Source organism: Amblyomma mixtum, chromosome 4 (assembly GCF_055824585.1).
Source record: "Amblyomma mixtum isolate Tamu chromosome 4, ASM5582458v1, whole genome shotgun sequence".
Classification (NCBI taxonomy): Eukaryota; Metazoa; Arthropoda; class Arachnida; order Ixodida; family Ixodidae; genus Amblyomma; species Amblyomma mixtum.
In genome coordinates this window covers 20163128-20235216 of record NC_143015.1, presented here as the reverse complement: position 1 = coordinate 20235216, position 72089 = coordinate 20163128, and the positions used below count along the sequence as shown (strand labels likewise).

The 72089-nt window shown below is 45.0% G+C and overlaps 1 long non-coding RNA gene and 1 pseudogene across 1 annotated transcript; both read left to right on the top strand.

Moving 5' to 3' along the window:
* Nucleotides 1-17536: 17536 nt before the first annotated feature.
* Nucleotides 17537-19971, top strand: LOC149345825 (uncharacterized; annotated as a pseudogene).
* Nucleotides 19972-55044: 35073 nt separating this feature from the next.
* LOC149345824 (uncharacterized) lies at nucleotides 55045-63330 on the top strand. Its single transcript, XR_016292037.1, has 3 exons — nucleotides 55045-55149; nucleotides 56235-56308; nucleotides 63197-63330. It is a non-coding gene; the product is annotated as an uncharacterized LOC149345824 (long non-coding RNA).
* The last annotated feature ends 8759 nt before the right edge of the window (nucleotides 63331-72089 follow it).

Sequence of the window (72089 nt, the reverse complement as noted above, 5' to 3'; positions counted from 1 at the left end):
CAATCCAACGGTGACGCACTCTTCAAACACATTGTTATTTGCGCATTTTAAAAACAGATCACAAAACAAGGTATATATATTTCAAAAATATAAACAGTGGAGCTAAAAGAAATCCTTCAAAATCTTAACAAATTTTACAAAGAGCGACAGGCAAGTATCAAAAGAATTCGTTAGTGACTGCGACATTGCAACTAGCGTGGAAAGCACAAGGACAGTAACACAAGAAACCGACGGGACAGCACGCTAGCACAAGGACAGCGACAGCGTGTTGTCCCGTCGGTTCCTTTTGTCGTGTCCTTGTGCTTTCCACGCTAGTTGCAATGTCGCAGTCACTAACGAATTCACACCAACTAGCCCAACTGTCTTCCATGATCGTATCAAAAGAAGTAACGTTGCGCTGTATGTGAAGGTGTTACGGGGCACCGTTCGAAATCATAGTGTTTCCGAAGGAAAAGTGTACTGCTTTGCTTTCCATTCCAGTATAACGACTTAGTTTCATTTTGAAGACTTGGATAAGTTAGAAAGAAAAAAGGTCCAAGTATAGAAATGCTTTTGACGAACCACGGCAAAAACAAACACCGGTGCGCAACAAAATCAGTGCGACAAAGACGGAACGGCCGGCTTGCCACTTTTATCTTAGGAAATGCGAGGACCGCCTAGCTATACGGCTTTCTATGAGAGCGCATGTAGTAAAATCTAGCCAAGATCTCTTTTATATCAAAACAGGTCATCAGGAGGTACCAAAACAAAAAGAAGGGAACAAGCTCGGCAAACCAGAAGTGGTAATAAGTGGAATGAGCCTGAACGAATCGACAGTGCTGTTTCTGGCTCATTCCACAAAAGGCGAAAAAAACTGAAAAAGGCTCCAAAAGGATGGCCAACTAGAAACGTGAGAAAAATTAAAAACAAACAAAACGGCTGAAACTGAAGAGAGTAATGTTTAAAACTAAAAAAATAAAAACAAGAAACTTAAAACATAGTGAGAAAACGATGCTGAAAGTCAAGTGCAATGCTTCGAGAAAAATGCGAAGAAGATTAGAACCAAGAAAAAAAACGAAGAAAACCTGTACGTCCGACTCAAGAACCAGAAGAACTCAAAGTGATAAAGGGAAGGGGAGCTTAAGGGTGTTCAGCCAACGTTCTGACAAGAATACTTGTCTTCGTCAGAGGGCAGGCAGATGGGTTTCTCGACAAAAGAAAGTCTACTGAGGGGTTGTTTTCGTCACACCTCAGACAAGTCCCCTCACCGAAACGTTGGCTAAGTATCCTAAGGCTGTCAAGAAACCCATCTACCTACCCTCGCTCTACCCACAACTTGGAAATATTTACATGGCAAAAAGGCTTGAGGTCAATGAATAAAATCTTGAACACCCTAAGAAACAGGCAAATTGCTCTCCTGACATTGAAATTGAAGACTCTTTGTGCCCTTGTCCTTCATCGCTGTAATCTTGGCCGCTCCTATGATTTTGCGAGCCAACATATTTCTTACAAGGGTAGACGTGCAGGCTAGTTGGTGAACCATGATTCCTTAAAACAGCGCAAAATACAAGGACACAGAAAGAAAACAGACGCCATATATTTCTGTTCTTTCCCATTACTCCTTTCTTTTCGACCTCAGGCGAACGGCATGTTTGCAAACGCTGACAGTCGTGACACTATGTGCCAATATGGCTGGAATTTGCACATTTGCGTTAGAGTGGTACTCTTTTAGCCATTCATTCAGGCTGCGACCTGTCTCATCAATATACCTTTTCCGAACGAGAAAGGAATAGAACAAACTGCTCAATCATTACACTGAACAGAATACTGCTAATGCCGAATGTTCACTTACTGTTTTTGTGTAGTTTTTTGCCACGCATTGGTTTCTCAACTTTTTTTTATATTGCGCGAAATTCGGTACATGTAGGACACAAATGAAACATTCATCTAGTAGGACTTATCTGCAGTAAGGCCAGTACGTTGTTCTACTTTTTACGTCTTGTGCAAAGCTTCTGCAACTGAGGCTAAATACTTTGGAGGATAGCTTGCTCTGTCTAATCTCACTGTATCAACTAGAAAAAACCCTTTCTACTTTTTGAGCACAGCTTTATGTGAGCGCATTTCTGAAAATTTCTTGCATTACATTTCTTTTTGCAATGTTTGAGTGGGCTGCATCAAAGAAAATAATCGGCTTATCGCACCTTGGATATGAGAGATAACCGGATCTAGCGTGAAGCGAAATTGAACGCTCGAAAAAGCATTCTTCGCGCATTCATGCGATAACTTTAGGGTTACCAAGAATCAAAGGAAACGGCTAATGTTTTTGACTCCTCCTACTACTGATTACGTTAGAGTATCCATTGGAGTTGGTGTCCCTCAGACACTCGGACAGGGGGTAGGAATAGAAGAGACGACGGTACAGGCGCTGAACTTCAACTCTATTTCAGAATCGCCGACACACAGCATATATATGCCCAAAACACAGGCGCCAACAGGTGGCTATTTTATGCACTCGTGGTAACAAGAAGCAATATGAAAAGTAGTGGTAAAACAGAAAAAAATAGAAACAAAAGCCAACGTATACAGCAGGGAGCGATTAAACCAGAAGTAGGAGAGAGAAAAATTTTATAAGCAAGTCATTTTTTCAAAGACCGGCAACAAGTGAAAGAGTGGAACGGTTGGACCAAAAGAATTGCAACTGATCCGATAACACACAGCAAAAAACCCTACACAAAAACACAATCAAGCATAGTGAAAAAAAAAAAAAATGTGAGTAAAGCGGAAATTTGGACGTGTTGGTTCGTGTCCATTTTGGCCACAGCGCAAAAAAGTGTGTAGTCAGCGCTTGTTCGTCTTTACCTTCGTCTTTCATGCCATCTTTTTTGCGCTGCGAGCGAAATGAAAAGAGAGGTAAAATCGCAAGAAAAAACACGCAGTGGAATTAAAACGGTGATCGGGTAACCATAGCAGAATTCAACAACAAAGGTGAAGGTGAAGCCAAAAAATCACAGAGCTAAACGCGGAAGATTAAGTGGGCTTAAAAACTAAAAGGATAAAAGTAGAATAAAAACGCGCATTACCAACAAATGTGAACCGAATTAACACAGCTTAAGATGGAAATCGAGGTGCAGAAAAGCCGAGAGAGAAATAGAGATAAACTATAAAAAAAATTAAATTCAATGTCCAGTATGAATAATAAAATCAAAGAAAATCGCGAAAAAAAAGTTTATTAGGGTTTACCATCCCAAAGCGACTCAGTCTATAAGGGTCGCCATAGTAAAGGGCTCCGGAAATTTCCACCACCTGAGATTCTTTAACATGCACTGACATCGCGCAGTGCACGGCCTCTAGAATTTCGCCTTTATCGAAATTCGTCCGCCGCGGCGGGATCGAACCTGCGTCTTTCGGGTCAGCAGTCGAGCGCCGTAACCACTGAGCCATCACGGCTCGTCAAATAAAAGGGATTTGGCGCAGAATGCACAGCATGTAACAAGTCTGTAAAAGCAGGGCTAGATTAAGCAGATCCGGAAAAGAAGACAATCTTTTGTAGGGAACGCTTCACTACGGGACCTCGTGCTTCGATCGCCTGGTGCCTAGTTTTGACCTCTTTTAGAGACCATACCATGAAAAAGAGAAGATGAAGTCGAATCAATATTCTTGACTGGGAGTCGAACCCGCGGCTGCGCGAAGAGATCGCCTTTAAGGGCTGCTCAGCGAGACCACTAGGTTTTCGCCGCTTATTTTTCTTCAACGTAGTATTTAATAAAATGAGGCGATGTTTATGTAAATGAGCTATCTACAAATAGTGGCACATCAACACACAAGCGCGTGAAACTAGAAAATTCGGGCACATAGCGAATACATCATAGCACGAGACATCTAGGCAACAATGAACTAGAAAAAAGGCAATGAACCACACAGCACTAAGAGTGAGTGCCACTCCGGTTCATACTCGGTCTGGGTATACAATTCTTTTAGGTGTACAATCATTCTACAGAAGGGATCTTTGGCAGAAACAGTAAATTCACAATGTCGGTATATCATGCGTGCTTTCCACAGGCTGTGTAATCCAATAAGAAATAACATATCTAAGGGCTCATCAACAAATAGCAGTGAATTGAGAAATCGTACACAGTGCGGCGTCAAACTGTCTTTTTTCAATGTCCTTTGCATGATGCCCCAAAAGAGTATTGCCTGTTTACAATGATAGAAACAATGCTCAATCATTTCAGGAACATCATAAAGGTGACAGTTCACCGTAGACACGAAAATGCCCTTTTTCTCAAGTCATGTTTTAACTGGTAAGGTCTCAGTGTGTAGCTCAAAGAAAAATGTTTGTGTACATGCCGAGAAGGGCAGTTTACGTACTCTCTTGAGTACATCATGTCCCGGTAGACCAAATACACAGAGCGATACAGTAGTGGATGAAAGAGCATGCAGATTAAGTAAGTCCTTGTACAACCGTTTTCTTGACACCGAAAAAAGAAGCTCAGGGGAAAAACAAACAAGTAGGAAACGAACATACAAATACACCTCATGCATGAATCCCCAGAAATGCGGACGAACAGAAGCATTTCAACACGCCTCGTGGTGAACTGCACCACACTCTCGTGCTGTGAATTGGAGAGCGTCGTCTTCAACTTCCATCTGCTCCGTCCTGCGGCACTGCCTGCTCACCGTCATCTTCTACGCAGCACAAATGTTGCTTTGGATTCGATTCGAGTGGTAAACATTCTCTGAAGTTTTAATGAAAGGAAGTGCACAGAACTGGCTTCCTGGGTCAGTGGACGCCCGAATCGCGCTTGGAGGTACGTGGGGTGGTGAGAGAGAGATGTGGGCTACATGGGTTACCGCTGACACCGTTGTGGCCGACACGCGGCACTGCAGGAATAGGCCGCAGCGTTCATTGGCCGACCATACTCTCGCGATCAACCAATAACTGCCACCTGTGAGGGTGGCAGGTTGGGCGCGCAGCCTCTCCAGTTTTTGGAGCGCACTCAACGTTAGAGATGCCATGCCGCATATAGTTACCCGATACGCCGTAGCTTTCGGCCACATTCTCACAGCCGGATTTTCCCTTGCTCCGTCGCACCCACAGCTGACGGAAGGACTGGTTTTTGGACCGTTTTCCCCCCCAAATCGGGCAGCCGGTGCCGCCGGGTCCTGCTCTACGTTTCCGTCGAGCGGAGGCGACGGAGCCCGCCCCACGGAGAACGAGCCAGTCACAGCGCGAGTTCGCTTCACGTGACCCACCGCTTGCTTGCTGCGACCAAGAGATGGCGCTGGCGAGCGTCGCGACTTCGGCGGTGACGCGCGGGTATAGTGCCTAGAATATACTGGCTAGTGTGACGAGCGCGCGCCCCGCTCTAGGCGAGGGGGTGGCTCCTCGCGTGATGCCTGCCCGCTATAGTCAATAGAGGGCGCCGCTCGTCGGGAGGGTGCTATAGTCGCAGCGGAGCTAGCGCGCGTAACCGTCGGCTTTGGCGCGTGTTGGAGAGTTCCACGTGTTTTTTTAGCGGCTGTTTTGTGGCTTTCCTGCTTCTGTACGTGTCTTGTGGCTGCTCTGTCATCAAGCTTGAAGTTTCGGAAACTGTTTCGCAAGGCCGCGAAACAAATGCCAGTAAAGCAGGATAATGTCAACGCCAAAGCGGCAATGCAAGGAAAAGACGTGTTTCGTTCCGCTTTGTCGGAGTGGTTACAAGTCCAACAAAGAGTGTGTCTCGATGTTTACTGCCCCAAACGACCCGGCGAGGCTCGCGGAGTGGGAAAGGAAAATCAAGCGAGCGGACAGAAAGTTAACGCCGTCAGCTGTGGTGTGCGAAAAACACTTCGAAGACACTTGCATCGAGCGCTCGTTCAAGGTGACAGTCAACGGTGTTGTTAATGAAATTATTCGAGACAAACCCCGTCTAAAACCTGATGCTGTCCCTACTGTTTTTGAGAACTACCCTCCACACCTGGTACCCAAGACGGCACCAAAAAGGAAGGAAAGAAACTTATGCGATCAGCAACCAGCTCGTAAACGTCATAAGCGGGATGCAGGGAATGGACTCGGCCAACGGGGCACGGAAATCAACGAGAGCTCCTGTTCTCTTGAAGAAGGCTTTCAAGACTCCGAAACTGCTCCGGTTCTAGTGAAGCGGGCATTGTGGGTGACTCTGCAACACTACAGACATCCAACCACCACGAAGGCCGTCATCCGTTTGAGGACATTCTCATTCCAGTGACATGGATGCGGATACCTACCGTGGGCGACAGCCTAGCTTATGCTTGCTGCGAAGCATAAGAAAATAATTTTTCCAATTTGTTCTTGGAAAGAATGGTCAGCTTTGGAAAGCCTTCAGCTGACGAAGGTTTGATAGTGGCCACTGTTTATTTGAGAGGCCGAGAGGAAGGCAAGAAAGCTGTCAGGACACGGAATGAGGCGGAATCCTTGATTGCAGATGTTAATAAGAAATACTTGTGTGGTGGCTGTGGTATGAAGCCTACCTCAACAAAGCATACTTCATACCGGGATATGTACTTATGCATGAAGTACGATGATGAGTGGATCATCGAGTGCCTTCTGATGAGGATGCGGAGCCCAAGGCTTTACGAGCACCTAAGACGAGAAGGAATAATGATTCTGCCGGGACGCTCTTGTTTGCAAAAATACCTTCAGCGTTTTAAGGGTGGCTTTGGCCTCAACGCAAATATATTCACAGCTTTGCGGGAGAAGACTAAAAGCATGGACGCATTCAGCTGCCATGGAGGCCTTGTTATCGATGAGGTCAAGTTGTCAGAAAACCTGAATGTAAAGTCATCAGGTGAGTTGTCGTCTTTTACGTTCATGCAGCTAGCATGACATTTAATAAGCTTTGTTTATCATAAGTTTAAAGCGCCCGCTGTGTCTGTTTTGCAATTCAGGTGAGATCGAAGGCTTTGTCGACCTCGGTGGGCACACACCTGGCGAATGCAAGGGAGTTTTGGCCAACCATGGAATGGTTGTATTGTTTCAGCCGTATACTGGTAAGTGTTTTTTTATTCGTAGGCTTGCCATGTGGCATATGATGATACTGTCTTTTAACTTAAAGGTAGTCGTGCAGTCCGTTTTCTTCAAGGAACTGGAACAAGCTGCGGCTCTTAATATTGTCCATTAGCCACAAGTGTAAATGTTCCTCCATTGTAGCCGACAGTCCAACTTCTTGCAGTCATCTTATTCGTGACGGCTGCATTCCTGGGCATGTTCATAAAAGGTTGCGAAGATCCGCCTCGGCAGCTGGCCTTGAAAACTTAGGGCATGTGCGCTGCACTGCATCCTCTTCAGAGCCCCATCGGCACCACCTAACCTAAACTAAACCCACAACTTGTTGTAAAAAGTGATAATATCATGAATAGTTTTGCCTCAAGCCAAACTCTTCTTTTTATAGGCAACTGGACACAAATACTTGGTGTCTTTGCTTCAAGAGGAAATGTGAAAGCACCTACGTTAGCCAAAATAATTTTGGAGAGTATTGTGCTCTCCGAACAATCTGGCTTGTACGTCGACTCGGTTACCTGTGATGGTGCGAGTTTGAATCGAAGCATGTGGCGGCGTTTTGGAATCCAAGGTAAGATTATGACAATACAATTATAGTCCATTTCTGTAAAAAAGCATATCAGTGAATTAACTTTAGTTTTTTTTGTGCCTGTTGAATATCACATTGTATTAAAATTACTTTGAAAAACATGTTGATTATGGTCGTTTGTAGTACTTAGATCTCATCTAATTGACGTTCTGTATTCCTTCCATAGGATCAGCTGGCCATGTCAAGTGCAGCGCTAAGCATCCAGTGGACACAAGCAGGAAACTGTTTTTCGTGTCAGACTTTCCGCATTTACTTAAGAATGTCCGGAATGCATTTGTTTCCAAAGGGTACCTCACACCCGGTGGCCATGTTCATAGTGGTATCATTCAGGCTGCTTTAAATGCGGACCGTGAAAATGTGACTCTTAAGGCAATGCCGAAGATAACAGATGTGCACATACGACCCAATAATTTCGAAAAGATGAAGGTTGACATCGCATTTCAACTTTTTGGAGATGAGGTAATTAAGGGGCTTTTTCTGCACCGGAGACATGTGGAAACTATATACACTCAGGTGCAACCAACAGAGGACTTTATCAAGCTAATCAATCGTTTGATACGAGTAATGACCTCCAGGGTAACTAACCGTGCACTTAAGCCAGGCAGCCCAGATATGCATTTCTTGGAAGAGTTTTTGGCATATCTGGACAAGTGGGAAGAACATGCGAAACCAGCTGGAGGTGGTTTTCTATCTCAAAGTACAGGTCCTGGGTTAAGAGTGACCATAAAAAGCACCCTAGGCTTGCTTTCCTACCTAAGCACTAATGTAGGTTTCAAGTATTTATTAACATCCCGTTTGAGCCAAGACAAATTAGAAAACCTCTTTGGAATCATCAGGCAATCATCGGGATGTAACGATCATCCAACTGTCTCGCAGTTCCTGGTCACTGTTAATTTGATGGCATTTTATAACCTTGCCAAGTCACCACGAGGAGGCAACTGCTCCCAGGATGTTGTCCAAGCATTGTTGAATCCCAGCGACACCAAGGAGAAATCTGTTAAGCACGTTTTAGATTCAATGGACGGCTTAATGGACCGAGGAAGGGTCGATGAGGCCGAGGATGTAATTGACACTCTGGTTTCAGAAGGTGACCATACAGGATATACAGAGAAGAAAAGCAACAGCGCCCTACTTTACTATGTAGCGGGCTATGTGGCAAGGAAAATGGTTGCAAAAACAGCTTGCCCTAGTTGTGCTCCTCACCTTTGCATAAGCAATGCTGAAGCAAGTGCAAATGCGGATGCCTATTTCACTACCCACTTTGATAACGGCGGGCTCATTTACCCAAGTGACGCTTTATCGAATGCTGTACAGCTCATGGAAGATAGCTTTACATCATTTTTCAGCAAGAACAAGTTACATATGGAAAGCTTGCCTGAGTTTGCCAGCCTTTTACATTCCCTAACGTTTCCAACTCTTGGGTGCCCCGAGCACGAGAAGCAAACACTGTCAGCTGTACTAAGGTTTTATGTTCTGTTGATGTTTAGATTTTTCGTCAAGGGTCTTAATAAGGAACGAGAAGGACAGCGAGAGCGACTAAAACTGCTAAAGCTGCGCCACTGCAATTGAATACGCGCTTTTTCATACTTTCTGTTGGCCAAAAAGCATTACCCCCACTCACACTTCCCCTTTGATTAAACATGCTGTATTCATTCTATTAAACCGAATTGTGTGTTTTTTTTTTCGTTTGAATTCCATCAACCGCTTACGCTCGCGTGTGCTTACATTTGGTTAGCGTTTGGTTTGTTTGGCCCTTTCCAACCCTCAGCGGCGCGACGCGCGCGAGAAACCGGCTCGCCCCGACGCGCGCGCTCACCTTACACCCTCTCGTACCACAGCGCCGCTATGCGGCCGCCGCGGCAGGCATCAACTCGGGAGCCACCGCGCCGCCCGCGCTCAGCACACTAGCCAGTATATTCTAGGCACTATAGCGCGGGTGCATGGGTGCGCGGGCAGTGAGCAGCGAGCGCCCACCCAAACTGGGCTGCCGGGTGTCCGGCGCCCCTTTCGATTAGAACACAAATCCGTTCCGTTGCGGCCGCGGTTCCCGCCGTTGAACCGCACCTAAGTTTGTTCCGAGAGTGATACCGAGGGCTCACATATTTACCCTGGAGCCTTAACATCTCGGCGGCTTCCAATATTGCACGTGTCAGCTTATTCCGGGTGTACTGTAGACGACGTCGGTCCAGAGGTGTGAAGCTCACTCGCATCCTGAACGCTTAGCTTTAACCGTTTGTGGACCTAGCGAAGCGACCTAGGCTCTGCTGAGACACAACCCCCTCTTACACGATGCTTTTTTCATACAATGGTTTTTTTTTCAAACATTGGGTGCATGGTTTTTTTGGGTCCCACTTTAAACACTGGAGTGGCAGGTTCCTGAGAGGAGTAGTAATCACTCTTGGGCTCCTTTAGCGGTGGCATGGCTTTTTTTGGATTCCAGTTTCAGCACTGGACTGGCAGTTTCAGGAGAGGTGTAGTGATCACCCTTGTGCCCCCTTAGCCAGAAGTTCAGCAGCAAGGTGCGACCGATCTCCGTGCGCCTGCCGCGGAAGGTGACGAGAGCGTGCGGCTGCAACCACTCGTAATGCTGGCCAGATTCCGAAGAGATCTTCACTGGCTCAGCGGAGCTCCGCGCAGCCTTCGAGGTGGCGCTGCCGTCGCTGCTTCTGCGTCGCCCATGAGGGACTTCCCTCGTCGCCCAGCCGGTGCTGTCCTGACGCACTATGATGAGGATGGTTCGGCCGCGGCGAATCGAATGGAGGGAAACAGGTTTTTCGCAACTTTGCGGCAAGACAAAGGGATTCAGTAAACAACACCTTCCACGCATTCCGCTAAGGCTGTTCTGTGCAGCGTGGTGCAGCCTCTGTTTCTTTTTTTTTATTTATGATCCGACAGAGTGGCGATAGGCGCTGGGAGGCAGCGAAAACGTCTACTCCTCTTTGCTTTCCAATTTTCTTAAGGTTGTGTAAAGTTCTGTGCATGTCAGGAATAATAGCAACCTTTTTGCATTGCTTGCGCGCTTCAGCAAGCGATCACTTTTTTTCCGCTTGGTACTTTTAGCACTTTTTTTGGCACACTGGAGAGGAGTTGTGACCGGTACCCTGATTGCGTGAGCCTGCATACCTGGTTTGAGAAACTTTCCTGCAGCTTGTGCTCGCATCAATTGTTAAAGGCGTTAATAAAGGTACACTGGATAATGCTTCTATTGACCAGCTTCGAGAGAGTGGAGTCATCATGTATGATGGGCCAGTTGTCCCTCGGTTCACACGCCCAGCGCCCGTGATTGGGCGTAAAGAAGATTCCTGGTTCCAGGAAGCGCATGGAACTATTGCCCGGCATTTCGTGTGTTAAGTCGAGTGGAGCTGAGGTACTTTTAAAAGGCCTAAAAATTTGAGACACTTCCTGAAAAAAGATTTGGTTTTCGTAGTCTAAAAAGACTAAGAAATTGTCCGACGCGGAAAATTCGTTGAAAGCGTGAGTCTTCAAAGTTGTTCCTGAGAGCGCTCTTCTGCATGGCAAGAAAAAGATCGCAGAGCACGGGGGCGATGCCTGATCCTATGCAAAAATTTTTGCTTCTTGTTGAAGCCTGAACGATTCCTTTCTGCAACTGCTGATTTTAGTTACACACAGCAATTCCAAGAAACCATCCGCCAAAACACCTCACTGATTCTGGCTGCATATGACTCCGTGTTTGTCGATAGCGCGGCGAACGCATTTCATGAGGTCATCTTACGGAATGGGATAAAATAAGTCCTTAACATTATAGAAAATCCGCGGAATCCCGATTGAAAACCCAATTACTTCTCCAGAATTCTTCACCAGAAAAGGATCATCATTTTGAAAAGGATCATCACATCGGGCAGCGGTGGCACGTTGCTGCGCAAGAGTGCTCAAACAAATGTTTTGAATTCGCAGTTCCTTCGCTGCTGTCCATCTGCAAAAATTTCCGTATCAAGTGCGATCTGCATTCTGCTGGCTCCGTTGACGCACCATGTGCGGCTGCCTATCGTGCTGTCATCACGTGAAGATGCGCCCCTTTCTTCTGGCTATAAAGCTGCGCAAGTCGTCGAGAGCCTTCACACATCGGGCAGTGGTGGCGGTGGCACGTTGCTGCACAAGAGTGCTCAAACAACTGCTTTGAATTTGCAGGTTGCGGATTGCTGTCAAAGGTTTCATATGGGAAAGTGTGCAGTTGTTGGGGAGCGGAGTTTCAAAGCAAAAAATGCTCAATTACGAAAAGCCCTGAAATGCCCTACATGTCGATCTTCGGCGTCTCGCGGTCATGATAGCAGCAGTAATGCATCTTCTGCTGTTTTATGCGAACAGCTTGCTGAGATTAGTAAATCTTTGGCAGATCTCACGGCCAAAGTGGATGATCTCTCATCTTTGAAAGAAATCGTTTCAAGCATTGAAATCTCTGTACAACATATTTCTGACACGTATGACAAACTGCTCGAAGTATCTAATAATCATGGCAAGGAAATCGGGCTCCTACGTGAGAGATTGGTTTTGGTTTATGGGGTTTAACGTCCCAAAGCGACTGAGGCTATGAGAGACGCCGTAGTGAAGGGCTCCGGAAATTTCGACCACCTGGGGTTCTTTAACGTGCACTGACATCGCACAGTACACGGGCCTCTAGAATTTCTCCTCCAAAGAAATTCCAGCCACCGCGGCCGGGATCGAACCCGCGTCTTTCGGGACAGCAGCCGAGCACCATAGCCACTGAGCCACCGCGGCGGCCTACGCGAGAGAGTTCACGACATTGAGGCAAACCAGGACGGGCAGCAAATTCGAAAACGGCGTCAGGAATTGAACGAGCTGAACCAGTACAGTAGGCGGCAAAACATGAAAATACAAGGAATGCCTGTGACCGATGGTGAAGATTTACTGAGCAAAGTAAACAGCCTTGCAATGAAGCTTGACTTGTCCACACTTGTAGCAAAGGGCATTGAAGGGTTACACCGCCTTCCTCCTCAACTTGACAAGGTGCCTGTGGTCTTGATCCGTTTTGCCAGCCGGTCCACAAAAACAGAATGGATTTCAAAGCGGAAAGAATGCGAAGATGACATTCGATTCTTTGATAACCTGACGGCTTCTAGCAGGAATTTACTGTGGCTCGCTAAAATGAAGGCTAAGGAAATGAAGTACGCTTTCGTCTGGTCAAAGGAAGGAAAGATCTACGCTCGAAAGCAACCTGGTGCATGAGCCATCAGGATCGCTTGTGAGGAGGACATAGATAAGATTGTTTAATCAATGTTGCTGCGAGATTGCGCAGTACACCTGCTCAACAATGGCTTATTTTACTGCCGAATCATTTACCGACTTTCTAAAAGACGGTGCTTACAATCCTCGCAACACACTATTCTTTACCACTTGAACTGTCAAAGCCTAAAAAATAAATCAGAAGAAGTAGAAGCTGAATTACTTAAACTGAACTTTAATTTTGACCTTATTGCCTTCACTGAAATATGGTTTACCTCAAATGCAGATGTCAGCGAGTTTCCTGGCGACAAACCCGTTTCAGTATTTCGATATGTAAAGCGTGATGGTGGTGTACTTTTATATGTGCAAAATCATTTGTGCTTTGAGGTCTTGTCGGGTTATTGTCTTGTTTGTACTGATTTTGAAACTGTCTGCATTGCTTTTCATAGAATTGCTATTATGGTTGTGTATCGCCCCTCTCAAGGAAATTCTGACAAGTTTTTTCGGTTCATTGACTGATTTCTGAAGTTTGCAAACGAAAACAACTGGTGTATCATTGTGTTAGGTGACTCAATACTAACTTTTTGGAGGATAACGCTCTGACGATTAATTTAAATGAAATAATGCTGTCTAATGGTTGTGACAATACTATTGAATTGCCTACTCGCATAGCTTTGCACTCTGAAACATTAATTGATTTGTGCTTCACTAACTTCCCACCTGAGAGTTGCATATCCGGTGTTTTTTCTTCTGGAATTAGTGATCACTTGCCTTTCTTTGCACTTTTTCTTGATACGCCCAAATCAAATAAACCCGTTCGCGCTCGTAGAATATATGATGAAAAGAGCATCTCCAGATTTTGTCGCTTGTTGTCTACAATTCATTGGGTAGATGTATATCGGCCGCCGCGGTGGCTAAGCTGTTATGGTGCTCGGCTGCTAACCCGAAAGACGCGGGTTCGATCCCGGCCGCGGCGGCTAGAATTTCTTTGGAGGAGAAATTCTAGAGGCCCGGGTACTGTGCGTTGTCAGTGCACGTTAAAGAACCCCAGGTGGTCGAAATTTCCGGAGCCCTCCACTACGGCGTCTCTCATAGCCTTAGTTGCTTTGGGACGTTAAACCCCATAAACCAAACCAAACCAGATGTATATCGTGAAAATCACTTGTCCCGTGCCTATGGTATATTTATTCAGAAGCTTCTTGAATGCTATTATGCTGGGTTCGCAACTCAAACTATAAAAGAAAGCTTAGAAAGGCTAGAAAAGACTGGATGTCAGGAGCACTTTTGAAAGAAATTAAAGAAAAGACCAAAATGTTCTCTCGTTTTTTGAAAACGCGATGCCCGGATGATTTAGCTAAGTTTAAGAAGTTTCGAAATAAATTAAACTCAGATGAAAAGAAAGCTAAATATTTTTTCTATATTGATAAGTTTTCGTCAATCTTACAGAATCCTAAATTACTTTGGCAAGGTATCAACGTCATTCTAGGAAGGTATAACGGTATAACGTATAACGTCATAGGTATAACGTCAAGGTATAACGTCATAGGAAGAATTATCTTCCCCCTGAGCTGAAAGTCAATGCGGTGAATTACGCTGGAGTTTCAATAGCCAATATGCTGAATGAACACTTTTTAGAGCGAAACAAAACTGCGCGAAGAAGACGGGACAAAAGAAAGGCACGAATACACACACACAAAGCGCAGACTTCCAACTGACTTTATTTTGTAAAAGCAGGGTGCTTAAAAGGCAATCACAGCAAACTAGGAGACAAGCAGAAGCAACGTGCGAACGGCAATGACAAAGTCAACAACACCACGTGTGATTACGACGCATGAAAAGTTCGAATGTGACCATCTAAGAAATTGATTTCTTGACATGAAAGAGATAAAGAAGGGGCGCTAACACACTTATCACCCCTTTTAGAAATGAAAAAGGCCTCGATAATTTCTCTTTCGGTTTTAGTTTTGGCTTTCGAAAGGAACTTTGTTTTTTCCAGGTAAGGAGAACATGTTTTCATGTCGCAGCTCTTACAGTGCTAGGGTAGATTGCTGCCAGTGCCACTGCTAAGGGATCGCCTGTGTTCTAAAGCGCGCTCATTAAAACAACGGCCAGTCTGGCCTATGTAGGAACGACCGCATGACAGAGGTATCTCGTAAACAACTTCGGAAACACATTTTGTAAACTTGTTCCGGTGGTTCTTCTTGCAAGTGGTGGGTTGCTTTCTTGTTCCAGCCAGTAGAGGGCACACTTTTTTCAGCTTGCAAGGAGCCGAAAAAACAACGCGTATCCCAAGAAAGCAACCCACCACTTGCAAGAAACCACCGGAACAAGTTTACAAAATGTGTTTCCGAAGTTGTTTACGAGATACCTCTGTCATGCGGTCGTTCCTACATAGGCCAGACTGGCCGTTGTTTTAATGAGCGCGCTTTAGAACACAGGCGATCCCTTAGCAGTGGCACTGGCAGCAATCTACCCTTGCACTGTAAGAGCTGCGACATGAAAACATGTTCTCCTTACCTGGAAAAAACAAAGTTCCTTTCGAAAGCCAAAACTAAAACTGAAAGAGAAATTATCGAGGCCTTTTTCATTTCTAAAAGGGGTGATAAGTGTATTAGCGCCCCTTCTTTATCTCTTTCATGTCAAGAAATCAATTTCTTAGATGGTCACATTCGAACTTTTCATGCGTCGTAATCACACGTGGTATTGTTGACTTTGTCATTGCCGTTCGCACGTTGCTTCTGCTTGTCTCCTAGTTTGCTGTGATTGCCTTTATAAGCACCCTGCTTTTACAAAATAAAGTCAGTTGGAAGTCTGCGCTTTGTGTGTGTGTATTCGTGCCTTTCTTTTGTCCCGTCTTCTTGGCGCAGTTTTGTTTCGCTCTAACCATGAACCGACTAGCCCAACATCATGTCTTACTTCAACACTTTTTAGCTGCCGGAGCATACCGATCCTCTGCTAGCTGTCATTCAACTCGGATTGTTGACTCATACTTACCCTCTTGCAGTACTGGATCTATATTTTTGTCCCCTGCTTCAGTGGATGAAGTTGTTTCTATCAGTAATTCTTTGAGAAACACCTGCTGACCTGGAGATGACGAAGCTGCTGCTTTTCCTATCAAATGTACTGTAAATAACGCTGGCCCTATTACGCATATTTGTAATAAAATGCTGCTTTCCGGTGTATTCCCTAGTAAATTAAAAGTCGCGCGTGATACTGTTTTATTTAAAAGAGGCAACAAAAATGACCCAAATAATTACTGTCCTATTTCGGTATTGCCTCTGAGCTGAGCGTGTACTCTATCGGCGACTAAACAATTTCTTACAAGCTCAACATCTTATCTGTCCCCGACAGTATGGCTTTGAGGCCGGTAAACCAACAGAGTCTGCTGTGTTAGATATTAAGAACTCTGTAATTAACAATTTTGAAAATAAGCTTCTTTTTTCTGTTGGTATTTTTCTTCATCTGTGCAAAGCTGTCGATTCAGTGCAACATACCACTCCATAAATTAAACACTTACGAGATCCGTGGAGTGGCAAATTCACTTTTAGAGAGTTATCTAACTGCACGGATCCAGTATACTCAGATTCATGATGTAAAATTCAGTTTTGGTATGATAAAATGCCGTCTCCCTCAGCGCTCAATTTTGGGACCACTTTTATTTGTTCTCTATATTAACAACATTGTAAACATTTCATTAACTCCTAATATCATGGTGTATGTCAACGATACTAATGTCTTTTTTTCAGGCTCCAGTCTCCAAGTACTTGAACACCAAGGTAATGCCTCTCTTGAGGAGTTAGTGGTTTGGCTCTGTGTTAATCAACTTCAATTACACGTTAACAAAACACAGTTTATCCTCTTCCATTCAAAAAACAAACCATTAGATCATCACATCAAACTGTTTTTAATGACTTTAACATCGAGCAAGTCCATAGTTGCCGGTTCCTTGGTGTGTTTTTTCGTAGCGATTTCGGTTGGACTGATGATATAAACTACAATAGACTAAAAATGGCCAGATGTATTTATGTTATTTATCATGTTCGACATCTCCTCCCACTACAAGTTAAAAAACAATTATATTTTAGCCTTGTTCATTCTCACCTCGTGTATTGGAACCTAGTGTGGGGTACATGCAACAAAATTGATTCATACAAATTGCTTTCTCTCCAGAAAAGAGCATTACGTTTAATAATTCCAAGTTCATCTGTTGAAGCGAATCTTTTCGAAACATTTCATGTTCGCAATTTGTTTCATTCATACAATTTTAGTTTGGCCCTTCACATTTTTTATAAAGTCAAGCATGACTTTAGGTCTTTTTCCAATACTTATCATTCAAGAAACGTTGCGTATGGTCTACGTTCCGCTGCCCTATCTACTGCAAGACCCAGAACAAATTATGGTCAGTGTATAATATAAATTATAACATTGTGTAATGCCTACCAGAATCTTATTGAGATTGCTTTAGAAAGTTATAGTGTGTTTGTATTCAAGAAAATGACTGACGATTCTTTTCCCTCCCGGTTAAATTTCAGCTAACTCAGTATACTTAGCTTTTTGAGTGTGTGGTCGCCTTTCGTTTTTTGAATGTGCATATTATGAAATGTCTTGTTTATTGTTAATTGATATTTATTGCAGTCTATCATTAACTATTTTCAATTGTGATAATATTTGCTCATTGTTTTTTGTCTTTAGTGCATTCGGCCACCATTTCCATTTCCAAAGGGCACGGCAGCTGGGCTTGCGCACATATGGATAACCCGCTTGTCTTCCTCGTGCAGATCATTGCCAGCCTGCTGGTGATACCGTCGGGATGCCAACAGCCACGTCAGCACTTCCAGTACGAACTTGTTCATGTGCTGTGGAACGGCAACATTTCAACGCCCCTGATCCTACGATCTGGGGATGGATTTCGTCACCTACCATCGCCAACGACTAGCGGCAGCGACAGTGTGGTCTTCAAGCCAGGCTTAGCGGCGCTGCAAGCTTCCTGGGCTATAAAAGCCGCCAACGAAGGATTTCAGACCAAAGGGCACGGCAGCTGGGCTTGCGCACAGATGGATAACCCGCTTGTCTTCCTCGTGCAGATCATTGCCAGCCTGCTGGTGATACCGTCGGGATGCCAACAACCACGTCAGCACTTCCAGTACGAACTTGTTCATGTGCTGTGGAACGACAACGTTTCAACGCCCCTTATCCTACGATCTGCGGATGGATTTCGTCACCTACCATCGCCAACGACTAGCGGCAGCGACAGTGTGGTCTTCAAGCCATGCTTAGCGGCGCTGCAAGCTTCCTGGGCTATAAAAGCCGTCAACGAAGGATTTCAGACCAAAGGGCACGGCAGCTGGGCTTGCGCACAGATGGATAACCCGCTTGTCTTCCTCGTGCAGATCATTGCCAGCCTGCTGGTGATACCGTCGGGATGCCAACAACCACGTCAGCACTTCCAGTGCGAACTTGTTCATGTGCTGTGGAACGACAACGTTTCAACGCCCTTGATCCTACGATCTGCGGATGGATTTCGTCACCTACCATCGCCAACGACTAGCGGCAGCGTCAGTGTGGTCTTCAAGCCATGCTTAGCGGCGCTGCAAGCTTCCTGGGCTATAAAAGCCGTAAACGAAGGATTTCAGACCAAAGGGCACGGCAGCTGGGCTTGCGCACAGATGGATAACCCGCTTGTCTTCCTCGTGCAGATCATTGCCAGCCTGCTGGTGATACCGTCGGGATGCCAACAGCCACGTCAGCACTTCCAGTACGAACTTCTTCATGTGCTGTGGAACGACAACGTTTCAACGCCCCTGATCCTACGATCTGCGGATGGATTTCGTCACCTACCATCGCCAACGACTAGCGGCAGCGATAGTGTGGTCTTCAAGCCATGCTTAGCGGCGCTGCAAGCTTCCTGGGCTATAAAAGCCGTCAACGAAGGATTTCAGACCAAAGGGCACGGCAGCTGGGCTTGCGCACAGATGGATAACCCGCTTGTCTTCCTCGTGCAGATCATTGCCAGCCTGCTGGTGATACCGTCGGGATGCCAACAGCCACGTCAGCACTTCCAGTACGAACTTCTTCATGTGCTGTGGAACGACAACGTTTCAACGCCCCTGATCCTACGATCTGCGGATGGATTTCGTCACCTACCATCGCCAACGACTAGCGGCAGCGATAGTGTGGTCTTCAAGCCATGCTTAGCGGCGCTGCAAGCTTCCTGGGCTATAAAAGCCGTCAACAAAGGATTTCAGACCAAAGGGCACGGCAGCTGGGCTTGCGCACAGATGGATAATCCGCTTGTCTTCCTCGTGCAGGTAAGAAAGCCTTTTGGGAAATGTTTTAGATCCAGCGAGCGTTGCCTTGTGCTGCCGTGCCCTGCGGTACTTCTTGATACAGTGTGCGATGTGGTGCATATATTTAAATTGTTACTACTTGCGGGTGATGTTGAGACAAATCCTGGGCCTGATATGAAAGAACTTTTTCAACAGCTACGACAGATAGCCGATGACATAAAAACAATAAAAGAAGAAAGGTTAACATCGATAGACAACAAACTAGAACGCCTTAATCTACTTGAAGACAAGCTTTCGTCATGTACTGAGCATGTTGAAAATCTTCAGCAGCTCATATTATCTCTGGAATTAAAAGTAGACGATCTCGAAAACCGCTCCAGAAGATCGAATATTATAATTTATGGCATGCCTGAAGAGGAAGAAGAAAATAGCGACTCGTTGGAGCGAGCTGTGAATCAACAAGTTGTCAAAGAATCCTTAAAACTGGAAGAAGTTGCAATTGAACGCATTCACAGATTAGGTATACCAGCAGAAGACAAAACAAGGCCTATAATACTGAAGCTTCTAGATTTCAGTGACAAAACGAACATTTTACGTAACTGCCAGAAATTAAAGGGCACCGAGTTTACCGTAAGTGAAGATTTTTCGCCTCGTGTCCGCGAAATCAGAAAAAAGCTATGGAAATACGGTGAAACCAAAAAAAAGATTGCGGTGAAAAAGTGTCGCTGGTTTTCGACAAACTAAAGATAAACGGTGAATTGTACTTTTGGGACAACGAAAAATGTGAAGTGTCACCAATTGCAGCTCATCGGGTTACACCTTTACTAACCGAGGCAAAAAACCAAAACAGAAGTACACGGGCTCTACGCACGCGCCGTCCACAACGTCCCAAATAACTTTCGTGAACATTAATGCGCGTAGTATTATCAATAAGCTCGGTCCCTTGGAATCTTTATTATTAGGTTTAAAGCCAGAATTCATGGCTATAACAGAAACTTGGCTGCCAAGAGAAATCAAAGACTTTGAAGTAATTCCCCCCAACTACTCCATAGCACGCAAGGACAGGCTGTCTCGAGGCGGAGGCGTGACATTAGTGATAAGAAAAGATATACATTTTGTTACGTTACCTGAAGTTGAGGGGGTTGAAGCAATTTTTTGCAAACTCTGCTTTTCTGATTCTGCAATTGTTGTGGGTTGCGTCTATCTTAGTCCTTGTTCTGATCCTATCATACTTCATTCATTGTATACTTATATGCAGCATCATGTTAAGGGGGCGAGACTAATACTTTTAGGGGATTTCAATCTTCCTGATATTAACTGGAATACACTGCACCATACCTCACCTTGCGCTGATGTTGTGTTTGACATAATGCTTTCTTTTAACCTCTCGCCAATTGTAACAGAACCCACACGTGTGCAAGGAACCAGCTCCAATGTTTTAGATTTAGTTTTCCTGAGTAGTCACTTCTCCTGTCCAGAAACAAAGGTTGAAATTTTAAATGGCCTGTCTGATCACAAACTTGTAATGTGTTCTGTCCCGCATCATCATAGTGCCCCTTGTTTTCCATCTACAATAACGTACCCAGACTACAACCGAGCTGACGACACTACCATACTCGATACTTTATCACACGAACTAACACCATTTCAGCAACTCTCAGATGACATTAATACTGACATAGAAACATTGTGGCAGAGATTCAAAAACGTTGTGTCATGTTGCGTTACTAATTATGTGCCTACCAAGACTAAGAGAATACGCAAGCGTAATCCATGGATAACTCGAACCGTAATTCATGCCAAGTGAAAAGCTCGACGGCTGAAAAAAGTGCAGAAACGCCATCCATCACCAAAAAGAATTGAAAAAATAAACTCGGCCATCAATTATTTAAAAACCAAAATAAAAACAGCTAAAACATCTTACTTTACTAATACGCTGACTCGTTTCTTAAAAGATGCTCCCCAAAAGTTCTGGCGTCACCTGAACCCTAAATCACGAAAAGATAACCAAGCTTCTCCAGAGGAAAACAGAAATATTGCAACCACGCTGAATAACTACTTTACTTCTATTTTCACTACAGACAACGGAATTAATCCTCGTATTAGTTTTTGCTCAGGAAATAATTTAGAACCCCTTACTGTAACAGAAGCAGGAGTCTTAAACCTCTTATTAAACTTGGACACAAAGAAAGGATCAGGACCTGATGGAATCTCTAACATTTTCTTGCGTAGATATGCCGAATGGGTATCAAAATATTTAGTAATACTTTTTAGCAAGTCATTGTCATCGCACACCAGTCCTAAAGAATAGAAACTAGCTAAAGTGACACCTATACACAAAACAGAAAGCATATCAGATCCCTCAAATTTCAGACCAATTTCACTAACAAGCACTGTATGCAAGTTACTAGAACACATTATCTTAAAGCACATAACAACCTACTTAGAGGAAAATCAAATTTTGACACCTTTTCAGCACGGCTTTCGAAAAGGAGTTTCTACAGCCACACAACTAATCGAACTTACACATGACATATATCCTTCGCTATTGATCAGCAAAACAAATCGATCTCATTTTCTTAGACTTTTCGAAAGCTTTCGACCGCGTATCACATTCCAAACTTATTATGAAACTTAATGCACCCTTGGAGCTGGCCCTATAGTAGATTGGATCGTTGATTATTTGACTGACCGTACTCAATTCGTCGAAATTAACAATGTTAAGTCCGAAACAACTAATGTTACATCCGGCGTGCCACAAGGAAGTGTTCTTGGCCCAGTATTATTTTTAATTTTTATAAACGACTTACCTACTAGTATTTCTCACAATATTAAACTTTTTGCCGATGACTGTGTACTTTACCAGGAAATTAACTGCCTCAATGACCATACAGCTTTAAATAACGCTTTAACAGCAGTGACCAAGTGGTGTGAAGAATGGCAGATGACTCTTAATGTTAAAAAATCAGTTGCTTTATCCGTAACCAGAAAGATACACCAATCAAATTTTGAGAACACATTAAACAACATTCCTCTTCATTCGGTGTCCGAATATAAATATTTAGGCATAAAACTAACCTCTGACCTCAGATGGGATTCTCATGTTAACAATGTCACATCAACCGCCTTAAAACAGTTATTTTTCATTAACAGACGCCTCAAACTAGCACCATCAGAAACAAAGCTTCTTGCGTATAACACATATGTCAGAGCGAAACAAAACTGCGCGAAGAAGACGGGACAAAAGAAAGGCACGAATACACACACACAAAGCGCAGACTTCCAACTGACTTTATTTTGTAAAAGCAGGGTGCTTATAACGGCAATCACAGCAAACTAGGAGACAAGTAGAAGCAACGTGCGAACGGCAATGACAGAGTCAACAATACCACGTGTGATTACGACGCATGAAAAGTTCGAATGTGACCATCTAAGAAATTGATTTCTTGACAAGAAAGAGATAAAGAAGGGGCGCTAACACACTTATCACCCCTTTTAGAAATGAAATAGACCTCGATAATTTCTCTTTCGGTTTTTGTTTTGGCTTTAGAAAGGAACTTTGTTTTTTCCAGATAAGGAGAACAGGTTTTCGTGTCGCAGCTCTTACAATGCAAGGGAAGATTGCTGCCAGTGCCACTGCTAAGGGATCGCCTGTGTTCTAAAGCGCGCTCATTAAAACAACGGCCAGTCTGGCCTATGTAGGAACGACCGCATGACAAAGGTATCTCGTAAACAACTTCGGAAACAGTTTGTAAACTTGTTCCGGTGGTTCTTCTTGCAAGTGGTGGGTTGCTTTCTTGTTCCAGCCAGTAGAGGGCACACTTTTTCAGCTTGCAGGGAGCCGAAAAAACAACGCGTATCCCATACCTTTCTGCTACCTTCTTGATGTTATGGGAAAGGCAATGAAAATACGGCATGACAAATGGTGGCTTGGGATCCGAGCATCCTTTATCTTTTTCATGTGAAGATTTTAGCCTTTGAAGCAGGCTTTCGCAGGTGCCAAGAAGTAGATGACGGGGATAGCCGCTGGCTATCCCCGTCATCTACTTCTTGGCACCTGCGAAAGCCTGCTTCAAAGGCTAAAATCTTCACATGAAAAAGATAAAGGATGCTCGGATCCCAAGCCACCATTTGTCATGCCGTATTTTCATTGCCTTTCCCATAACATCAAGAAGGTAGCAGAAAGGTATGGGATACGCGTTGTTTTTTCGGCTCCCTGCAAGCTGAAAAAAGTGTGCCCTCTACTGGCTGGAACAAGAAAGCAACCCACCACTTGCAAGAAGAACCACCGGAACAAGTTTACAAACTGTGTTTCCGAAGTTGTTTACGAGATACCTTTGTCATGCGGTCGTTCCTACATAGGCCAGACTGGCCATTGTTTTAATGAGCGCGCTTTAGAACACAGGCGATCCCTTAGCAGTGGCACTGGCAGCAATCTACCCTTGCACTGTAAGAGCTGCGACATGAAAACATGTTCTCCTTACCTGGAAAAAACAAAGTTCCTTTCTAAAGCCAAAACAAAAACCGAAAGAGAAATTATCAAGGCCTATTTCATTTCTAAAAGGGGTGATAAGTGTGTTAGCGCCCCTTCTTTATCTCTTTCATGTCAAGAAATCAATTTCTTAGATGGTCACATTCGAACTTTTCATGCGTCGTAATCACACGTGGTATTGTTGACTCTGTCATTGCCGTTCGCACGTTGCTTCTGCTTGTCTCCTAGTTTGCGGTGATTGCCTTTATAAGCACCCTGCTTTTACAAAATAAAGTCAGTTGGAAGTCTGCGCTTTGTGTGTGTGTATTCGTGCCTTTCTTTTGTCCCGTCTTCTTCGCGCAGTTTTGTTTCGCTCTAACCATGAACCGACTAGCCCAACATCATGTCTTACATATGTCAGACCAATTCTATAGTATGCTAATGTTGTTTGGTTTCCTTTCACTAACAAGCTCACTAAACAAATAGAAGCAGTGCAGAGGAAGGTGGTCAGATGTATATTTAATAAACATAGGTTGACAGACTCACCAACAGAACTAATCAAACACGCAGGACTACTAACCCTTCAAAACAGAGCAAAACTAGCGCGCCTTAAAACCATGTACCAACTCGTACACAATCAATTAAATGTCGTCACTTCAAGATACATATCACAATCACAAACGCGACAAACACGTAATAAACACACACACTCTAAACGAGTTTTCATTCCGTACTGATACTTTCAAATATTCATACTTCTCTCGTGCTATACGCGAATGGAACACCTTGAACACATCCATTGTTAGTAGTTAGATCTTAGAAAACATAGCGCAAAAAGGACACTGACGACACAGAAGTGCACAGGAGAGGCGCTAACTTGCAACTTTATTTTTCGAAAAGCCACCACGTCTAATAAGTTAGCGCCTGTCCTGTCCACTTCTGTGTCGTCCGTGTCCTTTTTGCGCTATGTTTTCTAAGAACTGTTACCAACTAGCCCAAACCAAGCTACTGTTACATCAAATTGTTAGTAGTCCATCATTGAATTCCTTTAGGACACGTGTGGAAAATCAACTACTTATATCTTAGTATTTATTGAGTTCATATATGTCATTACCAAGTTATTCCTTCCGTTTGTGTTTTCACTTGTGGTATTACTGTCCGCCAAAATCATGTCACATGCTCCTCATTCAGGTTTATTTGTTATTCGTATCTTCTAATGTATAATCTCGTGTCATATGTTTTAGGTAGTTTGATTAATTACCATTGCTATTTTTTTTGTGTGCCTCTGTACTTTTGAATGCCCTCCCTGTTACGATTTCTGATGGGATTGACAGTATCAAATAAATAAATAAATAAATAAATAAATAAATAAATAAATAAATAAATAAATAAATAAATGTGTTAATCGGGGTGTAGGCCTTGTCAGAAGGCATGCTTCGTTCTATCTGACAACGAAAGCATGCTTGGAGACTTTTTGGAGCTAGCGTGCTTTCGTCGTCAGATAGAACGCCTTTTGGTAGCAGGGTACCCCTCACACCTACTTGTGTCCGTCGCGGAACGATTAAGCAAGTAACCTAAACTGCGTGATAGCTGTAGGAGGCTTAAAGACAAACGAAAAATTGTGGCCCTCCCTTACATCCACAACATCTCCCACCGTCTCAAAAAATTTGGCCGAAGAGCTGGTGTTAATATCGTGCTCACAGCCCCGAGAAAACTAAAAAGCCTTTGCCGGCGCGTGAACGCCGAAGAGCCGGAAAAACTTCGCAGGCGCACAACAAACCACCAAAACCGCTTCGTGGAATGTGTGGAAGTCGTTGTTTATTCCCTTCCGGTGAAATGTGGGAAGAAGTACATAGGCCAGAGAGGCAGATGCACCAACGAAAGGCTGAAAGAGCATAAAATTAACGTCGAAAAAGCACGCAGACATATTGGAATTCATGTAAGGGATTGAGCATCAAAAACCTGCTCGGCGGAGTATGCACAGTGCAGTGTGATAGAAAAGCACACCGATCAGCTCGTTCGCGAGATAATTGAGGCAGCGGAGATAATGAAGCTTGGAGACGACTGTATCAGCAAGCCATCTGTACTTTTGACAACAAAAGAACTGGAGCTGTTGTACGCGTGATGACTCGGGGGGGAAGCGATGACACGGGCGGCAGAAGTCACGTACTGTGTCACGTGCTGAGTGTAGGCAGTATATCAGGCAATGTTTGCCTCGAAATAAACTTGTTGTAATTCAGCGCTCGTGGTGTCTTCTTATTCTCTGTGTCCTGTCTAGTTTTTGCGCTGTTACTTCGAGATGGATCACCAACAAGCCCAAGCTGCTGTTCTGTACTTTTAGGTTCCACAGCGAACTTTGCTTCGGGTTCATGAAGCCGATGAACATACTGGGGGATGGACGTGACACCTTCAACGAGGTACACCTGCATCAAGATGCAGTTCTTCCTATAGCAGGCACAAGTGCACGCAGAATAGGTATGGCTTGCTGTCACAGGACCTCTGTAGTGCGGTCAGCGATGGTGGAAAGTTCTTCCGGCATGGTAGATGTCGGAAACGGGGAGGTGGAGAGCTTGATGTGGAGACCTTGAGGAGTTTGATGTCGCCATTCCCAAGGGCAATTTTCCAGACGCGGGTGGCATAGCCAGCAGTGGGCTGGAAGCCACCAAACGCTCGCAGCAGTCCAGGGGGCAATATTTGCGAAAAATGCAGAAACAAGAATCTCGGCCTGCAGTTCGCTGCCGCAATAAGGGTTACTACATGACGGGTTTCGGCGAGTGATGAACAGAAAGAGCCCGCTGAACTAGCAATGAACTTGAATAGGACAAGTTGTCGGGCTGGTTGGTGCTGATCCCTTGTGGTTGACAGCGCTTAGACACATGAACAGGAGACAGAAATAAGACAATGGCACAGGCGCTCAACTTCAAACTTTGCTCCCAAACCGCTGAAGCACTGCATATGTAGACAAAACACAGGCGCCAATACGCGGCGATTTTATGCACTCGTGGTAACAAGAAGTGATATGACAAGTAGCGGTCAGACAAAAAAAAAATGGACCCAAAACACCAAAGGATCGAACAGGGTAGAGTAAAATGTGAACAATGAGAGAGAAGAATTTTATAAGGCAGCCATTTTTTAAAAGACCGCTGATCATCTGAAAGTGGGGAATAGTTTGACCAAAAGAGAGATTTTTCAAGAACTGCTCCGATAACATGGAACTAAAACCACAGACACTAACATAGGTCAAGCGTAGTGAAAAAAGGAAGGTGGATTGGCAAGACAAAAAACGCAATAGAAATAAAATGGTGTCTGGGTACGCAAGCGAAGCAACAAAGGTGAAAGGGAAGCCAAAATATAACAGAGCTAAACGCGGAAGGTGAAGTGCGCCATATACTGAAAGGATAAAAGAAAAAAAACGCGCATGAGCAACAAAGTTTAAGCCAACAATTAGCACGGCTAAAGCTGGAAGATGAGGAACAGTAGTACCGAAAGTGAAAGATAAAATATAAAGAAATGAAATTCAATAACTTGCCTTTTCCACCAACTCCTTTTTCGCGTTTGTGTCGTTGAATTTCATTTTTTTATATTTAATATCTATCTTTCGGCGTTAATGTACCCCATCTTCCGCTTTTAGCCGTGTTAATTGTTGACTTCACTTTTGTTGCTCATGCGCGTTTTTATTCCACTTTCATCCTGTTAGTTCTTTAGCGGATTTCACCCTCCGCGTTTGGCTGTGTTATTTTTTGGCTTCACCTTCACCTTTGTGGCTCAATTCTCGTTTGCTTACCCGATCACCATTTAAGTTCCAAAGCACATTTTTTCTTGCCAATCCACCTTTCTTTTCATTTCGCTCAGAGCGGAAAAAGATGGCACGAAAGATGAATGTAAAGGAACACAAGCGCTGTCTATGAATTTTTTGTGCTGTGAGCAAAATAAACGCATACCAATTCACCCAGATTTCCGCTTGACTCACTTTCAAGCCGTGTCCTTTTTCGCCGCTGGAATGTCTCACAAATATACTAACAGCCTACTTCCCCAGCTTTCTACGATTAACGGTGGCGAGAGAACATTCGCCCACGCAAGTGTAGGGGAGACACCCCACAGCCGGACGGGGCGACATGCGGGAGAACGATCTCCTCCACGAGGTTCGCCCCGCTTTCCCCAACATCCATTAGTCCCATGCGCCTGACAGTAAATGCCATGAAAGAGTCTCCTGGCCTTCATGCACTTGCTTGAGGCAGGTCTTGAAGCTATGGTCACGCAAACAACGTCCATGCAGACTTCCGCGGCGCCCGCAAGCCCAGGAAGAGGAATTTGGTTGAAAACTGCAGGCTAGGATTCTGCAGTCGTCCCCAGGTTAACAGCAGGGGGAGGCGCCTGCTGACTGGTCTCGCCGCAGCTGCCCAGGAATAGATGCGCCTAACAGGATACATGCAGCTCCGTCGCGGCAGGGAGACGATGTGACCTAGACACCAAGCCTGGGCGGCTCCACTTGATCTGCATGATTGCCAAAACGCACTGCGCATTCCTTAACGTAGGTCACGGGAGGAGAGGCGGCGTCCGCAAGGGCCTCGTTGCGTAATGCTTAATTCGCTAGCAAAACGTCTCGGGCGGCTGTGCAACGCAAAGTTCGAATGAACAAAGCCTTTTATTGAGTTGAACGAGACTTCTCAGTTCATGCGAGGTTACAAAACGGGTTGGCATCAATTTGAGCCCCCTGTCAACCCGACGGTCCGGTGGTCGTGCCTCTTCTGACATGGTACAGGCAGCTCCGAAAAGCCTTGGGCCTAACTTCCACTCTGACAACGACCTGAAATAAATCGAAGGGCCGAAAAAGGCCGCGTGCGCGAAGCCGCGAGGAGCCATAAGCTATGTGGGATGGTCCTACCCTGCTCACCGAGCAGCTTCTAAGCGGTCGGCACCCAGCGCATGGGACGGTGTCGGAGCGCTCAGTGCCGACCTGCAATACCAGCGTGCTAGTAGCGGCACCCGTGAGCCTCAGTTTCCAGATTAGATACAGAGGGTGTAGGGAAAAATTTGTACAGAAAAAATTGACCGCCTAGGATAATGATGGTTATAATGGTTAATTCTTATGGGGCAATGGCGTTCGAGGCCAAAGAGCGCCAAAAAAAAGGTAATTGGTCATCTGACTTTAATGCAATGTGGTAGGTGTGAAGTTTTTAAGAGCGGTAAAAGAAAGGTGGTGAATAGGGCTTACAAATTTCATTTGCGGTGTATTATGAGGTGAGGAAAAATTACTAAAAGGCTACTTGTATAGGCTTTAAAAGGTCTAGTTGCCTTAACGGGAGTTCTTACCTGGGCGAGAACTGCAAGGCTCGTGACATGTCAGATTAAGAACTGAACACAGCCACCTTCTCAAAAATGAGGAAGACGTTATGTTCCATGTTAAGAAATAACACGTACAAAGCATAATTTTGACAAAAAGTACAGAACTCTTTTTAAACGAAACATCTGATGGTCCACAAGGAAGGAAGACGAGTGTATAGGTATTTCATATACGTATAACTCTGGAAAGTGGCGTCTTCTTCCTTGTTATAGCTTCGGACACATGATTAAAACATGGATTACAGTAAGCAAGTCACCACGATTGGCAGTAGGGTGCCGGGTCATTGGTTAGAAGATATGAATACGTTGTTTATGTGTGGCCTATCCCCAGCCTTCATCACGTTGTGTTCCATATAGTCAATACTTCGCGATGGTGACGATCGCCCGGTGGCCCTGGTCATCTCACGAACTAGAAGACGACGAAGGGGGCAGTGGCGCTAGGCCCGCTGCCCTTAAATCATGCCATCGTCAACCGCCATGACGCCCTCTTTATTGGTTTCCCGTCAGGTAAAAGTAGTATTGCACGCTAAGGGTAGCTAACGTTCGCTGTTTAGCTCTTCATATTTTCTGGACCTTGAGAAAATATTGAAACTTTTTGATAACGCTGTGCTTTTAAAACTAATAGCACCAAACATAGATAGCCTGATCATGGCTTCGCTTGAGCAGAACCTAACCAACCGCTCAGTCTACGTACACGACAGCAACTTACTGCAAATAAACTACATCTTTCCTGAGTATTACGAGGTTATGTCCAGAGCACCTTGACTTCGCCGATTCCTTTTCCTGCATCCACCACTAATTCTGGAAGAATAATACACAAATTAGGTACCAAAATAGTGGAATCATACACCAAAATCATATTAACCTGATTTTAAAATGTATTATGCTTTGATGAATGCAGGGCAGTAAGAGAATATTAGGATATCTAACCTTGGGTTCCAAGGTAACACTTCCATCTTGGGAAGGTGTAGTTATTGTCAAAGAATGAACGCTGGGCAAAGGTCCCTAAAAATATCCCATTGACGTTTTGGTGTTGGTGCCTTATTTGCAATGAAACGAAGTTAGAACTGGATGCTTCAGAGGCGACGATTTTTTTTTTTTAAGGAACATGTGTATATGCCAGAAAGATTTATCTCGCATTGAGTTTTGAAAGTGACCTTATTTTGGTAATCACTAGGGCCCGGAAATTTAGGCACTAAAAAACCCCGAAATAGGCAGGCATCTAGGCTCTAAAAAATCTTGAAATAGGCGCTATAAAGCAAATATAGGCGCTTTGAATAATACTCGTTATTAGTACACGATTTGTCAGTCCTGCACGGAGCGCACGCCGTCCTCATTGAAGCACGCCACGATAGAGCACATTCTCAGGTTTTCGAACTTTAAGCTCATTCGGGTTTCGCTAAACATCGCTTTTTGTACTTTGAAAACCTTCCTTCGACGTCACGTGAAGTTAGTGGCGCGAACCTAAAGCGTGAGAGTTCATAGGGGCTCAGGCCTTCAGGTGATATGGCTGTACCGTCTCCGCGTAGAAGGTCTCTGATTTGGGAAATTGTTTCAAGGCCTTAATTTTTTCTGCCAATTGCTGCTTATTCGTAGAAGCAGTAGTGCCCTTTCCTTTCAGTCCCTGAAGTGCTGCTTGTACTTCTTCGACTGGCCTTAAAGATTCATCTGTTAAGAGTCCAGCCTTTTCCAACTTTGTCATCCTTTCCGTCAATGTTGAGAAGAGTGCACTGATGTATGTCAGGTCTCTTTCAAAACTCGCCTGAAAAGTTTACACTAATACATGTCAGGTCTCTTTCCAAATTCGCGCCTTCGAGATCACACACGCAGCCTCATTTTTGATTTCCTCAAAGACAGGTTTGACCACTTCAAAGTGCTATGCATAAATACTGCTGCGTTTATCCATGTTCCCAATCGAGTCAAGACAGGTTTTGGTGGCAGAGGAATGTCAGGGGCTGTGGCGCGAAAAACAGCAATTCTTGACGGAGATTTAAGAAACAGCTGTTTTGTGCTAGGCACTAACGCGTCCACTTGGGGAAAAGAGAGCCGGACACATTCGGCGACACGATGTATTGCATGAACAACGCAGGTCAAGTAAACCATCTTGTTGTATAAAAGCGTCAGTCATTTTTTTTGCCGTGCACATGTAGGAGCCTTCATCCGTGATGAACGGAAGTACCTTCTCATACTGAATATTTCCTGGCCATAGAAGCTCCAGAGATGAAATGAAAAAGCGCGCTATAGTCGAATGGCTCACCTTTTCAAGAACATTTGCGTTGCGCAGGATTGCTCATCGGGCTTTCTCTAGGCTCAGCGTTCCGACGATGAAGTTGGCCACATACCGTCCGCTAGCGTCCGAGGTTTTGTCGACTGACAGCCAAATGTAGTTGTCCTCAGTTTAATCTCTGATTTCGGCGAGAGTATCTCCTCATAGCACTTTTTCACGTATCTCTTACGAAGCATTTATTCATCTTTAACATGCTGCTTGGTGTACTTTTCCAGAAAGCTCCGAAGATCATTGTTGGTTAGTTTCGACAACGGGACATCTGCTGTTAGAAATGCTTGCCACAACTCTTTGACAAATGACGATTCCTTTGCTGTCAAACTACCACTGAAAGCCTCTGCCAAGCCATGTCCTCTCTTTCGCTCCCTTCAGGTTTGCAATTTGCTTGTTGGTAGCTACGCGTTCCACTACATGCCATCGCTTCTCACTTGACACTGAAGTTTCGCACGTGTTGCAAAAAAGCAGCAGAAAAAATCACCTCCAAACTGCAAAACCTAGTGCCTGCAACGAGCGCCTCTCGATGCCGTTTCTTTCGGCATGTCAATAGGAAATGAAATGGAGAGCGCTGATGAAGCAAAGGTTGTGAGCCCGCTCAAGTCAGTGTCACGGGTTCTTGAAGCGGCAGGCAAAGAAGTGGCCGTTCACTGAAGAGCGGTAGGCGGCCGAGAGTCGACCGAGGAACGAGCGAGCGGGGAGTGCGCGAATGTGCGAGTCTTGCGCGCGTTGAGGCGACGGTCCCCGGCTGGACGGAGCGCGTTGAGGCAATGGTCTCCGGCTGGACGATGCCGGTTCGGGTGTCGGGTTGCACTCATGGAGATTATATAACCTCTGTGGTTGCGCCAGTTACACTTCGAGAAAAACGTTTGGCGAGACCCTCGCCTTTCATCATGATGTCTAAAAATTGAAAAAGGGCACCTAGGACCGAAGTGCCGGATGTAGGCATTTATAGGCAACAAGTGCGGTTAAATAGGCAGTATTTCCTAAAAAATGACAAAAAGGCAGGAAGTACAAAAATCTCCCGTTTAGGCATTTATAGGCATGTTTAGGCAAATGCCTAAAGTTCCGGGCCCTAGTAATCACACAAGCCATGTCGCAGGCGATGTCATGTCAACTCTCCTCAAGTGCTCCACTGAAGCCTTTGAACCAGTATTACCCTTGGCAACGTAACGTCGATTGAAAATATTTTTTTTAAATTAGTGTTTCGCTATATACCGGCAGCTTACACAGTCACGACTGGGTATATTGCAGAGAACTCCTGGGTGGATGGATCGCAGAGTGGGATCCTTGCCGCGTGAGAGAAGCTGTTATAGTTGGCGCTCAAGGAAACGGTCTACTGGAACGTCGTAGTCGGAAGAATATCAGATCCAGGGTTACACTCACACGGCGGCCATTTAAGTTAGGAGCCATTTTTTGTTTCATCACAATTCTTGGCGATTCTGAGGCGTGCTCCTCTTGTGAGAGCACACCCCCGCTAGCCAAGACAGCATTTGCATATCGTCTTGAATGATTCGATGAATTTCTCCTGGTGGCCGCGCCGGAATCGATCATACCTTGAAAGCACGGTTGAAGAGCGCCGAAGCGATGGAGCGTTTGCGCACGATGGGTTGGGACAGATGATTGATAAGCTTTGATGATCCTTCCACTTCAGTACAGCGACATTGCGTAATTGACGCTGGAACAAGTTTCAGTTCTTTTTGGGCGTGATTTTTGAGGCATCTGCAGTTGAGGCTTTAGAATGGCCACTTCGCAAATCGAACGAATAATGTGGCAGTCGCGGTGCTTTTCGCGCCTTTCCAACGCTTTTAGTTCGTTCTGTCTGTTTGAAAGAACAAAAACTTGTCTCACGACGACATTATCCGCATGCGTATTTCACTGCTTTGCGTTTCACAACATTAAAGAAAAGTAATGAACAAGGCCTGAGGAATGGCGATACGGATTTAGAAAAATATGTGTTCCCGCTTCGTTTTCCAAATGGCTTTACCCGAGAACATTCATGTGAGATACAGAAAAGAATACTCATTGGTAGGTTTTCTGCAGACCGAAAAAAAAAACTAGAAGTCGGCTAACACAAAGCAAAAACTAGAAATATAAATACTTTATATCTAGGCGTAGCGCTTTCCGAGAAAGGATTTGAGCACGGGGTGTTTGGGCAACGCACGAACGTCATTGTCCGCGACGGAATGTTTTCTTATCAGAGTACCAGGGAATAAAGAAAGCCTTTTTTCTCTTTCCGCCTTGAAGTTCTTAATTTCTTTTTTTCATCGCATTTCATTTCCTTGTTTCAGCATGTGGGGATTGGAAACGTTAGCGAATGAAGAATTGAGACCGCAAGCTTATCCAGGGATTTCAAAACAGAAGCCGGAAAGAAGAACGCCACTGAACTGTTTACTCCTTTTCGGAATTCCTTGAAATATATAAGTAGGATTAAAATCGCAAATAATCAGGAGGGAATATATGGCGGAAATAAAATCTGGAACGAATATGTGGTTTAAGTGAAATGCGATCGAAAGGAGTCAATGCACGTTATTTTAAAGGCAGTATGATCAGTAGTCAAATGACGCGCGCTTAAACCCAGAACAGGAGAGCAAGATCCCGGGCTAGTTGGTGAACCATGTTGTGTAGAAATCAGCGCAAAAAATGGGCAAGGGACGAAGTAACGGACACAGAGACGTTCACGAGCGCTAACTACCAACTGTTTATTCATGCTGAAGTACAGGGGATATATAGGAAGGGAATGGCGAGCATGCGTGTGGAGAGGTACAGAAAATGCACATCCGTCAAACAAACAAGTTAAACAAAAAACGAATCTAGAAAAAGCACATTCAGCTGAGTATATGTGTACAGACGTGTCACTGACACAACGTTCGGGCAGCTTTCTGATATAATAAGATTCTTAAACGAGCCTTGCCTTATCATTGCCGTTCTTGCCAAGAATCGTGGTCTTCTCTAATCCCGCCCTGCATTTACACGAAGCAAAGTGCCGCACAAGATTCACATCAGTGTCGTTATTTTCTATGTTTTTGACATGCTCCCGTAGCCGGTCATTAATACAGCGGCCAGTTTGGCCAACGTATGAATCCCCACATGAGAGGGGGATGCAGTACACTACACCTATTGCACATTTGGCGTAGGCGATTCCATGTTTGTATTGCAGCCCCTGCAGGCACAGCCAGTGATGCGAGGGCATACCTTGGACAGCTTGTTGGGCGCTGAGGACACCAAGGGCACGTGGTGCCTGCCAGACACTTTTTTGAGGTTGTGAGTTGGTGTACATAAGGGACCACCACCGGCTTAGAAGAAGGGGTTTCATTTCTTTTCTGGGCGCCTTTATGCTTCTGCAGGAGGGTTTCAGCAACAGCTGAAATTACCGGGCCAGGGAAGCTTGCTGCTGAAAGTCGTGAAACCTGATCATTCACACCCTGTAGCATTTTATGTGGGCAGGAGTTTCGAAGCGCAGATTCCAGGCAAAGCGACGCAATAGCTCGCTTTACCACCTTGGAATGAGCGGAATCATAGCTGAGCAACTCTTTGCGGGCTCGGGTGGAGTACATCCAACAAATATGGTCTCGGCAGAACATGAGCTTAAGGTCTAAAAAACGCAAACTCTTTGAGGTAGTTCATGGGTAAATACTAAACATTTCCCCAGTTCATTAAAAGTAAATAAAACCAGTGAAACAACATGGTCAAGGGATGTAAAGTTCTACGAATTGGAAAAACAGCGCAATCAAAGACGAGACACAAGAGAACGACAAAACACCAGCGCTGACTAACATTAGTCAGCGCTGGTGTTTTGTCGTTCTCTTGTGTCTTGTCTTTGATTGCGCTGTTTTTCCAATTCGTAAAACATGTACCAACCAGCCCGTATTTGCCCTCTTATGTAAAGTTCCCTGACCTTAAAAGAATTAAAAAGTCATCAATAAATCTAAAAAACTTTAAAAACTGGCCACCCTTGAAAAGTGCGCGCAAGAAGGCGGTCAACTGAAGGTAAAAATGTCATATAAAATGGGAGCTACACATGAGCCGATACAAATGCCCTTACGCTGCAGAAAAAAAAAAACTGGTTGTCATGAGAGATAAAAGTTACCTGCAGATAGCATTCTAGTAAATTTAAAAAATTATCTACCGAGATACCAGTTGAGTTCTGGAAAGCCATAGCCCCCGAGCCTTCAATGTTTTCTCGGACCGAAGCTAACAGCTCAGCATGTGGAACAGCAAGAATAAGCCTTGGATATCAATAGAAATGGCTAAATCCATCCGATCGTTATTCTGCACAAAATAGGCAACTTCATACTTCTTTATCAGAAAGGGGTAATGTGCTTAGGCTTGCTGAGCAAAAAACGAATGACGTTGTGTTACCATTAACCCTTCTCGCTAACAATGGCGCTCAATGGCTTATCCGGTTTGTGCGTTTTTGCCGCGAAGAAAACATCCAAGGAATTCTTTGAGCTGGCATTGATGGCAGTTGCCAGAGACGACTGTAGGCTGCTACAAAATACAATGAATTTAGTTTTCACCCTGGCTTGGCTTCGTTTGACAGGCATAAAATTTTTGTGAACCGCTTGGAGCGCTTTTTCATTAAAAAGGCCGTTCGGCATGACAACAAACATGCCTTCCTTGTCAGATTGCAATAAGCTTAAACCATGGTCCTTAAAATATTTAACAACGGAAAAGACATCAAAGGAACTAATTATACAGTACATGTGATGTTTAGCACACCTTTTTAAGCAGTCCACGCCATCCAGTAGGCAACGTTCCTGGTCTTCCTTTATCGCCTTTGAGGCTATAGTCCTGTTGATGGCGAGGAGTTCATGGGCGGGCACCTCCGGTTGAATGCCGAATTGGGGGCCTTTTTCCGGGACACGTGAAATCTTTTCAGGAACGCATGCCCCACCAGTGAAGACCACACGCTCCTTTTGGTGGTTCGGCCTTTTCGTGCAGTAGGTGGTTAGAAGATGGCCTAGGACAGCGTTTCATCGCTGTTCAATAAGGTGCGACGCTTGAAGCTTCGAGTCCATTAGCTTCTTATTTGCCACACCCAGGGAACAAGCTTTGGCACAATACCCTCAGCCTGTCTTGATAAAGCCGGATCTGTCGCCACAGTTCTGAGTGCATAATCTTGACAAGACGCTTCACGTAGCCCCACGACGGCTTCACGGGACCAAAAAGAGCACTCACAATGTTTGGCGTGACCCCTGTCCGGAGGCAGAAGGCTAACTGTCGTGCTTGACATGTGCTGACGATGTGCTGAACAAGAAGATTGATGCGTGAAGGGGAAGCAGGAGACACACAAAAAGTTGGGACCGGTGATAAGGCAAGGCTCGTTTAAGAATCTTATTATATCAGAAAGCTGTCCGAACGTTGTGTCAGTGACACGTCGGTACACATATACTCAGCTGAATGTGCTTTTTTTAGATTCGTTTCTTGATTAACTTGTTTGCTTGACGGATGTGCATTTTCTGCACCTCTGTACGCGCAGGGTAACCATTCCCTTCCTATATATCCCGTGTACTTCAGCATGAATAAACAGTTGGTAGTTAGCGCTCGTGAACGTCTCTGCGTCCCTTACTTCGTCCATAGTCCGTTTTTCTGCGCTGATTTCTATACAATAAAGTCAGATTTGAAGTGATATTCACAGTGTCCGCAAAAATTAAAAACTTGGCTCGCCTTTGATGTTCACAGCCTTCATTTTTGCAGTAATATCTCAAGTCCAAAGACAAACCTTTAAAGGTCGGTTACAGAATTTTAATAACATAATCTGCTTTCAGTGGAACTATACCACCTGTATAATATCCACCTTGCTGAGCAATCAAGCTGTAGAGACCGCATTAAGGTATCTCTGCCAGGTTTTGAAATAACAATTTGTAAAGATTAAAAATAATCATACGGTATAGAGGCTACCCTGCGAGTACAGTGCTCCAGGGGCAGAGCGTTGAAATCCACGCTCAAGACCGATGATTCGTCTGACAGTTTTGACCTGGTGCTGGCATCTCACTCTGAAGAGTTCTGTGCCCCCTCATACATTCCTGGCCTTAGGGACCACGCCGCTGTTCAGATCACCTTTTTTTTAAACATTTAAGTCTGGCAAGGTACTAGCTGTTTATTAGAAAGGTGACCACACAGACATGAGTTGCGATCTCAATAGCTTTTATAATAATTTCGGCTCTAGCTATCCCCTACTCTCCACTCGTTAGTTTCCAGCAGTTTGTGTATCTTAACAATACCGCCTCTTCCAGGTCTTCCCTACTTTCAGGTATGCTTCAGGGCACTGTCCTTGGTTCTCTACTCTTTCTAATATATATAAATGATATCGCTTCAAACATCTCATCTTCCATTCGCCTATTTGCCGACGATTGCATTATTTACCGTCATATTAACAATCAAGCCGATGCTCATGCCCTCCAAACTAACCTTTCACACATAGAAACTTGGTGCAAAACATGGTTAATGTCCCTGAATGTGAAAAAAACCTCGTTAATTTCTTTTCATCGTCGACGCACTTACCCAACTCCTTGCTACGTACTTTGCGGTTCCGTTATTTTTCCGACATAAGCATGTAAGTACCTCGGAATTAACATATCGCATGATCTTTCTTGGTCCACCCATATTACTGCCATTACTGATGAAGATAATTGTGTCCTGTCGAACTTACGACGTAATTTGCCAATAGCTTCTTCGGCTATTAAAACTCTCGCCTACATAACATTGGTTCGTCCCAACCTGGAATATGCATGCGCAGTTTGGGACCCTCACATTTCTTATCTATCTAAAGCACTTAAATCAGTGCGAAACCGTGCAGCTAAATTCGTCCATTCAGACTACTCTTATGATTCTAGTGTGACTGCCATGAGGTCAAGAGCTAACCTGCCTGACCTCGAGCAGCGACGCAAAATCTGCCGACTCATCATTTTCCACAACTTTTATCATTCATCCCTTGAAGATCTAAAACCAGCTCATCACGTGTCCCCTCGCACCAGTCACAGAAAAGCCGTTTATCCCCCTCGCGCACGCACCACTGCGCACCTTCCTTCCTTCTTTTCTCAGACTGCAGTAGACAGGAATGGCCTGCCTGCCGATGCCGCACTCCACACCAGCCCCGTCCATTTTAAAAAAAAAGCCATTGAAAATGTTCTGTTTTAAACACTATGTCATTCATTTCAGATCCATTTTGTGTATTGTTTCCCCTCATCAATACTCCTATTAAGGGGCATTTGAGGTGCACAAGAAATAAAAAAAACAGCGCAAAGGAAGGAGGCAAACAACAGGAACACAGGACGACGCAGGCTGAAGGGCGAGCGCCCTCCTTTGTTCCTGCTCTGTGTCTCACTCCATTGCGCTAGCTTTTTTTCTACAGTCTCATACCGACTCGCCCAGCTGTCCACTCTGAGTTGTTGCTATTTAAATCTTAGATATCACGCTTGAGGAGGCTCTTTATCCCTATTATCACCATGACTGAGCGAACACGTTCCACATCCATTTATATGGCACTGTAACACTTATAAAACAAGAAAAGAAACGAGTTTTCCGGTCTGCCAAATCATTTAGCACTGAATAGCTTGCAATAAATATAATACCAGCACGAAACTTTAATTCAACCTTGCTACCGAAACGAAACACCGGTTGTTTTCTACTGATCTTCCTTCTATGACGAGCACCAACCCAATTAACCCTGATGTAACTAACACAATTTCGCAATGTGGGAAATTGGGCTCGCCAGGAACCATATCTGATGTGCCCTATGTCTAGAGTACCCTTTTTCTCAGTTTTTAGCTAATGAATGCACCCATAACCTTACAGTTTCCCAGCCTTCTCAAATGAAACGCCGGAAAGCTTCACTTTTAATCCACACGGCATTCTTAAAATAATCGCCCCGGCAAAGCATGCATCCCCTAACGTATTGATGGTAACAAATGCAGAGCATTAAAATGCATTCAAGATGTTTTCAGCCTCTTTGTATGCCTGATTCTTCAGCAGTCATTTGATACTGCTCGCAATCGTTTTGACTGGCGTACTGAAAAGGTCATTCCAGTCTTTAAGAAAGGTGAGCGATCATCCCCAGGTAATTGCCCTTTAATTTTGTTAACTAGTGTGAGATTTAAAATCATGCAAGACGTCATTTACTCAGGTGCCGCATGCTATCTATCTTCTGTGAATTTATTGCATCCAAGACAGCCAGGCTTCCGCTAAGGGTATTTACGCTAAACTCAGCTATCTTTCTTGCTTCATTAGACTTATTCAATGGTTGAGCGCAAAAGCCCCATTTATGCATTTCTACATTTCGAGAAAGCATTCGACAATGCCTTACTACCGCCTTCTGCGTAAGCTGTCTCGAGTAAACCTGCAATCACTAGTTCTTAATTGGATCCAAGGCTCTCTAATCGACCGCATACCGGTTTTTTCAGCTAACAATTATTCCTCCACTCTTACCCGTGTTACTTCAGGTGTACCCCAAGTCACTGTCCTTGGCCCCTTGGAGGGCAGGAAACAGACCTGCGGATTAAACGGAACCTGAGCTCGCTGCGTCCGGCGCTTACCTCTGCAAAACTGCTGAGCGGTGTGTGAAAACGGAGCTGGTCACATGCACAACGTCGCATTGCCGCTTCTTGGGAGTAGATGATTGTGACCATTTCACGCACTTTAGCGTGCGTTCCCAGACACCCTTAGAGCGTGTGGGCGTAGCAGTATCGATCACAAAGGAGATGGCCTCGACTCCGCGCGGCAAGCTCAGCCAGAGACCAGCTCAGCCAGAGACCAGCTACCAAGTGACGAGGGGTTTGGTCGTTTCGCGCCCAACTTTCGCCAGTCGCAAGCCAGAGAATGGGTCGGAGCCAAAGGATCACAAACAAAACAAACTTTATACAGCAAAGAGACGATACAGAGGATTTCACAATCCCTCGTACGAGCACACACAAAGTTATTAACAAAGCAATCCAACACATGAAAAGTTACACTCCACAGAGGTTACAATACAAAAGAATTATGGCACCTAAAGTTCACTAATACAAGAGAGAGGCAAACAAACAAAACGTAATTTGTTCACTGGGCACTGCGACAGTCCGGCGAGCAGAGGTTCATGATGAAGCCGTCCCGCAGTTTGGCGCACGCTGCCTCGTTGGTCGGTGGCTGGGCAAGTGGCGTTGACGCGGTAGTCGAGCGTGCGCGCTTCTCTGAAGCTTAAACGGCTGCTTAAAAAGTACGCGATCCCTGCGACGGAGGACAGAGCGTAGGTACCGACGCACAATGTCGAGCCTTGACCTGAGCGGTGCGAGGCGCATGCAAAAGAAACTTCAGCGCAGAATTCAAGCCCTCCAGCCACAACGTTGGAGGTCATTCTGTGAAACGCTTGATCCACGGAAACCTTTGTCACGCATCTGGAATGTAGTTCGTGGCCTTCGAACATCGCCACACCAGCTGGACCCTTTCGAGTCTCTTGCACTCTTCCAACGACGTGGCGAGGTCGAAGTAGCTTAGGATTTTTGAGCTAGGATAGCAGGACCACCTGACCCATCTGCGACGCTGCATTGCAGCGGTGTTTCCGCTTCTCGGGATTCTCGGATGGACCTTCCCTTCTCCGTGGAGGAACTTGACGCCGCGCTGGCTTGTTGCAGACGGTCATCATCGCTGGGATCCGACGGTGTGCCATACACTGCACTTGCAAACCTTTGACAGGAAGCTCGGCGTGTCCGTTTGGAATATCTAGTAAAGCAGCGCTACGGCACAGGGCCAAAGGGAAAAAAGGGACGAACACAGCGCTGTGTTCGTCCCTTTCTTCCCTTTGGCCCTGTGCCGTAGCGCTGCTTCACTAGATATGTCAGACCAACTCGCCCACCAGTTCATGTTGTACCGTTTGGAATATTACAACAAAACATGGAATGAGGGCATAGTTCCAGACGAGTTGAAGTCCAGTTGTCTAGTTCCGCTCCTAAAACCAGGGAAATCGTCTCTTGACCTGACGTCATACCATCCAATTGCGCTAGCTAGTTGCGTTGGCAAAGTACTGGAAAGGATGGTACTTACGCGTATTGAGTGGTACCTGGAGCGCTTACAATGAAGGCGTGAATGAGCAGGCTTACAAGCTGCTCTTTGCCGTGGAGCCCATGAACAACTGGTCGCAGAAATTCGACAACTACATCACTCTGCCATCAACAAAGGACATGACATTATATACCAGAGGCTACCGGGGCACAGCGGCATAGCAGGCAATCACCGCGTGGATGAGGTCGCGCGAACTGCTCACGACGAAGGCGATTTTGTGTCGATCCCGATCTCGAGATCATACGCAGCGGGCAGGCTTCGTGCACTTGCGCGGGGCATCACGCTTGCCGCGTGGAATTCCGGCCAGTTTTGCAACTCACGTTTAAAATTTTTTGACCCAGATCTGAAGCTCCGGCTTCCATCAGGCCTACCACGACGAGAAGAAACTTTGCTGTGTCGCCTCTGGCTTGGTGTAGCTTTCACCAACTATTACTCATTCTTAATCGGTATGACTGGCAGCCCTGCATGTGCCATCTGCGGGCATGACGAGAGCATAACCCACATTCTTTGTGACTGCCCTGCCTACAGCGCCGAAAGGCAGTCTCTCAGCCGTGCGCTGGAGCGCCTAGACCCGCACCCACGGACGGAAATGAAGATTCTCGGCCCATAGCCGCGGCGATCGTCGGCGGTGAAGGCCTCCAAGACACTGCTTCGCTTCTTGCGAACTTCTGGCCTGCATGATAGGCTGTGACTTCAACGAACACTACTTTTTAGAGTGACTTCAATTTTCTGCTACTCTCCTTTCTCTCATTTTTTTATCCCCTCACTCCTTTCGCCCCGTGTAGGGTAGCAAACCGATTATTCTTCCGGTTAACCTTCGTGCCTTTCCTCTTCTACCTCTTCCTCCTCGTGTTGACAGTCAGCGGTCAGCCCCCTTATATATAGGCGCTCTCCGCATATGTTCGTTCTTCACGTCAGTGAAGACGCGCATACACACAGTATCAGATGTACAATCTCCTTCTCCTTTTCGCGCCGTGCGCGGGTCCCTACTGGTCACTCGCGTAGACTGGCTTCGAGATGCTTCGAGATATCTCTTGTGAGGCGCCGCCGCTGGCTCGCGAATGGAGAGGAAGAAGGCATCACGTAGCACACTCAAGGCTACATCCTCTTTGTCAGCATTGAGTAGAAACTACTGCGATATTCTGCATTGATGATGATGATATCCTCACGCTTTTCGGGTGTTTCTGGTACTGCTAAACCGCGCCCTGATTTCTGCACCTTAAAAAACAGCGCTTAAAAATCTGTGCACCTTCCTGTTCTAATAGAATGTGATCTCAGATCTATTCTTTTCAATTTAAAATCTAATACATCACGAGGCGGGGAGGGCATTCCAATCGATAAAGTTACGCAGAAATTTTGGTGCTGTTAAGTATGTTCTATTAACATTGCTGAATCATATTTTAGTTAGTGGTGTTATACCTACACAAATGAAAAAAGTCAATTTAATTTCTTTCTTTAATGGAGGTGCACGAAATAAGTACGAAAATTACCTTCCTGTCTCAGTTCTGCCATGTATCTCTCATACTAGAAAAACATCTGCTGCTAGTCATGTCCTAGTATCTCGATGCTAATAACATTATGTCAAGAGCGCAGTACGGCTATATATCAGGCAGGGTAACACAGGCTCTCCTGGAGGATATTTCGGACCTCATAAATTCTGCTTTTGACACTAACCAGGTTGTATGTGCTCTCTTCCTTGATGTTAGCAAAGCTTTCGACAGTGTATGCCATAGTCTTTTACTAAACAAATTCTCATTAATCGGATTTCGTGGGCCTTTTCTAAAACTGCTCACTAACTTTTTAGAAGATAGAACACAATTCGTTTCCATTGGACAGTACCGGGGTAACATAACTGTGATAAAAGCTGGAGTACCTCTGCGGTCAGTATTAAGTCAGCTTCTTTTTAATCTATATGTCAATGACCCCGCCGCTGCTACTCCTACCCATACTTTACAGTACGCAGATGACACAGTTATCCTGTCTCAAAATTCCCGTTTTTCAGATGGAATCTATCGTTTGCAAGACGCAACGTTTAGCGTTATGAACTGGTTCGATAAAAGTGTAGTTAAAGTGAATGTCTCCAAAGCGCAGCTGATTGGTTTCCACAATCCCCACAATCCCCACAATCCCCATAATATTGCTGCCATAACATGTTCATCATCATTTTCAAGCACTGTTGATTCCTGCATTTTGTAAACCCCACCCCTTATGTAACACCCTGGAAAAGGGTCTTTAAGGAAAATAAAGTGAAGTGAAGTGAAGTGAAAGTTGGCTTAAACCTCCTTTTGCTGGTCCACCCTTCTTACTCTCCTTGTACCTGTCCGCCAGTTCTATATGTTACATATGTTAAATACCTTGGTGTCTTACATGGTAGTGACTTTGACTGGAATTCCCACCTGGCTTATGTATGTTCAAGGCATCATGCAGTTTCAGGAATATATAAGTTTCAGGAGATATTATATGCCATTGTCAGTTCGTAAAATGATTTTACATGCTTTGGGTTATAGCGTACTCCGTTATGGAATTACAGTGTTTGGTCACTTCGCGATTCTTTGGCAAAATAGAATAAACTCCTTTCTGCGATCTATTCTGAAAATTATTAGCTATGATTAAGGATTACATTCCGGCAATGACCTTTTCAAAGCCTAAGGTGTTCAAATTTTAACGCTCTTCTCACTGAAACGGCAATCCTGAGACATTTCTGGTCACACAATTGAGTACAAAGTTGAATATGTTCCTGCGCGTTGCCTCCGGCCTAAATGCCGTTTTCGGGTGCCTCGCTGCTCAACCAGATACAGTCAGCGCACCCGTAATCAATTCTTACCATCTTGCCTTAATAAATAGCGAGCTAGTGCCTTTCGCGTGAAAACAAAGTTCAGACTGAAAAACATTATCCTGGCATTAACTTTTAGTACTCTAGCCTTCAAACAATTTTTTTTCTTATTCTTTAAGTTCATTTAAATCATACCCAACTGCATTAAATCAGAGCCTTAGAGGTTATACTGTTGCGCCACCGATACTGCTTACGCATAAGAATAGTGCGCGAAAAGAGGAATTCATGGTTTTTATGTCCTATAATCCAGCGGATATACGAATATTTGTTTCATATTCGTTTCGATCCCAAATGTTATTGTTTACTTTTGCTCACTAATATTCACACTTTTTAAGTATTATTCCTTGCATAGTACTGTTTGGCTGCTCTGTATTAGGAGTGCTACCTCACATTACATTTCAGCGTAAGTTTTTTTTTATAATTGCTCTCCCCATTGCTGTTAGTACTTTTCTAGTATTTGTTCCTGCTTCAATTGCTTCAAAACAAACTGTGGTGTTCTCGGTATTCCACTTTGTTGCCGCTGCCTGCCGGGCCTGCCCTTCAAGCCCACTACGGCATTCAGGCCTATCATGTACTGATGCTTTGGAAGTCTTGCGTTAACAAGGTTTATTACTAGTATTATTATTTATATTATTATTACTATTATTCTTGGTTGTAGGAACGGGAAAATCGGCGACAGCAGCAGGTTTCTCGGGGTCGGGCTTAAAGCCCACGGGCATTCACAAGATAACCGAGAAACATCCTCTCTTTCTACAAAAAGTGCAACTTCGTGGGCTTGAACATTAAATCGGCCGACCGGAGGGCATCCAATACTGTCCTCAGGCGTTCAATGTGTTTGGCAAAGGTTTCTGGAAATACGTCAAAGTCATCGAGATAACCCGAACAAGTTCGCCATTTGAATCCAGCGAGAGCGGTATCCATCATGCGCTGGAAAGTTGCCGGCGCTGAACATAGCCCAAAAGACAGCACTTCAAATTCGTACAGTCCGGCGGGGGTAACGAAAGCTGTTCTTTTTTTTTGCGCTCCCGCTCGTCCACCTCTGTCTGCCAGTTCCCGCTCTGTAAGTCCATTGCGGAGAAGTACTGGGCGCGATGAAGTCTGTCGAGCGAGTCGTCGATACGAGGCAGCGGGTACACGTCTCTTTAGTGATGTTGTTCAGATTTTGATAATCGACGCAGAAGCGGAGTGTCTCATCTTTTTTTTTCCAGCACAACAGTTAACGACCAGGCGCTGTTGGAAGATTGAATGATTCCATCTGAAAGCATCTTATTCACCTGCGTTTGGAACGCCTCACGCTCCTCCGGTGAGATACGGTACGGCTGCAGGCGGATAGGACGGGCATTATCGGGCGATATCATGCGGTGCTTCACAAGAGCAGTTTGCCGTACTTTCGAAGAAGACACGAAACAGGTAATGTATTCGTGTAGGAGGGCACGTAGTTCTCGCTGTTGAGTCGCCGAAAGGTCCGGAGTGATGTCAAGAGCGTCAAGGGACATGCGCACAGGTCTAGAAGCTTCGAACGCGAAATATTCATAAATAACCCCTAAGGGGTCGGCGAATGCGATGGCAGTAGCAACGAAAAAGATTCCGGGGTTTCTTAGTGGAGTTAGCCACCAGGAGCTTGCACCTGCTATCGCGGGACGAGGCTTCGCGCTGAGCAGATGCCGTGTGTGAGCAAAAGGGACAGGTTGCCTTCTGCGACCGCTGTCCCTTCACGTAGTCCGTCGCAGTGAACACTCACAAAACACTGGCCCGTGTGGAATCCAAACGCTCTCGGCGGGAATTCGAAGGGCGGCGCGACGTTGACGGCCCTCGGTATAAAATGTGACAGTGCGCTTTTGGAGAACGATACTAGCTCCATATTCCCTGTCAAAAGCAACACCACGGATAGAGTCACGGAAGAAGTCAGGTAGAACTAGGCCAGGCCAAGCGGAGAGACGACATGTCCGCCAGCCGTGCGAATATGTGTGCCAGACCTTGGCGGCATTACCTTCTTAATAAACCCTTCAGCTTCCCCCTTAAAATTGAGAAATCAGTGCCAGTGTCCACCAATGCGCTAACCTCATACTCGTAGCTGTCGAGACGCACGGTATATCCAGCGAGAATCGATCTCCGAGTGTCAGGAACTGCAGTCGTGGCCGGCTGCAGTTCGCGTTGTCGGAGATATTGTTCGCATCGACTGCCAGCGGCCTCCCCCCCGGAGGTCGCTCTCTTTAGTCTTCCCGGCTGGGGCTTGGCGACCGCCTCTGTGCCATCCAGGAGGAGCTTTGGGGCTGTGACGAAGGTCGGCGTGGAGATCGAGATCAGGACTGCCGCTGGGGAATTTTCACCATGGGCTGCTGGGACATGTGGTCCTCGATTTCCCGGCGTCGTTGACCTAATGGGGGGCAGGGCGTGTCGACGGGAAACCCCTGCAGCCCAAGCTCTCGATATGGGCATTGGCGATACAGATGACCGGGTTCCCCGCAGTGAAAGCACAGACGCGCCCTATTTGGGGCACGCCAAAATCCGTCTTCCGCTGGGTTAGCCGTCGATTGTCGATGTATGTGTGGGGGTTTTCGTTAAACAGTGAGCCTTGATTAGACGTAGGAACGGCGGCGAAGAGGATGCAGGACGTCACAAGGCTTCAGCATACGTTGGCCGACGGTACTCCGTGGGAAAAGGCGGTCGGTCAACGGAGGATAACGAAGCCCTAATTGCTTGAACCTGTTCGCGGACGAGGCTGGCGAGAGAGCCGGCCGTCCGCGGGGGAGCACCGAAAAGCGGCTGGAGTTCTTCGCGCACAACTGAGCGGATCCGCTTGCGGAGAAGTTGTCAGTCAACCCCAAAGGCAGGAAACGGCTCTGTAGCCGAAGTGGCGAGTACCGGCCTGTCGTAAGTGGTAGACCACCGCAGGAGCATCTTCTCCATGGTGACCACTTTCTTAAAGAGCAGTCCCTGGTGGACTGCGCACGAGGCCAGTGAACAGTTGCTCTTTAACGCCGCGAATGAGGTGGCGCGCTTTTTTCTCTTCGGGCATGGCCGGGTCAGCTCGCTGTAAGAGCCGGGTCATGTCCTCCACGCACATTGTTACATGCTGTAGGTATTTGCAGCTCACACGAAACACGGACGGACAGAAAAGGGAACGAAACACAGCGCTGTGTTTCGTTCCCTTTTCTGTCCGTCCGTGTTTCGTGTGCGCTGCAAATACCTACAGCATGAAAAACCAACTAGCCCAAGAAAAAACGACATTGTTACAGTCTCGTTCCGCATCTGAATGCGAGACTGCAAAGCCCGTTCAGCCCGTTCTCGACGGTCCGTGCTGATGTGGTTCTCCAGCAGGCATCGGCGGAACTGGAGCCATGATTTCTCGTACCAAGTATGTGCACCATCCTCCAGACTAAAGAAAATGTTTCGAAGCTTGGCGGTGTCGTCGCACTGGCTGAACGAGGTGACCCGTTCAAACTCGACAAGCCAGTGTTCTAGCTGAACACTGTTTTGTAGCTGAATGCCGTGGTTTTGCTAAGGCAGACGCGGATTCTGTAAGGTGTAGTAGGCCGCAGCTTGCGTGACAGGTCGATGGGTAGGTGCCCTGACAAGCCCCAAAGGTCCGTGCTCGGGAGGTAGGCCTTGGTTGCTCCGGCTAGCAAGGCGCATAGTGATGTCAACTAGCAATGGACTGGAGCCCAGGGTATCCGGTGTGTGGGACATAGGCAGAGATGTGTACCGAGCGCCTACATCAAAATATGACACGGAAGACCGGGCGACAGGTCACTCACAGACAATACGGCTGCCAGCCAGCACTATACACTTCAACGACGTCACTTTCAAGCCCCACCTGAGAACACCAAGTGGCAATATATTGATGATACCAAGGTGTTCTCAAAATTGAACGACAATTTCGAACTTTCCTCAGAGATAAATATGTAACTTAATTGTCTGTCGGAATGCTGAGAATGAACACGCTACAACTAAATACTGCAAAAACGGCTTACCTTTTATTCAGGGCCCGCAAAAATACATGCCCACTCACATCAACATCTACATCAAGGGTGCGAGAATTAACCACGCCAAGAGAAAATTTTTTAGGCATTTGGTTTCCTGAATATTTAACTTGGGGTTCTTATACAAGACAGCCATGCATTGATCGTTCTACATCTGTAGGTGTTATTAGCAGGGCTCTTCTAACTGGATTACTTCCAAACGGATGTGCTTTCATCTGGAGTATTTTGTTTTGTGAAGTGCTAATATAGGTCTGTGAAATAAAGTGTGAAATTGAATCCTGTACAATGTGTACTAGCATTACTTCTGAACTGTACATAAAGGGGCCGGGCTTTGTCAAGCCGTAGTTATGCAGTTTTTACCCTTCACCCCCTTTTCTCTTTGAGAGAGAGAAAAAAAATTCATTTGATAAAGTTCTTTTGCTTTGATTGCCCAGTTGATTCCGCTTTAGGCTCCGAAAACAGTTATAGAATGCTATAAGGCACGTTTTCCTGAAAACTATGTTACGGTATTTTGGTATCGGAGCTATATAAAAAACGAACTGCAGCAGGTTAATCATGTTAGAGAAACGTGTGCTACGCATATATTGCAAATATCATGGGCTTTACGTAGACCTTAAAACAGCTTCATTGTTAAAGTGGTACTCACTTCTTAGTGGACAAAAAATATAATATATGAAGCAATTGGTTATCATACATAAACAAAAAACATTCACCAGAACAGGCACTCATGAAACATTTCATTACCCTTTACGATAGAATTTTAGACACATATCAAAAATGAGGAAAAAGTATGGGAAACGAACACTTATAACTCAGACAACAGAAATATTACCCCAGGTCGAAAAAATGTTTGATTTCTGCTCCTCAGAGAGTTCTTTAGAAAAAAAAGAGCTTCATGTATTATTACTAGCAGACGCCTTTGCCTTTTCTGATCTTTGATTGTTTGTTTCTGTTATATGTTTCTCTATGTATATTACCTCACCAAAAGTGCATATCGATTTCCTTTGTGCTAAAGTGTTGCAGAAAAAATATTTTCTCTCAGATGTAAGTGCCTTCATATGTCGGCATTTGATTTCATTATCGCCGCTGTTGTATCGGTTTTTGATACGGGGCTGGGACCTTTGTCAGGCGCTTGCTCCTTTTGTCCCAGTCTTCCGTCGTTATGACGAGAAATAAAGCCCATTCATTAATTAATTCATTCATGGATTCAAGGTGCACCCATGAGGAGCCGTTAATGGGTGTCATCAGTTTGGGACATACGTCTGTACTTTGAAAAAGGGCACATTACTTGCATGTGCCGGCCGCGGACAAAAAAAAAGGATATTTTAGCTTTTGATTCAACCCATTCAAAGGCGGTTAAACTGGTAATTTCAAAAACATGGCGGCGCGGAGCTCTCGAAAGGTCATGCCATAACGAAATGGCGGAGAACATGCATTTACTAGTGGTGCGCATGACCAAGGCAGGTTTCTCTTGGGAAAATGTGACAGCTGCGGCGGATTGCCTGGTAAAAGAGATTAGGACAGGTGGGCGCTAAGACACGACAGCCGAAAATGGCGGAAAACTGTTGAGGTGTACAGCCATACCTTGCGTGCATGAGCTTTCACACCGGCTGAAGAAAGTCGGAGGGAAGTGCGGCGTGGACGCTTTGTTCACCGCCACCGACAAGCTTGCACACATGTGCAAAGCAGCAAACGAAAAAAAAGAATCAATGCAAGTTTCTGAATTGCATAGCTTTGTTTACCGCATTCCACTGCCCTGCGGGAAGTGCGATGCCATGCAGTTCGAACGATGCCGCAACTACCAAATGAAGGCGCAGGGGGAGGGAGGTTTTCTTGCAAAACATTACAAGCGTTGCGGGTGCAAGCCACTTTTTGATGCCACGGGAGCTAGTCAGGAGAGGCTCGCGGCTACAACGTGAGATATGCGAGGTCTGCTACATTCGAAAGGAAGGAAGAAAGTGTGTCAACAAACCGCGTCTGGTCTTGTCGCAAAAAGAAGTGTGTTATCTTGAAAACAGCCTGCCGCGTGTGTAATAATGATACCATGGTTTCTGAGGTTTTTTAGTGCTGCGCGCGCATCTCCCACCCCCTTTGCATATCTGTTTGTTCTGTCGAATAAAAAAACTGAGTTGTTGTATAGTGCTCATCCTATCTGATTCTTTTCTATGCATACGTCATAAGCGCTAGTCTTACATTTAAATTTGAACAACAAAAACCGCAACTTTATGCCTTGCTGAAAGAATACTGTGACGAAAACAACACAGAGAGACCCTTCCAGATTTGTAAAATGTCGTGTTACGGTGGTGGGCAAACTCAATCATTCACAGCTGAAAAAGAAAAAAAATAGTGATATTTTAACTTTTTTGCCTTCAAAGCATTGCGTGAGTTCAAAATCACTCACTACATGTGTTTCCTGGCAAAAAAGTTACCTTAGCTCCTCCAGAAAAATCGAAAGTCTATTGCATTCTGTTGCTGCATAGCTATGCGAAGTATCCACTTTTATGTTAGATAAAGGTCTTGTGTAAGAACGAAGGTTAACCAGGTGAAAAATTCAAATCTTCAGTTGATATACGTATGTTTCATGCTTTTCTAGCAGCATGAATGGCAGTGCAGCATCGGTCCTTTCGCAAGAAAACGAATGTAGATTTGGCGATCGCTTTCCAAATACTCTCACCAATACTGTGAGAGCTATATGAAGGTTTTAATCATCGAAAGGTTTTTATTTTATTGCATGGGTCCGACTTTTTAATACTGCTCCAAGGAAGCCACTGGATTCGGAAATTCTGAAACTTTTCTCAGCGCTTGGCATTCCTCCACTGACTTTGCAGGAACTTTTTTCGGTTCTTTATTTTCTTTTGCTAGGTCACCGCTTTACTGCTTGCTGTAGTCGGAAACTGTATTGAAAAATTTGGGCTTCGACTTTAGTTTTCTGAGCATTTTTTTCCCCTATGCACCGTTCCAGTGTAGTTTCAGCGACATAGATTTCCTTCCTAAAGTCAGCATACTCACTCATTAAAATTTCAATACGAAAAGGTATCAGGTAGGCAGGGAGACAAGACCTAGCCAATGCTATTCATCATCATCATCAGCCTGACTACGCCCACTGCAGGGCAAAGGCCTCTCCCATGTCTCTCCAACTAACCCTGTCCTTCGCCAGCCGCGGCCACCATATTCCCGCAAATTTCTTAATCTCATCCGCCCACCTAATTTTCTGCCGCCCCCTGCTACGTTTGCCTTTTCTTGGAATCCAGTCCCTTACCCTGAAAGACATCTTACCTTCGCATTACTTGCCCTGCCCAAGCCCAATTTTTCCTCTTGATTTCAACTAGAATATCATTAACGCGCGTTTGTTCTCTCACCCATTCCGCCCGCTTCCGATCTCTTAACGTTGCACCTATCATTTTTCTTTCCATAGCTCGCTGCGTTGTCCTTAACTTAAGCTGAATCCTCTTTGTTAGCCTCCACGTTTCTGCCCCATAGGTGAGTACCGGTAAGATACACCTGTTGTATTATTTTCTCTTGAGGGATATTGGTAAACTGCCATTCATGATCTGAGATAACCTGCCATATGCGCTCCACCCCATTCTTATTCTTCTGGTTATTTCCCTCTCATGATCTGGATCAGCTGTCACTACCTGCCCTAAATAGACATATTCTCTTACTACTTCCAGCACCTGGCTACCAACTGCGAACTGCTGTTCTCTGGCTAGGCTGTTGAACATTACTTTGGTTTTCTGCATGTTAATTTTCAGCCCCACCGTTCCGCTCTGCCTGTCTAATTCATTGATCATGCTTTGCAGTTCATGTCCTGAGTGACTTAGCAAGGCAATGCCATCAGTGAATCACAAATTACTTAGGTATTGTCCATTAACTCTTATCCCCAACTGTTCCCATTTCAGGCCCAAGAATACCTCCTGTAAACAGGCAATGAATACCATATAGGCGAGATCATGTCTCCCTGCCTGACACCTTTCCTTATTGGAATTTTATTGCTGACTTTATGGACAACTATGGTAGCTGTGCAATCGTTATAAATATCTTCCAATATTTTCACATAACACTCCTCTACACCCTGATTCCGCAATGCCTGCATGACTGCCGAGGTTTCTACTGAGTGGAATGCTTTCTCGTAATCAATGAACGCTATATATAGGGGCTTCTTATATTCTGCGCATTTCTCTATCACCTGATTGATTGCGTGAATATGGTCCATTGTCATCTATCCTTTACGAAAGCCTGCCTGATCATTTGGTTGATTGAAGTCTAAGGTTGTCCTGTCCCTATTAGCGATTACCTTAGTAAATACCTTGCAGGCAACAGACAGTAAGCTGATCGGTTTGTAATTCTTCAAGTCCTTGGCGTCTGCTTACAGGAGGTATTCTGGGGCCTGAAATGGGAAGAGTAGCCCTGTTGAAAATTCCAGCAAAAGTCACGTTGGAGAAAACGGTGGGCCGAATGGAAGTGTTGGTTTCCAAGTTGGAGAAAACGGTGGGCTCATTGGAAGTGTTGGTTTCCATGTTGGGCGCTGGTGGCGCGAATGGGAGAGATGCTGGATGCACTAATGGCGACTTTGGGCCACCCTGGATTGAGTGGAAATTGTGGTGGCTGCACTGGCACTTTCAGTAAACAATATTGGGCTGAATGGAAACCACGCTGGACACTTCAGTGAACACGATGGGACGGGATGGGCTTGGTGGTATCCATCGTGATTATCTCGGTGGGCCTGGCAGGCAACACTGGACTATGTGGAAACCACGGTGGGAGCCTATGGATGTGTGCAGTCGCGAGCAAGAAATACTAGCACAGATCACTGGCGATCAGAATTAGTATATCTCACCACGCGGCGCTGCGGTACGCAGAACTGCCTAACGGGCCGTTTCCATGTTTGCAGCCTAGGGGGGGGGGGACGGCAGGAAGTAAGCTTTATCAAGCGTGCACCGCCCGAGCGTTGAAGTGCCGACCCTACGTGACTGTGCTTGCGGAATTTATTTTGGCTCGGTTATCATGAGCAAAGATGGCTTCTTTTTATTAGTTTTTTTATGTCCGCGATGGTTTGTCAAAAGGAACTCGCGGGAACAATAGATGATAGCGCTGCTTTTAGTCAGCAATTTGGCTGTCCGTGGCAGTCCGCAGTAATTTTACTGTCCGTGGCAGACCCCCTTAATACTGTAGAATGGGAACGGCCCGGCACTCCCGTTATCAGCCTCTCCGCCACCCGCAGTGCCAGGCGTTGTCATTCCGGCACTCTGGTGTTCCGTCATGTGTGCTAATCTTTTTTACCCACGACTGTACCTACTTGTTTGGCATGGCACAAACCATGGCTGCATTTGAATGGCCGATGCTGGGCAGCAGATACTGCATGCATGTGCCTATATGGTTGACAAAATGAAACTCATCAATGCACTAACAATCTCAGTGGGTCAACTCCATCAAACGTACAGTCTTTGTCAAAAGTAACCAGGCTGCATGGTTTGCTTCTAGCTCGTACAGTGGATCCCTCACAGCTTCCCTAAAGCTGGAATGGTAGCTAAAGGTAAGGACTGAGGGTCTTATTACCTTCCAACATGTTTTGATCCTTAGGATTAACACAAGGGCTCCACTATACAAGCTAGAAGCAAACCATACAGCCTGGTTACTTTTGACAAAGACTGTACACTTGGCACTTTATGCTGTTAGAATAAAAACTGCAAGACAAATTTCTCTTTTTTACACGTGCATTTGTTGACTTGACAGTTTCAGAAAATTTTTTTAAAAAGTAACGACTTATATACTTGGGCTTATATTATCATTAGCAAAATATTTGAGAAAAAGTTTAACTTCATTGTTCACAAAATAATAAATTGCAGGTTTGCAGAGCCCTGCATGCCTGAATCCGAACACTCAATTTCATTCAGAAAATTTTATTGAGTGTGCATTTCAAGACATTACTAATTCAATTAAGAAATTGTTAACCACATAGCTGGCCACACAGCTTCTTTGTAGAAGGGTTACGAATACAAATATATACACAGAATATTTCGACAAGGCTGCACTCTTATACATGCACCTTGGTACACAATTACCAGTACAACACTGTTTTTCAAAATAGAAATGCAGATATATATAAACACAATATGAGGATATAAATTACACAGCATATTTCATACTAAGAATTGATTTGGTTTTCACGTTGGATGAGAGAACTCCACTATAACAAATGCACACCTTCACTGTAGTCTCAAGAAAGCATATACCATGGAGGTTGTTCTCTCGACGCGCGTTTCAACGCTGCTGCCTCTCACGTCGTGCTGCCGATCAAACAGCATCACCATGTTTTTACGACAACCTACTCTCTACGACTGCTACGTTGGGTACTTTGTTAGCCTTGCTGATCTCCCATCAATATAAAAAAAAACTTCCCCATACAAACAGAAATCGGCATGTAATTTCGTGAATGAGCAAAGCAGCAAGCGATACTGCCGTGAGAACTCATGCATTTTTCAACCGCAGCGCAACCAACAGGTCGTTAATTCGCTCGTTTCTACCAGTGGTAATTGCTCGCAATCGCTGCAATTTCTGTGGATGCCGATACGGCTGAATACGCAATAAAAATACCAAAAATGAAATAAAAAGTAGGATACAAGCTTTTTCACAACGAAACCGAAACAGAAACTGGTTGTCACCGCCAGGTGGCTGCCGGTAGCTGTTTTTCTGTGTAACCCTCAGGGCGGTTCGGGTGCTGCGTCGCGTGCGTCGCGCTTCGGCGCTTGCTACAATTCGCTACTTGGATTGTGAGCCGTCGTGAACTGTGTTGTGGTTTGCGTGTGTTTCTTCTTGCACAAGGGTGCACAATCGCGCAGTGCTGTCTACGTAGCCTATTCGAGGCAAAGTGTCATTTTTCTGGTCTCTCTAACTTTTCAGTCTGTGCGCTTCTTTGTGTAGTCCAGGATGGGTGTCCAGGCACAAAGACGCGCGGGCAGTGTCGCGGTGGAAATGTTCCAAATAAGGCCTGGAATATTTTCTTCTGTGTGACTGCGTGGTAGAGAGTGCCGGCTACGTAGCACTCGTGCTGAACTCTCACTGGTTAGTGTAGTGCCCGTGACACGAAGGCAAACAGCGTTCTGCACGACTACGCAATCATCTGAAAAGGTAAGCAGTACTCGTGCATTATCCGAAGCATATAATGCTGGAACGGTGACCTGTCGTACTGCTGCAGTATTCGTGTTCAATGCTATAAAAAGCGTTTTTGAGGCGCTTTTGTTGTCGCCGCGGTGAGTTGCTCTGCCAAGAATTGCCGCTGTCGGTACTTGTTTTGGCAAAGGGGATGCGACCGTGCGTGCGCTAGCTTTGCATGATTTTGGTATGCGCATGTTTGCGCGTTTTGTTTCTTGTTGAGCACAGATTTGTCCTCGTATATGCCTCGTTCTACGCGTTTCTGCCCATGCTTGTTCACACCACCGCGCACGTTTCAAGGACCGGCACTTTGGCTGTGCGTAAAATGTATGATTGTCTTTCAAGATAGCGTTAGCACTTTGAGGGGGATTGAAACACTTTTTATTCGCCGCGGTTTTTGCTTGGCCCTAGACTGTTGAACCTTAGGTCGTGGGGTCGATCCTGATGGCAGTAGCCGCATTTCGATTTAGGTGAAATGAAAAAAAGAATGCCCCTGTGCTGTGCGATGTCAGCTCACGTTAAGATATCCTAGGTGGTCTAAATTAATCCGGAACCCTCCTATACGATCAGTGCCCATTTTCCGCATCTGAATTCAAACCCCACTATAAAGAAAGCACTGTCTCATGTTGCAGTTACCAACGAAAGTTAATTTCCGGCCGTGAGGATCTAATTTTTAGATCAGTATGTGAAGATATTTTTTTTTACGATGCCGATAGCGTTTCTGGCTACCCAGAGTATAGGATCTTGCATTTCGATCACTCTGCTGTTTGAAAATTGGTTTCTGAGGAAAACAAGTGACGCAATAATTGTCTCAGTTATTACGATGTTTATCGACGCTTTCGAACGCAGATTTGTTTTGCTCATAGCAAGATTCCTTTACTAGTGCTAGGGGAACTGATGCATTTTAAACAGGGTAGTTTTCCTTTGTATTGAGGCGTATACTTGGGCAAGTATATTCTTCCTGATCTTTTTACATTCATGTGATATTCACTGTTGGACCGAGTTCGCATGCTTGTTTTTGTACTCCTGTCATAGTGATAATGGGAAATTGGTATCCGCAGGAGGCACATCTGTCTTCCAGTCCGAGTCAATGGCATGGATTTTGTGGCCACCAGATGAAGTCAAAAGCTGTGTTGTAAGTTGTTACTGCATTGTGCTTTGTTTTTTTGGTTGCCATGAAATCTTCTCTTACTTTCATTGCTCTTTTCCTTAATGCTACTGCTTGGACCAGTTTGGATAGCTCTGGCCTGATATGTTTACATGTTTATATGAGTAATATTAGTTGGCTGTCAGAATGGGCCGGTTGCAGGCCATTTGAAATTTTACATTCAATATTGCTCGTATTTTAACCGTTGCATTCTATGCATGAAGTGCGAAATGTCTGCATGTTTTTGGCTGCATTATGTGATACTATTTGACTACGAATATTAACATTATGATGCATGTGTGTTAACTTAAATAGGTGTTTTTATGCCACTCATCGCAGGTCACAGATGTAAAAGAAAAAGTGCACACATGAGAACTGGTTTCATTACTGCTGCCTTGTTTTTGCTAAGCATGGAGAGCTGAGCTAATTGGTTCTGGGTAGAATTATGAGACATCATTCCAGTGTACAAAAACACATGAACGAAGAGGTAGACTTCATAGACCCCAGACTTCAACTGAGGTTGATTCCACAACATGAGCTTTTTACATGCAAAGTGGTACTAGTGACCCCTGTGGCTGAAAAGTGTTTCCTCGACCAGGTAACAATTATTCAAGGTTGCAAAAACAAAAACATAGGCGTAAGGTTAGCTTGTCACTCATGTTGAATGCATTGGCGTGACTAAACATTGCCTACCTGGCTGACCCAACACACATTTGCATTGCGATAATCTATTTCTTTTTCTGCCTGCCTGCTCCAGTCGCCTTACTTCGGCATTGACGCTCTCACGACTCTGTGACAGCATCAATGCGCAAGTAAGGAGACTGGAGCAGGCAGTTTTCACAGGAGAAATTGTAGCCTTAGTGGTAGAAAGCCAGGTTCGAGAGATGAAGTGTGCTGGGCAGTGCAAGCCGGAAGACAACGCACATTCGCAACAGTGACCTGTCATTGTGCCCTATTGCCATCAGGTGTCACACCGCCTCAAGAAGGCCAGTGACAAACACGATGTACATGTCGTATTTTCAGCTTGGGAAAGCTGGGATGCATGTGCCACCTGATAAATGACGTTACGAAAAAGCCTGCCTACAAAACTAAGCACACCAAACCCCTCGTTAAACATGAGGTTGACATGGTGTACAGCATCATCTTGCCTGTGGCAAACATTACATTAAACAGACGAGGCTTGCATCAATGAACGCTTGCTTGAACATTGCAGGACAGCTGATTCATTAAGTGGCAGAGGTCATTTAGCTGAGCACATTCGCCTTTGCTCGCACAAGCGAGCATGCAAGGCGTTTTTGAAAGAAACACATGCCTTGTGCAAGTTTAGCACTTGAAAGGGCTGGGAAATTTTTTAAGCCTTTTGTATCTCTGCTGAAAAAGAGAATTACGTCAGCAGCCCATCTGCAGCGCTCCAGAAAAAGAAATAGATTATCTGGAGGCAAATATGTTTGTTGGGTCAGCCAGGTAGGTGATGCATAGGCGTGCCGATGGGTTGAATGTGAGTGGCAAGATACCTTTACCCCTATGTTTTTTGTGTTTGGTTTTTGCCGTCCTGAATAATTGTTATCTGGTGGCAGAAATACTTTTGAGCCCCAGGGATCACTAGTACCCCTTTGCACATAAAAAGCCTGTGTTGTGGAATAAACCTCAGCTGAAATATGATGTCCATGGAGTCTACTCTCTTCATCCGTGTGATTTTGTGTGCCGGAATGATGTCTCATAATTCTCCCTTGTTTTCAGTGAATAAGGAGGGCTTCTGGTGTCTCTTTTTTTGTATGTGATGGTTATAACAAAGTGGCTACCCATAAACTGTCATTTTGGGCTTAATTGAAGGATCCTTGGGAATTTGTGTGACAGCATATTCCATGGGCACTTTCTTGAGAAAAATCAGTTATTTGTTACCCATTTCACTGCATTAACCATTGCTTCTCATCATGTCTCGAAAGTCATTGATGAGCACAAGCTTTCGAGTACCTGAGGGCTGTGTGAGAAGCCTTCTGACATACTTTAAACTACTGAGGATATCTGAAGACAGATTTTACCAATAATTGTTAGCCAATCCAAACCTCTTGGTTCTATCCCTGACAACCTGAAGCTGACCTGTCAATAATTAAGGCTGGAAACCGTTCTGATCCCCAAACTGTTTTCCTATTTTATTGATGTGCATTTTGCATGAACTGTTAGAGCACGAAATGAGTCCGCATATTACTTGCCACCATAATTCAAACTAATATTTCTATACCAGTCATCACGGCTCCCATTCTCTTTACTCATGTGCAATCCAACTTTTTGAATTCACAACAGATTTTCACCCAAATTTAGATTCTTTATTTTAGGCAAGTGTCATCAACTTGAATTTCTCCAAAGCTTTTCATGTTTGTCATTATAACCTTTTAGCTACACTCTCATACTTGAGCCTTCATTCTTTGATATTAGTGTAGATTCATTGCTTTCTGTTCTACGGCTGGCTTTAAAAAACTATTGTACTTCTTGTCTTATGAAGCCCAGCACATCAATATGCAAAATCATAAGGCGTCCCTCATCCTGAGTCACTTTGGGATGTTAAACCCCCATAAACCAAACCAAGCACATTACTAAAGTACATTAATATTAGCCATTCAATAACAGTCTTTGTCTTTATGTCCCAACCTTGTCTTTATGACTGCATTATTCAGAAGGATGCCCCAACTATCTCAGCTACTCTGACTGTATTGATTTTTGCAAGACGGATGAATGGGCTTGTTTGTAATTCATCGTGTCAAAACAGCGCAAAGAAGAGAAAGATGAGGAAGGAATGCGACGGTGCGAGTGCTGACTTTCAAGAAGGTTTATTGGAAAGCACATCAAAATATATACATTGTGGCCTAAAAAAAGAATGAAGAAAGGGCGCCTTGTAACATTCACTTTGGATCTGTCAGAAACAAAACGAAAGTTGAATATGAAGCATTTAAGAGCATGAACTCTTTCTTAGGGAGCGATAAAGAAGGTGTGTTAACACATTGATTGCGTTTTTTCTACAATTTCAGTGGCCTCGATCATCTCATGCACAAACTTTTCTGTGTCTGTCTAGCACAATGCAGCAGAAGAAATTACGCCTCACAGCAATGAGGATGTGGCAAACGATCGCAGTCGCGACAGTGAAACATCAGATTCCCCCTGCTAGCTTTGTTCCCATCGTAACGGTGGTCTTTTGACCTCTCATTGGCACCTCTGCTAGTTTCTTGCTGAAGTTGATACATTAGCCAGATGGTTCAACTTTAGATTATTACATAGTTTCTTGGCTCTGGACATTGCTATTAACAAATCAGCTGCTGTGTGACACTTGAACTCAGAATTAACTGCCTCCGTTGCCTTGGACAGAAAGACGCCTTTAGACATGACCACAAAACCACCTTCTTTATCAGCAGTTGAATGCGATAGGGCCCACCGTCTTAAACCCGTTACAGTTCAGCCTGCGGGCAAGTTCCTGGCATGGTTCAAACCACGACACCCCATCAACCAACGCCCCCTGAAACACACCTGTCACGCTCAGGTCCAGGCACAGGAAGGCAAGACGTCAAAGTATGGCAAACAGCTCCAGAATAGTCCTCTTCGAAGGAACAATGGCAAATTTTGGCCCGTATATGCTTCAAGCAGCAGACGAGGCAGCAACTCAGTGTCGACATTGTGCACCTTGTTTTCAGACACTCGTGCCTTGGCTTCTCTGCTCCGGGCTAGTGAGCGCAAAGTGGCTGCAAAGTGGCATTCCAGATGGCTTTCACCTGGTCAACGGTGCGTTACACTGTCAACCAGCCACTCCCTGGCTTGTTTTCAGGCACAAGAGTTTGACAACAAGGTGCACACCTTCAGCTTTGAGTCGCTGCCTCGTCTGGTCCTTGAAGTGCTTATGGACCAAAATTTTCCGTTCCTCCGAAGAGAACTATTGTGGAGATGCTTGCCATGGTTTGACGAGTTGCCTTTTCCACGCCCAGACCTGAGTGTGACAGGTGTGTTTCGGGATGTTTTGATGCAGTGTCACGGTTTGAACCCTCTTTAGGAACTTGCCCACAGGCCGAACTGTGTCGTATTTAAGAGGGTGGGTCCTCTTGCTTTCAACTGCTGATAAACGGTGGTTTTGTGGTCGTATCGAAAGGCGCCTTTCAGTCCAAGGCCAGAGATGCAGCGTATTCTGAATTTGAGTGCCACTTACTATCTGATTTGTTAAAAGCAAAGCCCAGTGCCAAGAAACATTAACAATCTAGAGTTTAACCATCAGGCTAATGCCATCAACTTCAGTAAGAAAAATTGTCCAGCTATCTTCTTTACCGCAAAGACCCATAAAGGTGACTGCTCCTTGAGGGTTGTAGTTTAAGAGAATGGAACCTGTCAGAAACAAATCGCCTTCTCTTTGCGACATAAAATTAAGTTGCTGAGCATTGATGACTCCTCTCGTGTAAGATCTGCAGAGAAAGTAACGCAGTTTCTACACAATAACTCTCGCACCAGTTTCATGGGGTGCTATGTTGACATCAAGGATTTATATTACGCCATCCCTCAATCAGGATCAATAATGTGTTGAAGAGTTCATTAACCGAAATGGAGCAGTGGCATTCCAAACGTCTCAGGCGTTTTGGTGAATAATTTTGTCGCACTTTTAAGCTCATACCTTCAGTCCACCTTTATTACATTTCAGAATAGCTTGTTTTTGCAAAAAAAAACTATTAGCGCCGCTGTTACGTGGCTTATTGCAGGATCTCCAATCCTGACGAAGCATTGTCGAAGGTGAGAGAGGAGTTCAGTCAAAGCCTCAGTCCACTTTGAATCACCAATGAAATTATAGAGGATATGTCATCACATTTATTGGATCTCAATCTTGGGTGGCTACACTTGTTGGGCTTACGAGCCAAGGGAAAACAAGCTACTTTTTCCATTTTCTTCGGTTCAGTCTAAGCTGCTCAAGAGGTGTCACTAACCTTTGCTTCAAAAATTCCTTATTGAAATCCTGTTTGATTGCCATGGCATCCAGTTTTGCCCAGCTCATATGCCGTTTGTCCTTTACTGGATATTCACAACCTTTGTCAGTGTCTTTAGCCGATTGCTTTAAGCAGAAGTTGAAACATTCCTTTTGTGCCCCCGTCGAGACTGTAACTCCCAAAAGGAAGTTTGTACGTACCTGTTCCCTACATCCACAATTCATCGCACCGGTTAAATAGGCAGTCGAGTTGGCGTTGATATTGTTTTTCTAACCCTATGAAGTTTCAGTACCTGTAGTCAACCGAGATTATCCATCAGAGTCTCTTCGTGCACTGCACAGAAGACATAGTGTGTTCGAACGCCTTGAAATGCGGCTATGTTTACATTGGGAAAACAGGCAAGTGTGTCACTGAGAGGTTTAAAAGACCACCACGACGATGTGAACAAAGCTTGCGGGAGAACTTTGATGATTCACTGTCGCAATTGCAATTGTTTGCCAGATCCTAAATGCTGTGAACCGGAATTCATGTTCTGCATTTTGCCTGACAGACACAGAAAAGTTTGTGCGTGAGGTAATCGAGGCCGCTGAAATTTAAAAAAAACCGCAATCACTGTGTTAGCACACCTTCTTTATCGCTTCCTAAGGAAGAGTTCATGCTCTTAAATGCTTCTTTGTCAGTTTTTGTTTTGTTTTACACTCATGCAATGTGGTTGACACAAGGTGCCCTTTGTTCGTTGTTTTTTTTAGGCCACAGTGCATATATTTTGACGTGGTTTCCAATACACAATGGCGATAGTCAGCACTCATGCCATCATATTTATTCCTTCGTTGTCCTTGTCTTGTCTGCATTGTTTTGTCACAACGTATTCACCTCCTTTCCCACCTCTAGGGTTAATGGTATGGAGAAACCTTAACCAGATGCAGCCCCACATACTTGGAGCATGTCACGGTACATGCTGCTGGCACCACAAGGGCACTCAGGTTTATCAGGAGATGTCATGATCTGTGTGCTCTTGCCGTGCTGCGCAGTTTATGCATAAAACTTTTATTGATTCCAAACTGAAGTATTCCCTAGCTCTTTCAATTTTGCATCAAACTGTTTGATGCTACGCCACCAACTCCCTTTAATCCAACAGCGACACTTGGTACAGCATATGTGTAATCAGTCATCTCATTTGACCACCAGACATCACTGCATAAAAGGGGAAATCGCTCGTTTAGGTGTGTTCCATATACTCTACAATACTTTTCCACAACTTAATGTTAAATGTTGCTGCCCCGCTTCAGACCAGGATGCCATCACAACTAAATCAAGAAATTTTTCCTGTTCCCATTGAAGAATAAATTGGCTACCTCACCACATTTTCATTGCATGTGGTCCCTCAAAATTATGAAAATAAGTGATATCGCTTGGAGCATTGACACTGGTTTGTTTTACCTTTTGTTTGCTGCTGTTTTTATTTTTTGCAACTGATGTATCAATGGATTGTATGCCTCTTTTCTTAGTGTATCGTCTGCGACATCTCAGCTGTGCTACTGCAGTCACCCTTCTGATGTTACCTTTATATTGTCCCTCTTATTAATACCCCACTAAAAGCCTTCAGAGGACAAAAAACGATGGCTTTTTTATTTTGGTCATTATGGCACACGTCAGGCTTATGTTTAGGGATATAGGAGAGGCCTTTGTCTTGCAGTGGTGCTAGTTATGCTGCTGATGATGGTACTTAATGACGAGCATATGATATATTGAATAAGAACCTCAAATTATTTTTCTTTTTGAGTGCGAATAGCTTCAGTGGTTCTTGATTTAGGCTCACTTTATTCCTGTGGCCACAATACGGAGTTTACTTTTTTAGCACTCTAATAATGGCAAGAATAAAAACTTGTGGATCCTAATTCTTTCATTTCAATCTTTTCTGCAGAGTTCATCGCCCAGTTTTCCCAAGCCCTCATGCACCGGTGGTACATCAACAAGGCTGTTTCATGGGGCCCAGCTGCATTGACAAGTGGCTAAAGAAGAGCAAGAGGAGCATGAACACAAAATAAAACTGGCTGTAGGAGCTTCATCTATTTTGAAATTTGCTGTCTCATTGCGACAGACATAACATTGCCACATGGCCCCTGCCCCAACATCTCCCAATCATTCCAACATGCCCAATCATTCCAACATGCCCAGTCATTCCAACGTGCCCAGTCATTCCAACATGCCCAGTCATTCCAACATGCCCAGTCATTCCAACATATTTTCCATTACCATAATCCACCAAGGTTTCCAGTGTTGGTTTCCAATATTTACATCATTGCCTTTTTTCCAATAGGGATGGGATAAGAGTTAATGGAGAATACCTGAGTAATTTGCGATTCGCTGATGACATTGCTTTGCTAAGCCACTCAGGACAAGGACTACAAAGAATAATCAATGAGTTAGGCAGAGCAGAACGGCGGGGCTAAAAATTAACATGCAGAAAACCAAAGTAATGTTCAACAACCTAGCAAAGGAAAAGCAGTTCGCACTTGGTAGCGAGGTGCTGGAAGTAGTAAGAGAATATGTCTACTCAGTGCAGGTAGTGACCGCAGATCCGGATCAATGACAAGGAAATAACTAGAAGAATAAGAATGGGGTGGAGCGCATATGGCAAGTTCTCTCAGATTATGAATGGCAGCTTGCCAATATCCTTCAAGAGAAAAGTATACAACAGCTGTATCTTACCGGTACTCACCTATGGGGCAGAAACGTGGAGGCTAGCAAAGAGGGTTCAGCTTAAGTTAAGGACAACGCAGCGAGCTATGGAAAGACAAATAATGGGCGTAACGTTAAGAGATCGGAAGAGGGCGGAGTGGGTGAGAGAACAAAGGCGGGTTAGTGATATCCTAGTTGAAATCAAGAGGAAGAAATGGGCTTGGGCAGGGCATGTAATGCGAATGCAAGATAACCGCTTGTCCTTAAGGGTAACGGAGTGGATTCCAAGAGAAGGCAGGCGTAGCAGGGGAGGGCAGAAAGTTAGGTGGGCGGATGAGATACAGAAGTTCGCGGGGATACAGTGGCCGCAACAGGGAAATGACAGGGTTAATCGGAGAGACATGGGACAGGCCTTTGCCCTGCAGTGGGTGCAGTCAGGCTGATGATGATGATGATAACTCACTCCTTTTAAATTCGACAAAACACGCCACACAAGCAACAGTGGTGGCAGCTGTATAGGCAGTAAGCACAGAAATGGCGGTTCACGGTATGGAAAAGCTTTCAAACCTGAAATGATAGTAAACAATGTCTGGATAAGTGGGTATGCCTGCGCACAATACTGTCTAGCTATTTTTGGGTGAAAATGATAAGAAAGCCTTTAAGGCCTCATCTTTGTTGACAGAAGGTTATCAGCAGAGGTGTCACGCTTTTCGGTTGGTCGAAACGGTTATGACATCAAAGTGCGTGGCTTCGAAGTAATGAGGTTACCCACGGATGCCTGACGCCCCCTTTTGGAGCAGACGACAACTGATGAAAAATAGTTGTCCGCTCCGACGGGGGGCGTAAGGCATCCGTTGGTGACCGTGGTCCGTGGGAGACATGAATGGCCACATTGAGGATCTGGATGGATACACCGATTGTAACGAAAAGTTAATGCTAGACTTCTGTGAGCGGCACAGCGTAGTTATTGTCAATAGAGAAACTAAATGGGAGGGACAAATCACGTGGGAATCCCGTAACAGGCACACAACCTTTGACTACTCTCTAATGTCGCAGGGCATCTATAGCAAGTTCGCAATAATGGAAATAGACGAAGAGGGGAAGTACAGCCTCGGAGGGGATTATAAACGTAATAGTCTATAGTTGGGAGCCCTAGTAAGAAGAGAAATGCAGTGAAGTCAAAAAGACAACGCAGAATTAAACGACGAGAAAATAGTGCTCACAGCAGCAGACATAGAGGAGGAAATCGAGAAACGCCTATGGAAAAGTGGGATTATAACCAGTTAGAACTATTCATTACTACAAAAATGAAAGCAGTCAAAGGATTAAACCGCTGGATTAGAAAGAGGAAGCCACGAAGCTGGTGAATATGGAAATTAAGGAGGTCATCGAACAACGACGAGCGGCTTCAAGGGAACACAGAGAAGCAAAGAGGGGGCAGTTATCTGAAGAGGAAATAGCCGAAAAATGAGAATCTTATCGACGAAAGAAACAGCAAGTTCAGGTCCTCGTCCAGGCTAAAATAAAACAGTCGTCTGGTCAAATGTTGGCTGAAGTTCGCGAAGCAAATAAAGGGGGGTGAAGAAAATTCTGGGACCATATAAGCTGTTCATGAAAAATAAACAAAAGAAAGCAGGAACAGATTAAAAGTGCTGAGGAAAATGTTTGGAGGGAGACGATGCTGTGAACTACCTCACGTAAGTTGTAGCTGTGTCATTTAGCAACGGCAACAGGATAATCTCCCCAAGGGAGGGAGCAACACAGGACAGAACAATAGAGAACAGCTTAGAACTGACTAGTCTTAACTGGGAAATGACGGAAGCAAATATTCCTAAAATCACATCCGCGGCGATAGACGGAATTCCAGTTAAGCTGATTAATGCACTTGGCCCAAGGAGCAAGGAAACGCCGGTAAAAGCATTAGAGACAGTCATAACAAATAAGCAAATTCTGCAGAGCTGGTGAGAGAGTAAAATGAATTTGATTTATAAAGGGAAAGGAGATAGGATGAACAAAAAATCCTTCCCGTCCGATTACGATAACAACTGTTATACACAGGCTGGCGATGCAGGTGGTGAACTTAAGAATGCAGTCGTATGTACAAGGTAATAGGATACTCGGAGAACATCAGAATGGGTTCAGAACGGGTAGGCGATTAGATGATAGTCTGTTCGTGCTTACCCAATGCGTAGAAATAGCTAAGGCGGAAAACAGACCTCTGTTTTTAGCCTCTCTGGACATAAGCGGTGCATACGATAACGTGAACAGGCAACTCCTGTGGAGCATATTGAGAGATTTAGGTACCAGTCATGAGGTAATTGATTTTATACAGGAAATCTACCGAGAAAATGAAGTTGAAATTACATGGGAAAGGAAAAAAAGTTCCACAACTGTGGGGGTGCACAAAGGATTAAGGCAAGATTGTCCTCTATCACCGCTGCTGTTCATGCTCTACGTGATAAATATGGAAAGAAGGCTAGAAGAAAGTAATCTAGGTTATAATCTGTCGTACAGATTCGGCGGAATGTAGTTGAGCAGCGACTCCCGGGTTTAATGTATGCGGACGATATTGTACTGTTAGCAGATAGCCAGGAAGATTTACAAACTTTGGTTAATTGCTGTGGAGATGAAGGAGACGCTCTAGGACTCAGTTTTAGCGCAACTAAATCAGGTGTCATGATTTTTAACGATACAACTGATCAGGTGCTTACAATACAAGGCCACAGAATACTCAAAGTGGCCGATTTCAAATACCTCGTGATATTTCTAAACAAAGGGCAGATATACACGGAAAAGAATGAACAGGCTCCTAGGGCAAAAGGACGAAGAGACGCCAGGATAATGAAACATAGGGCATTATGGGGGTACAACAAATATGAAGTACTAGGAGGTATTTGGAAAGGAATAATGGTGCCGGGACTTACTTTCGGCAATGCGGTTCTGTGCTTAAGGGCGGAAGTTCAGTCGAGATCAGACATAAATCAGAGAGCTGTTGGAAGATTAGCACTAGGTGCCCACGGCAAAACCACAAACGAGGCAGTACAAGGGGATATGGACTGGGCATCGTTCGAAGCAAGGGAAGCTACGAGTAAAATACTATATGAAGAACGCCTGTGGAAATTGGACGATAACAGGTAGGCACTAAGGTATTTAAAGTATTTATACAGAAAGAGCGTTGACTCACAGTGGCGGAAAAGAACTAGAAAACTAAGCAGTAAGTATGCCGGTCATGAGGATGGAGAAAGAAGGAGATTAAACGACAGGTTAAAAACGCGGAAGTTAAAAATTGGATAAATTGAATGGAAAAGAAACATAGTGTAGAACTATATCGATACTGGAAAAGGCAGATCAGGAAAGAATTTTTCTATGATAACTCAAGAGGCAGTGCCCTAGTTTTTGAAGCTAGATCAGGGTGTCTTAGAACGCGCAGATACAAAAAGAAATTTGGTTTGGTTTAGTTTGGTTTATGGGGTTTAACGTCCCAAAGCGACTAAGGCTATGAGAGACGCCGTAGCGGAGGGCTCCGGAAATTTCGACCACCTGGGGTTCTTTAACGTGCACTGACATCGCACAGTACAAAAAGAAATTTAACGAACAAGATGACACATGTGCAGTGTGTGGTAGATCTGTGGAAACAATTGAACACCTCATAATCAAATGTGCTGGTATCCATCCGGATGTCGATGCAGGCACAGTCACTCTTCCTGAGGCCCTAGGGTTTAATGATAACAATGGTCATGGTCAACCCAGACCTCAGGACTGGTACGTCTTTGTCGGGCGAGAGTCCCAGCGCAGGCCCGTTTTCAACCGCACTAACCCGGACCGTTTCGTATCCTGGACTGCCGTCCAGCATTGTTCACCGCTGACATGCGCGGTTCGGCCGATGCGGTAACCGTGGAGCGGCTGAACCAATTGAGAGGAGGAAATCGGCTTGGGCAGGGCATGTACTACGAAATCAAGATAGCTTGCGGTCCCTAAATGTAACGACTGCATTCCAAGAGAAGGAAAACGTAGCAGAGGGCTGCAGAAAGTTAGGTGGGCGGAGGATATTAAGAAGTTTGCGGTCATACGGGGGCCGTATTTGGCACAGGACAGGGATATTCGGAGAGATATGGGAGAGGCCATTGTGCTGCAGTGGGCGCAGTTACGCTGATGGTGATGACCATCACCTGAAGACCCCACTCACCGCCCATGCCACACGAACGGAATGGATTCAGCGCCTCCTTCTCACCCTGTGAGGCATTCGCTGCCTCACCAAAGAAGACATCTCCAGTTCAACGGCTGCGCTTGTTGCCTTCCTACTCATTTCTTCGAGGTTTCAAGCTCACGTCGCAGCCCTAACGAGTATATGCAGCTTCCTCACAATGTGTTCCGCAAACATCGAACTCACCGCCAGCGCCCTGTGCCACCTTGTCAAGTTTACATTTCCCCAGACCTCAGGACTGGTACGTCTTTGTCGGGCGAGAGTCCCAGCGCAGGCCCGTTTTCAACCGCACTAACCCGGACCGTTTCGTATCCTGGACTGCAGTGGAAGTTAGCAAAAAGCGATTGGAGGATTGGTGGCTGAAAAGCAGAGATGTGACATAAGGTTAGAATTGTACGAAACCGTAGGCAAAGATGCGAATCTTAATGAGAATTGCCAACACAGTAAACAAAAAAAATAGTAAAGAAAGAAAAGCTGAGCATGGTGGCATTTGCCACCACCCCGATTCCAAGGGGGCGCTCCTGTCCATCCATTCATCCATACAAGCGTGGAACAGGGAGAGGAGTGAAGGTAATGCGCGCGTTGCAATGGACCCGGCAAGCTGCCGTGATCACTGCGGAGAGAGAAGAAGGAGTGGAAGTAGAAGCATTCTGGGTTTTTTGCGCAAAAGACACGAAACAAAAGAAACGTGGTAGACAGGACAAGCGCTTGTCCTGTCTACCTCGTTTCTTTTGTGTCGTGTCTTTTGCGCAAAAAACCCAGAATGCTTAGGCACCAACTAGCCTGCAAAAACGTACTCGGAAGTAGAAGCGGCGTAATTGAAAATGTAGGTGGGCTTCAGCCGCTCCACGGTTACCGCATCGGCCGAACCGCGCATGTCAACGGTGAACAATGCTGGACGGCAGTCCAGGATACAAAACGGTCCGGGTTAGTGCGGTTGAAAACGGGCCTGCGCTGGGACTCTCGCCCGACAAAGACGTACCAGTCCTGAGGTCTGGGGAAATGTAAACTTGACAAGGTGGCACAGGGCGCTGGCGGTGAGTTCGATGTTTGCGGAACACATTGTGAGGAAGCTGCATATACTCGTTAGGGCTGCGACGTGAGCTTGAAACCTCGAAGAAATGAGTAGGAAGGCAACAAGCGCAGCCGTTGAACTGGAGATGTCTTCTTTGGTGAGGCAGCGAATGCCTAACAGGGTGAGAAGGAGGCGCTGAATCCATTCCGTTCGTGTGGCATGGGCGGTGAGTGGGGTCTTCAGGTGATGGTCATCACCATCAGCGTAACTACGCCCACTGCAGCACAATGGCCTCTCCCATATCTCTCCGAATATCCCTGTCCTGTGCCAAATACGGCCCCCGTATGACCGCAAACTTCTTAATATCCTCCGCCCACCTAACTTTCTGCAGCCCTCTGCTACGTTTTTCTTCTCTTGGAATGCAGTCGTTACATTTAGGGACCGCAAGCTATCTTGATTTCGTATTACATGCCCTGCCCAAGCCGATTTCCTCCTCTCAATTCTGACTAGGATGTCATTAACCCATGTTTGATCCCTCACCCTCTCTATCCTCTTCCGGTATCTCAACGTTACACCCATCATTTTTCTTTCCATAGCTCGCTGCGCCTTCAAGTTGAACATTTTTCTTAAAATTCCAATTTTCTGCCGCTTATGCCAATACCGTTAAGATGCAGCTGTTATATACTCTTCTCTAGATGGATACTGTTTAACTGCCATTCTTGATCTCAAAGAACCCGCCAAACACGCTCCACCCCATTGTTATTCTTCTAGTGATATCACTCTCGTGATCTGGATCTGCGCACTACCTGTCTAAATAGACGGATTCCTTTACCGCTTATAGCTCTTCGCTACCAGCTGCAAAATGATGTTTCCTTCCGAGAATGTAGAACATTAGTTTGGTTTTCTGCATAGTAACTTTTAAACCCACAGTACTGCTCTGCCTGTCTAGCCCATCGATCATGCTTTGGATTCCGTCTCCTTAGCGAGGCAAGGCAAGACAATGTCATCAGCGAACCGCAGATAACATAGTTATTCTCCATTAGCTCTTATTATTAACTGTTTCCTATCCTGGCCTCTAAACAGGCGGTGAATAGCATTGACGACATCGTGTTTCCCTTCCTGACTCCTTTTCTGGTTGGAATTTTATTGCTAACTTTGTGTATGAATGTGGTAGCTGTGTAACCGCTATAGATCTCTTCCAGTATTTTTACACACGGCTCTTCAACACCCTTTCTCGTAAACTATGAGTTCTATATATAGCGGTTGTTAATACTCTGCATTTCTCTATTACCTAAATTCTGTGTATATGGTGTGTTGTCGAGTACCCTTTACGATAGCCTGCCCGCTCATTTCGGTGATGGGAGTTTAACGTTGTCCTGGCTCTATTAGCGGTTACCTTAGTATATACTTTATAGGCATTGGACAGTAAGCTGAGCGGTCATTAATTTTTCATGTCCTTGACGTCTCTTCTTTATGGATTAAAATGACGTTAGCAATCTTCCAGGCTTCTGGTACTGTAGAGGTCATATGACGTTGTTTTTTGTGTTTCTTGAGGATTACATCTGGTTTTTACCTATGCTTAGTTTCCTCTTCTCCGCTTTTAGGCTACCTCCGTTCTCTAGTGCATGCTCGATTCTCTCGACAATAAACATCCTTATGCCTGCTAACTTTCGCTCATGGAATATTTTTGATAGCTCTGTCAGTTCTATTCACTGTGTGGGGTTAGACGCCTTCATGCCTTGTTGTTTCTTTTCTCAAATAGTCTGGGCTGCTTGTACTTTAGCATCGGTGAAGGTACTGGTTGGTGTTTGCTACCGTCAGTCTGATTCAGATCATTCATTCGTTTCTAAACTATTACTTCAGCTATTCAAATATGCCCAACCGAACTCATTTACCTGGTTGGTGACTTCAATTTTACACAGACAGATTGGTCAGACTTGTCGTCATCTTGCAGCCCCTCAACAGAGCTTATCAACATTATGTTAGATTTTAATTTCTTCCAGGTGATTAACCAACACACTCGCGGTTCAAAGATTTTAGATTTATCTTTCTGCAATGCGCCCGAAACGATTAACGAAGTCTTGCTCCTTGACGGTTTTAGTGACCATAACCTCATTCATTTACAACTTAGATAGATAGATGGATATGTTTATATGAGTGTGCCTCAACAGCCAAGTGGCCTAAACGAGCGCACACTAGGTCAGATACATGACCATGACCGTTTGAAAACATTTAAAAGCAGGCATGAAAACAACAATTAGGCAAATATGTCCATGCCAATAAACTTTTTGTTATACAAGATTTGTAAACGAGTCATTGGACATATGGAGTGCAAATCGGGATAATAATCGGGTCCACTGTGCTGCCTTGCGTGGCTCACAGATTGATGTCATCCGCGTACAGGATGTGGTGCACGCCGGCGACAACACTCAGCTGGGCCGGCAGGTGCATCATAGCCACATTGAAGAGCAGCGGGGAAAGTACCGCGCCTTGGGGGTTCCCCGCGTTCCGAGTAGGTAGGGACCATGCTCTCTATCTTGGATGCGGATGTAAGATAGACGATCCATTAGAAATTGGCATATGTATCGGAATGTGTCGAGGCCACAGTCGGTCTGGCTTAGGTTAGTGAGCATATATCGTGTGTTACATTGTCAAATGCCCCTTTAAGTTCCAAGGCGAGCACTACCCGTTCGTTATGGGGGCATTCGAAGGGGTCAAGGACTTCCCGATTAAGTTGCAGGCGGACATCCTGTGCGGATTTGTGTGGGCGTAATCCGAACATGGGGCTCCCAAAGACTTGTTTGTTTTCAATATATGCAGATAACAGAACCCGCACCATCGTCTCCATTATTTTGCCCACACAGGAGGTAAGAGAGATGGGGCGGAAGTTGTCTGTGCCAATTGGTTTGCGTGCTT